This window comes from Manis javanica, chromosome 15, assembly GCF_040802235.1.
Source record: "Manis javanica isolate MJ-LG chromosome 15, MJ_LKY, whole genome shotgun sequence".
Taxonomy (NCBI): domain Eukaryota; kingdom Metazoa; phylum Chordata; class Mammalia; order Pholidota; family Manidae; genus Manis; species Manis javanica.
Genome location: NC_133170.1, coordinates 22674370 through 22746229, shown reverse-complemented (window position 1 = coordinate 22746229; position 71860 = coordinate 22674370). Strand labels below are relative to the sequence as shown.

The 71860-nt window shown below is 43.5% G+C and overlaps 1 protein-coding gene, 1 long non-coding RNA gene and 1 pseudogene across 2 annotated transcripts; all 3 read right to left on the bottom strand.

Moving 5' to 3' along the window:
* Positions 1-3001: 3001 nt before the first annotated feature.
* LOC140846376 (cytochrome b-like) lies at positions 3002-8675 on the bottom strand (annotated as a pseudogene).
* Positions 8676-20934: 12259 nt separating this feature from the next.
* LOC140846429 (uncharacterized) lies at positions 20935-25215 on the bottom strand. Its single transcript, XR_012125513.1, has 2 exons — positions 24176-25215; positions 20935-21839 (listed from the first exon to the last, which is right to left on the bottom strand). It is a non-coding gene; the product is annotated as an uncharacterized lncRNA (long non-coding RNA).
* Positions 25216-42924: 17709 nt separating this feature from the next.
* Positions 42925-48614, bottom strand: LOC140846428 (natural killer cells antigen CD94-like). The gene is made up of 6 exons (XM_073222661.1): positions 48351-48614; positions 46998-47090; positions 46793-46855; positions 45122-45273; positions 44157-44260; positions 42925-43374 (listed from the first exon to the last, which is right to left on the bottom strand). Exons 1-6 carry the CDS (start codon positions 48355-48357, stop codon positions 43254-43256), a joined length of 540 nt encoding a protein of 179 aa, XP_073078762.1. The 5' UTR covers positions 48358-48614; the 3' UTR covers positions 42925-43253.
* Positions 48615-71860: the final 23246 nt, after the last annotated feature.

The following is a 71860-nucleotide window of genomic DNA, read 5'->3' as shown; positions in this document are numbered from 1 at the left end:
TGACTGTTGTAAATAATGCTGCAATAAACATAGGGGTGTATATGTCTTTTTAAATCTAAGAAGTTGTTTTATTTGGGTAAATTCCTAGGAGTAGAATTCCTGGGTCAAGTGATGGTTCTATTTTTAGTTTTTTGAGGAACCTCCATACTGCTTTCCATAATGGTTTAACAAGTTTACATTCCCACCAGCAATGCAGGAGGGTTCCCTTTTCCCCGCATCCTCCCCAGCATTTGTTGTTCCTAGTCTTTTTGATGTTGGCCATCCTAACTGGTGTGAGGTGATATCTCATTGTGGTTTTAATTTGAGTTTCCCTGACAATTAGCAATGTGGAGCATCTTTTCAAGTGCCTGTTGGCCATATGAATTTCTTCTTCGGAGAAGTGTCTGTTCATATCCTCCACCCATTTGTTAATTGGGTTATTTGCTTTTTCAGTGTTGAGGCATGTGAGTTCTTTATATATTTTGGATGTTAACCCCTTGTCACATATGTCATTTAAAAATATATTCTCCCATCGTGTAGGATGCTTTTTTGTTCGCCTGAGTGGTGTCATTTGCTGTCCAGAAGCTTTTTAGCTTGATGTAGTCCCATTTGTTCATTTTTTATTTTGTTTCCCATGCCCAAGGAGATGTTTTCAGGAAAAAGTTGCTCTTGTTTATATTCAAGAGATTTTGCCTATGTTTTCTTCTAAGAGTTTTATGGTTTCATGACTTACATTCAGGTCTTTGATCCATTTCAAGTTTACTTTCATATATGGGGTTAGACAATAATCCAATTTCATTCTCTTGCATGTAGCTGTCCAGTTTCTGCCAACACTAATTGTTGAATAGGCTGCCATTTCCCTGTTGCATATCTATGACTCCTTTATCATTTATTAATTGACCATATATATATATTCTTGGGTTTATATCTGGGCTCTCTAGTCTGTTCCATTGGTCTGTGGGTCTGTTCTTGTGCTGGTACCAAATTGTCTTGATGACGATGGCTTTGTGGTAGAGCTTGAAGTCAGGGAACATAATCCCCTCTACTGTGTCCTTCCTCCTCAGGATTGCTTTGGCTATTCAGGGTCTTTTGTGGCTCCATATGAATTTTAGAACTATTTGCTCTAGCTTGTTGAAGAATGTTGTTGGTATTTTGGTAGGGATTGCATTGAATCTGTAGATTGCTTTAGGCAGGATGGCCATTTTGACAATATTAATTCCTCCTATCCATGAGCATGGGATGTGTTTCCATTTATTGGTATCTTCTTTAATTTCTCTCATGAGTGTCTTGTAGTTTTCAGGGTATATATAGGTCTTTCACTTCCTTGGTTAGGTTTATTCCTAGGTATTTTATTCTTTTGATGCAATTGTGAATGGAATTGTTTTCCAGATTTCTCTTTCTGCTGGTTCATCTTTAGAGTATAGGAATGCAACAGATTTCTGTGTATTAATTTTATATCCTACAACTTTGCTAAATTCAGATATTAGATCTAGTAGTTTTGGAGTCGGCTCTTTAGGGTTTTTCATGTACAATATCATATCTGCACTCCTTTGGTTCTTAACTTTCACGAGGACATATGTTTTATTGTGTTCTTCTGCAAGAAAATGTAGCCCACTGCTTCTGGTCCCATAGGCTACATGTTGCCCTAATGTATTTATGACTCATATGTGTGGGCTCACTGTGCTTCCTTTTGGGGTTTGCTGAGATGGCAGGATACAGGCTGTGTTAGCAGGGGCTGGTGAGGCTCAATCAGCCTTCTTGACTTCAGAACAGGTTCCTCTAGGAGGATATAAAGCACTGCCAAGTCCTTTGACACTTAAGCTGTTGGTTGTTGTACTCTGGTGAATAATTTTGTTATACAGAAGTATTTAGGTTTAGGGCTAATCACAGTGGGACAGCTAATCCCAGTTTGGATCTTTGCTATCTTGTATCAGTTTACTAAGGGTACTTTTGTTGTGAATTTTTACCTTGGTTATGACTTTTTAGTATTTAACTTTATTTAATTAAAATTCACTTTAACAGTCTTTATGCCACTTTTCTATGAACTTGGGTTAATCGTATGACTGTGGTGGTTGGCATGAAATTTATGAAACCTTGATAACTAAGTCGAACTATTGTTGATGGCTTAATTTTTCTCAGTGCTGTTTCCCATAGGGGGGTGTTAAGCAAGGTGTCGTGAGCTGCCTTAGAAAGCGTATTGGCCACCCACTCCTTTCAATCTTCACGCTAGTTGATTTAGAGTCCTTTCTCACCGGAGGGCAGATACTTGCAAGTATAATTTTGTTAAAAACTAATAGAAAAGCTGGGACCAAATCTATTTGTTTATGGAGCAGGTCTGCTAGTCTAGGCATTTTCTGTGGCTTGCTTTATTGGAAAACTACATGAACCTGAATTTTGTGGGGCATATGGGGGGAACCAGTTTATATTAAGAATCTATATAAAAGTTAAGCCATAGTGATTTGATCTAATAGTCTTATTCACTTTAATCACACCATTCCAGCTAAATTTCATACTTAAGTGCAGCTTGTTATAAAGGCCCTTCCTTACTCATATGTATCTTTATCCCTAAGCATTTTGCCGGTAGGCAGAGAGTAGGCCTGGGAATTGAATCTCAGGGTTTTCGGGCTTGATACTGGTTACTAACAGCATGTTTACTGCTTCCATGTGCTCATCCTTGTTTTGGGGGTTTGACAAGATATTTAATACATGTGGTGTGTATTTGGGGGGCGGGAGGTTTCAAGCTAACTGTATTGGTATTTATTAGATTAACTAAGTTAATGAGCACAGCTATAGCTATTAGAATAAGTATTACAACTGTGTGGTGGATACCACAATTAACAGTACATGTATGTCTACATCTATTCCTATGCTTGCTCATATACATACAACTACGTTTACGTCTATGTCTAGAATATCCATATTTTTTAATAAAGTCTGTATGTCCTGTAGACATTGACGGAATAACACCTGAAGGTTTATATGTACAATTCACAGTTGAATTAAAGTTTAGCTACAAGTTATTTGCTTGAGTTTGGGCCTCAGACAGACAGTGAGTCCAAGCATCCCCCAAACTAAGAAATACCAGAGAAATGACAGCATGGTTTTGTGTGAGCCTCGGTCTATTAGTCACTAATCCACTGAGATATCTTACTTAAGAGGAACAAATGTGTGATTCTGAAAGAGATGGTCCTGAAGTGAGAACTGGGTGTCTGATATAATTCGGTTTAGCTGCCCCACTATCAGTGGGCCCACAGTGAGAAGAGGGACACGATTGTGGAAGGAATTTCATCTGAGTTCAGTGCGATTCCTATTGGATTGTCTGATCTAGTTTCATGTAGAAATAGAAGGAATGTTACTATGCCCAGAATGATAAAGGGAAGGATAAAATGAAGGCCAAGGTTCAGGTGAGGGCAGACTTGTCTTCGGCAGAGCCACCCCAAGGTCGTTCTAGTAGCTCTGTGCCAACATGCGAGACAGCTGAAAGGATGCTGCTAATAGCTGTTGGCCCTCAGAAAGATTTGTGTTCTTGCCGTATGCTGTTGATCAGATGCGACATTTATTCTCAGGAATGCTGTTCCTATTATTGTAAATAATAAGATGCTCCCAATGTTTGAAGTTCTATTATGTGCATAGGATCCATAATCTAAGCCTCGCCCAATGTGCATAAATAAGCAGATGAAAACTACGTTTGCCCCGTAAGCATGCATGTATCGAGCGGTTCACCCATTACTGGATGCCCCGGCTGATGTGTGTTACCGACGAGAATGCATTGAGTGTATCTGCTGTATAGGGCATTGCCAGAAAGAGGCCTGGTAAAATTTGTGGAATCAAGCAGATCCCTAAGTGTGAGCCGACGTTTCATCATGCTGAGGTAGTAGATGGGGAGGGTAGGTCAGTGAATGAGTTGTTGATAGTTTGGACTAGGGGTGAAATTTTCAGATGTTGGTCATAAAGTTCTTAGAGTTGAATTACAATGACAGTTTTTTATGCTGTTGTCTGTGGATCAACACGATGTAGGAATCATGAAGGTATACATTGTGTTTATTTCAAGCACGATCTTTGAAATGAGTTTTTCAGATTTTTCTTCAAAACCTTCTCCTGTTTTTTGTAGGCTTGGTTTGATTTTAAGTGGCAGGGTTGTCTACAGGATTGTAATTAATTTAGTGGCCCTTTCTTAGCTTCAATAGTATTTTTTATTTATCTTGCAGGGATGTTGGCTGGTTTTGAATACACGGCAGCCCTAGCTGCTGAGGAGTACCCTGAGGTTTGCATGGCTAATATGGCTCTACGGGGGACACTTGTGTGTGGGTGTTGAAGGAGATTCTATTGGTGTATTTTGTGTTGAAAAATGAGGAAGGAAAGGTTGTGTTTGAGTTTCATGGTCCGGGGCATTGGGTTATTTATTAGATACTAGGGATTCTGGGTTTTCCAGTGAGGAGGCCATGGGGACTGCTGCTTTGTGTAGTTATGGTACTTGGCTTGTGACTGTGACAGGATAGTCCCTGCTGATTTGTGTTGTGGTAATCACGTAGGTTACTTGAGGGAATTCAGTATTATTGGGGCTAGAATAATTGCTATCCAAAGGATAATGTAGTATAGCTAGCTAAGGCCTTTCTGGTTTGATACCAGCTGTGAGACTTTTAGGTGAAAACGTGAATGGACTTTGACGCCTTCTTGTCAAGTCAAGTCTAGTAGTAGGGATGCTGAGTTTTGGCTTCTTGTTAGAGTGGTAAGTGGTCATGCATGGTGTACAATTGTAGAGAAATAGCCCAGTAGCTTAGAAAATTTGAAGAGATGTGAAGGGGGTTGAATTTTAGGCTTTGTGTTAGATCTCAGAGTTTTAACACTGGTATTAATCCTAGGATTGTGGCAGGCAATTAGGGCTGTGAGTTTTAGGAGTGGGCATATTTGCACTGCACCTCTGGGGTCTTTAGGGCCATCCACGGCCTTTGTGCTGATGTCGTGCTTTCCCCAGGCCATTCGTAGCCAGTGATGAGCTGATGGACAAGCAGGGCTCTCCTGCCCAGTGTGCGGCTCCCCTTGCTGGCAGCCCGTGCTGGGCGCTCCCCATAGTACTGGCTGAGACTTTGTCAGATTTGCCCTGAAGTCTGCGTCCCATATTCCACCATCCTCATTCTTCCCTGTTCTCCTTTCAGGTGTCAGGCCTGCGCTGAGTGAGAACGCTTCCGCGCCTGCTCCTGCGCCTTCATTTCTTTCTCCCCCACAGGTGTTTCCCTGGCAAATCACTCACGTGTCTGATTCCATGTTGGCCTCTGCTTCCGAGAGAACCTAAAGGGGTCCCCTAAGAAATCAAGAAAATTCCACTTGGGCTACACTAGACTCCACTGATCTTGTTATCAGGCATAATGGTGACACTCAAACTAGATGAATATTCAAGGCAGGGAAGGAAGAATGACGTTTGTCTCCCAATAATGAATGACCCACTGAAGTGTATAAATTAAACCTTGGGGAATATTAGAGTGTCACTGAGGGTCTGGGTGGGACTGTGAGTGCTGTGTGAGCATGTCTGTGTGGGTCTCTGAGGGTCAGTGAGGGACACAGGGAGGGACCGGGAGGGTCTCTATGAGGGCCCCCCTTAGGGCCTGGGAGGGTCAGTGAGGGTCCCTCTGAGGGTCTGGGAGGGTCTCTGGGAGGGTCATGGGGTTCTGGAGTATCTGAAGTGTGCAGAGTGAGGCAGTGTGAGGGACCCAGGGGGGTTCCGAGGTGCGGGGAGGATAAGTTTGGATGCCTCTGAGGGGCTGAGTGTGTCTGTGAGGGTCTGTGAGATATGGTCTCACATACTCTGTGAGGGTTGTTGAGGGTTGTGAGGATCTGTCATGGTCTCTGTGAGGGTCCCTGTGAGGGTCTGTCTGGGTCCCGGTTAGTGTCCCTCAGGGTCTTTCAGGATGTGTTTGTGGGTATGTGAGTATCTCTATGAGGTTCTGTGAAGGTCTGTGAGAGCCGCTTTGACAGACCCTGTGAGGGTTTCTGAAGGTCTCAGAGTTAACCTGTGAGGTTCTGTGAGGTTTTCTGTGAGGGTCCGTGAGAGGTGCTATGTGGCTCTGTGAGAGTCTGTCTTGGGGCTTGTGTGGGTGCATCAGGACCCACATGAGGCTGTTTGAGGATCTCTTAGTATCACTGTGAGTGTCTTTTTGAGGGTGAGAGTCCATGAGTATCCCTGTGTGTGTTTGTGAGGGTGTTTGTAGGTCCCTGTGAGGGTCTTTCAGGGGCTCTGTGAGGGTCTTTCAGGGTCTCAATGAGGGCCTGTGAGAGTCTCTTTGAGGGTCTTAGAGGTTCGATGAGGGTCTCTCAGTGTCTATAAATGTCCCTGTATGTTTCTGTGACAGTCTGTGGAGGTCCTCATGCGGGTTTGCTGTGTGTCCATGTACATGTCTGTAAGGGTCTGTGAGGGTCAATGTGAGTGTGAGTGAGGGTCTGTGTGAGTCTGTGTTTGGGTCTGTGACGGTTTCTGTGAGGACCTGCGTGAGTCTGTGGGGGTCTGTTAGTGTCACTGTACGGGTTTCTCTGAGGGTCTGTGAGGATCTGTGCTTGTGTTTGTGTGTCTTGAGGGCCTGCAAGCATCCATGTGCGGGTCTGCTTGGTTCTGTGTGGGGCTGTACAGGTCTGTGTTAGTCTGTGAGGGTCTTTGCGTATCTGGGATGGCCTGGGATAGAAGATGTGAGGTTGTGGGAGGGTCCCTGTGAGGGTGATTAGGTCTGTGAAGGCCTCTGTGTGGGACTGTGATGGTCCCATAGAAGGCCTCTGTGAGGGTCTGTCAGGGTCACTGAGAGGGTGTGTGTTGGTGTTTGTGGTTTCTGAGGGTGTGTGGCAGTTCCTTGGATAGTCTGGGTGGGTCTATAAGTGCCTGTGTGTGTCTGTGAGTGTCTGTGAGGGTGCCTGAGGGTATTGAGGGTTCCAGGGTGTGTTTGTGTGGGTCTGTCAAGGTCTCTGATGTTGTGTGAAGGTCTGTGAGGGTCTGTCACTGTCTCTATGTGGGTCCATGATGGACTGTGAGGGTTGTGAAGGTCTGTAAGAGGGCCTGTGATGTTCTGTGAGGGTCTGTGAGCCTCCCTGTGAGGTTCTGCGAGGGGCACTGTGATGGTGAGTGAGGGTCACTGTGAGGGTCCGTGCTGTTAGGTAAGGGTCCCTGTGGGGTTGTGTAGGGGTCATTGTGAAGGTGTGTGACGGTCTCTGTGAGGGCTGTTCTGAGGTCCGGGACGGTATGGGAGGTTCCCTGTGTGTGTCACAGAGGCTCTTTGTAAGTCACTCTGAGTAGTGTGCCTGTCAGCATCTCCGAAGGTCTGTGGAGGGTCCCTGAGGTTGTGTGAGGCTCTGTGGGGGTGGGGGGGTCTGTGAAGGTGTGTGGAGCTCAGTCAGAATCTGTGAGGCTGTGTGAGGGTCCCCGTGAGGGTGTGTCAGGTTTGGGGAGGGTACGTTTCCATCCCGCTGAGAGTCTGAGCGTGTGTGTAACGGACTCTGTGAGGGACTTTGAGGTTCCTCGGAAGGGTGCATGAGACTCTCTGAGGATCTCTACTGGTCGCTCTGAGGTTCTGTTAGTGTCAGTTAGGGACTCTGTGAGGGACTGTGGGGCTATTTGAGGCTTCCTCTGTGTGTGTGACAGTCTAAGAGGGTCTGAGAGGTCTTTCCGTGTACATGTGAATGTGTGTTTGTTTCTGTGAGGATCTGTGTGGGTCTGTGACTGTCCCTGTGAATGTCTGTGAGGGCCAATGTATGGGTGGGTCTGTCTTGGTGTCTGTGAAGGGCTTGATGTTCTGTGAGGGTCTCTGAGAGGGTCCCAGTGAGGGTCTCTGAGTTTCTGTGAGGGTCTGTGCGGGTCAGTTGGTGTCACTGTGAGGGTCCCTATGGGTCTGTGATGGTCACGGAGAGGGTCTGTGTTGTTCTTTTGTGGTCTTTCAGGGTTTGTGAAGGTCTCTGAGGGTACCTGTGAGTGCCTTGGGGGTCTCTGTGAGGTTCTGTTTGGGTCTGTGAGGGTCTCTGTGAAGGCCTGTGTGGTTCTGGGAGGGATTATTAGGGTCTGGGAGGGTATGCAAGGATCTGTGATTATTCCTTATAGGTTCTGTGTGTAGGACTGTGAAGGGCACTTTCACGTCATGTGAGGGGCTGGTGGGGTCCCTGTGTGGGTCTGGGAAGGAGGGTCTCTGATGGTCTGGGAGTGTCTGCGAGGGCTAGAAATGGTGTCTGTGGGGGTCTCCATTGTTGACCTTACCACAGTCATGACAGGAGAAGAACACATGGACTTGTCTACCCTGTTTCCTGCTGTTCCTTCAGTCCCATCTGTGGCACTTAACCTGCAAGTGTGTCGGTCCCCTGTACCCCCATTCCCAGAACTCACCTCTAGGGGCCCAGCTGTCTTGAGCCTTGAGGTCCCCTCTGTACCCCTCCCCTGACCTGAGGTGGGGTCTCTCTGCTTGTGATCCCAGTCCCACAGGCCCTGGCTGGGATCTCACAGGGGCCCCTGGAGGAGCCGGGGAGCTGCACGCAGAGGCAGATGCAGCTCCAGGGGACAATGCGGTCCCAGTGTCTGACCCATTTGACTCCTCCACCCCAGCCCACCCGGGGGTGGGGGATCCTGACAGGCACTGGGCAGGGCCATCCATGGTCCCTCCATCAGGGCTCCCGAAGCAGGACTCACCCCCAGGGGCGGCCTTGTAGCTGGCCCACTGTGTGCGCTGCATGTGGCGCAACATTGAAATCGCTCCAGCTTTCCCGTGGGGACTGGTGAGGGTAGAGGGGTGTAGGCTGGAGCAGAGCGCACAGTGGGCCATCCTGGACTGCATCCTCATTCTGGACAGGTCACTTCCAGCCCGTTGTGTGACAGATCCTGTGTGATGACCTCTTCCCCCTCTGAGCCCTGGGCTGGGCAGCGCTGGCAGCCAAGCGAGCGTTGCTGTGGGACCCCAGGCCCATCCCTTACCCTTTAATGTCCCCCTGGGAGCCTTGTTTGGGCCATGTGTGGAAGTAAAGGTCAGAGACACTGAGTCAGTCTCAAGGACCCCAGCCCTGTGCAGGTTTATTCAGTATATTGTGGGAAAGTCAAGCTTCCCTGCCTGTGTGAGCCTGGCCCTCTGTCACAGGTCCCGTGGCAGCTCTAGGGCTCCGTGGGCTGGTGTGGGTGGAGACCCCAGGGAGGGCCACCATGCGGGAGCCATGGGCCCTGAGCAACTCCTCCCCTCTGAGCTTGTGATGGTGGTGGGTCTCCAGGGCTCCTCGGTCCCTGCACTGTTGTGAGGTGCAGTGTGCCATTTTGCCACCATCCTCCCTGAGTGGAATTTTTCAGACTCTTTCTGGAGCCTGAGGGGAACTTCTGCCTCTGTAAACGTCTCCCTCACAGCTGCCCAAGAGCAAGCAGCGGGGCTGGCTGAGCCAGATCCTGGGGTTGGGTGGCGTCTTACAGGTTTTCCTCATCTTGTCAAGTCCAGGTGCTTTTGTTTTGTAATGAGGCTCTCATGGAAACCTAAGGTGCATCGAGGGCAAGGGGTGCAGGTGGGCATGCCACACCACAGGCATCCTCAACCTCCCTTTCCAACTCAGGAAGCCTCGGTGGCTGCGTGGGAAGAGCAGACCCTGACTCCTTCCCTTCCCCCAGCAGGACACAGACAGAAGCCACCACCTCTCCTGAGAGAAAAGCATGTATTTTGGGAAATGATGGAAGTTGCGGTAGGAAGAAACCATCAGCACTAAGGGGATGTGCTGACGTGAGGAAAACCAAGTGTTCTTCCCACTATATGGATATTTTCTTGAAGAAAAGTTGTCCCAGGAAACACAGGAAACCCCGCTCCCGCTGAACAGATGGCACATCTCTCTGAATCATAGGGTGCCTTGGGCAGTGTAGGGTGCAGGCTGAGGCACCTGCCGCCATTGGCCCTTGCTGGCGGTGCCTGTCTGGGCACCCCAGCTCACGGGGTGGGAAGGCTCTGTTGCCGTCCTTGTCTCTGGCCAGCCTGCTCTCGCCAGGACTGCTGTGGCCCTTCAGGGTGGCCTGGAGATTGCAGGCTTTCTCTCTCGTCTCCCTCCCTTGCTCTTCATAGGAGAGAAGCCTGTGGTGCCAGAAGTCTTTGGCACCATGTTCACCTCCTGGAGCCTGGAATTGCCCTTTGTGCCAGTCTAACTCCGAGGGAGGATGTCCATGTTGAAGTTTGATTTTCTCGCCTAGGATCCGTCCCAAAGGGGATGAGGCTGTCGCAATCCCCTGAGCCTCAGCAGCCCCACTGTCCGGAACAGATCTGCTATTTTCTTGTCCCTTGCTCTGGGCAGTGGCTGATGGAGGCCTGCGTTTTTGCTGGGGAAGTTCACTGGAGAAAATCCCCTGTGGAACGTGCTGTCTCTTTTTTGTGAGGTGGCTTTCTGTAGGTGCCTGTTCCTCTTTCTGTCTGAGCTGGCAGGACTTGCTTCTTAAGGATTCTACTGTTTCCTTATTCCTATTTAACATCCCATTGTCTTGGGAGGCCCTCGGTCCTGCTGATCTTTTTTGATGTTCTCCTTGGTCGGACCTCCTACAGTGCTTTTCCTCACCAGCAGGAACAGACATCTTGCTCTGGCTCTGATCTGTCGCCTCCATTCTCCAGGACTCCTTCAGCCCCTAGCTGCTCTGATGTGAGGCCCATCTATTCAACATGATGTCACCTGACACATGCACAGCTGATGTGTCCCCAGTTGATGTGCTCTGCAAGCTGCACAGAGAGCTCTGAGAATCTGAGCCATCTGTGGCAAGAAACGCCCAGGAGTGCTGGTGGAGCGCGTGAGCGTCGCAGTCCTGAAGAAGCTCACCAGGGCCGGTGTCTGCAGGCTGCTTCCCAGACTCTACCTTCTTGTGGAGCTCAGAGTCACTGTGCTGTGCATCAAGGCGTGGCTCTTCTGGATCCTGAATCACACCCTTTTCACTTGTCAGTGTTGGGATTTTATTTGTCCCTGGAGTCCCTGATCTCCTCAGATCCACATTAGGAATTTGGGAGTTGGCCGGCACACTGGATTTCAAGGTGACTTTTCAAGCAGAGGCCTCCTCAGCCGCCACCAACCCCCCATCCTCATCAGCACTTGAAGAAGGGGAGTCACCGCTGCCCTCCAACACGGTGATCCTGCAGTGGGGGTATCGTGTGGCCCAGCCTCCACTCTCCCCACCTGACTCACTCCTTGCCATGGCTGCACCTGGGCCCAGCTCCAGGCTGGCTCTGTGGACCCTCACGGCCATCTCGCTGTGCCACATTCTGCCCAGAGACATGTACGTGGAGGTCTGAGCAGGCGGCCTGCTCGCCTGTGTGGTCAGAGGAGCCTCTGAGGACGCGTGGCCATCACCAGGTGGGGTCTCTCCCAGGGTCTTCTCAATTTCCTCATACGTAGGTGAGGGGGCAGCGAGGGGACTCACTGGGCTGGGAATCGCCTCTTTCTTTACTGCCTCCTCTCCCAGGGGGCACTGAGGTTTTTCCAAGAGCTGGAAAAAAGTATTTAGCTGGGCCCCAGCTACACAGGTAGCTGAGTATGTACAGAGCTTTTCCTCACCAGCAGGGACAGACATCTTGCTCTGGCTCTGATCTTGCTCCTCTGGACTCCAGGACCCTTTCAGCCCCTGGCTGCTCTGATGTGAGGCCCATCTACTCAATGTGATGTCACCTGACACATGCACAGCTGATGTGTCCCCAGTTGATGTGCTCTGCGATCTGCACAGATACCTCTGAGAATCCGAACCGTCTGCTTCAAGAAACGCCCGGGAGTGCTGACGGAGCGCGTGAGCATCGCAGTCCTGAAGAAGCTCACCAGGGCCGCTGTCTGCTGGCTGCTTCCCAGACTCTACCTTCTCGCGGAGCTCAGAGTCACTGTGCTGTGCATCAAGGCGTGGCTCTTCCGGATTCTGAATCACACCCTTTACACTTGACGGTGGTGGGATTTTATTTGTCCCTGGATTCCCTGATCTCCTCAGATCCACATTAGGAATTTGGGAGTTGGCCGGCACATTGGATTTCAAGGTGACTTTCCGAGCAGAGGCCTCCTCAGCCACCACCGACCCCCCGTCCTCATCAGCACTTGGAGAAGGCGACCCAGTGCTGCCCTCCAACACTGTGATCCTGCAGTGGGGGCCTCCTGAGGCCCAGCCTCCGTTCTCCCCACCTGACTCACTCCTGGCTATAGCTGCACCTGAGCTCATCTCCAGGCTGGCACTGTGGGTCCTCATGGCCATCTCGCTGTGCCACATTCTGCCCACAGAGATGCACGTGGAGGTCTGAGCAGGCGGCCTGCTCGCCTGTGTGGTCAGATGAGCCTCTGAGGATGCGTGGCCATTATCAGGTAGGGTCTCTCCCAGGGTCTTCTCTATTTCCTCATACATAGTTGAGGGGGCAGGGAGGGGACTCACTGGGCTGAAGACTTGAGCTTTCTTAACCATAGGAGGTAAGGTCTTCTGCTCACTTTCTCGCTGCTTCTCCACAGAATGATATTCCAGATTGTGCTGGGATGGCGCCACAGGCTGAGGCAGGACCTCAGATGGGGCCACAGGCTGATACAGGGGCTGGGATGGGGCCACAGGCTGAGGCAGGGGTTGGGTTGGTGAAATGTGTGGCCCTACTGTAGCCTGAAATTGGAATGGGAAGGCAGGAGAGTGTCCATTGAAAGAGACAGAGTGAATCTTTTGCTGGGAACCAGATTCCCTGGCATTAGCCTCCAGCGACTTGCTGTGTAGAAAGGGGACACCCCAGTAGAACTGTTCGCATTTCTGCTGTAAATTGTCCTCTAAATCCTTAGTAGCTGGGGGCTTTCCAGGACTGGCCAGCTGCTCTGGCTTGCCTTTTGTGCTCTCACCCAGGGACTTCACAGTTCCCATAGAATTCAGGCGGTGGTCTGACCCATCTCCCTTTTTGTTCTCCCTCCACATCTTCTGCTCTGTTCTGGTGATTAGTGTCTCTTGCATCTTCCGGGTGTCAGGGTTGATAAATGAGGAGCTACAAGCCTCTACCTTTTTGTCTGTTGGGTGTCCCCAGAATGAGACCTCTGGTGGGTGTTGGGGCAGGTGTTCTTGCTGCGACTTGCATCGTGAGGAGGTCCAGGGGCTCCAGGCTTTGGCATCTGCCTGACACCTGGAAGGGGCTGGCACGGGAGAGGTTGCGCGACCAACGCCTGATATGACTCGGGTGTGCGAAGCCAGCCAGTGGGCATATGGGGCCGAGCTCCATGGGAGGGTGCCTACGCGGAGTGCCATTGAGTCACGCTGAGTGTGAGTTGGAGTGGAGCTTGGTGGTGGGACAAAGGAGGTCATCGGAGGTGGAGGGCAAGGCTCTGAATCTGTGGAGTTTGGTGGGTAAGGGGAAGGAGTACGTGGGAGAGGCTCTGGTGGCTGAGAGTCACTCCGGGATGAGTCTGAATGGACACAAACTTTGGACGTTAGCAGGCCTGGTGAGCTGCTGGAAGCCAGACATGGAGAATATCTGGCCGGAGGAGCCAAGGAAGCCGAGCGGCCCACGGCTGGAGCAGTGCTGTCCTCAGGCTCCCTGCACGGCCACTGGGCTACCGCAGGCTCTGCTTTGGACCGCTCACTGGGCTGCTCTGGAGATGACATCTGAGAGTCACCGTTGTCAGGGAGCCTCCTCAGGCCACTGCAGAAGACAGGAGGGAAGAGCTGAAGCCAGGAGCAGCGAGGGCCAGGGGGCCGAGCAGGCCAGGCAGGGCTGAGTGCCTGAAGCCCATGGCCCTGCAGGTCCCCATGCTGACTGCACAGTGCTGCTGTCCCCCAGGTCTGCAGTCACACCTGTCCACATGTCTCCCCCACCACGTCAGTCCCAGGCTGCCTGCAGTCCTGGAGTCCCGTCATAAGGCTCTGGGAGGAAGGAGGACCCAGAGGAGAAGGGAAGATTCTTTACCTTCTCAGAAGAAGTAACAGGTCCTTAATCTCTCCCAGGTCACGAAGGAATTCTCTGCAAGCTGGAAAGCGGAAGACGGGGTCATGGTGGGGAAGGCAGGGACCTAGGGGTCTTATAGGAAACTGAGGGCTACATCCCTTTAGGGGAGACATTGGGGAGCTTAGAGTCTGGAGCCCAAGCCTCAGTGTCCAAGGCCACAGGATCCCTAACGGCGATGGCAAGACTCGTGACCGGGAACGCTTTGCCATTTGCAAAGTGCTTCGACATCCATTGCCTGCTTTGGCCCTCACAGCCACCCTCAGGGGGAGACATGGCAAGGCCAGCTCACAGAGGCAGCTGAGGGAAGTTAAACACCCGCACGTGGACCTGGAGCCCCCTATCCCAATCTGGACACTCTTGGTCCACTCCTGCCCACCACGTCCGTGCCGAGCAACACCATCCTCAGGGGCATCGTGTAGCTGGGCCCTCCAGCCGGAGAGACAGGCTGTCTCAGGTGGGCAGGGCCGGCTGTCAGAAGCTCACCTTTCAGAGATCCACTTCTTTTTTTATACTTTTTCTTTCCATTTCGCTCCAAGTGATGCTGCGGGACCAAAAACATGACAGGCTGGGACCAAGTCTCATTCACCTCCATAGACAAGCTGCAGAGGCTTGGTGTCTATACACAGGACTTCCTACATTTACCTCACAGGCCCGGAGGTGTCCTGTCCTTGTACTCATTTTTAACATAGATAAGAACATTTTCCCTTTTCCTTCCTTGGAGAGTGTAAAGAAGGATTTTCTGTGTGGGACCCGCCCTGGCTTTCTTGCGTCAGTGTATTTCTCTCCTCAAGAAACACACACGTGCTCAGACCTACAGGCCCCTCTGAGCTCCGTCAGGCCGCACTCTGCCTCCCGAAGCCAACGCCCCACTGCAGGCACTGCGGGCTCAGCACTGCCCTCGGGTCAGCCTGGACGAAGCCTGGTCCTAGACCCCTGCCCCAGGAAGGCAGCTGGTAAATCAGTGCTCAGGGGCCTGTCCTCCTGCAGACATCAGATTCTTAGGATCTGGGCCTCAGCCGCTGGCCACTGGGTTTGGGATTTTGGCCTGGAGCCCTTTAGCCACCTGGCCCCCATCTAGGATCTTTGGCTAGATCCTCCTGCCAGAACTCGTGCCTGGCCTGGCTTATGCCTAGAAGGAGGATCTTGTATTCTTTCCTGAGAAGAGATGATCTCTTCTTTCCCATCCCAGGAGCCTCTACAGCTGACTCCAAAAAGCAGAAGTAAAGATAGAAAAGAGAGAACGACATCCTGGTAAGTCTGGGCCATGGATTTCTTACCTTCCTGATGTTTCCATGTTTTTTAGATGGTGGTGGTGAGGATGGATCACTTGCGAAGAAGGGGAGTAATAGAAGGTAGAGCCCCAGTCCCCACAGGATGCCTACAATGGTGTTAGGCACCCAGGAAGTGGAGCTGGAGCTCAGCCAGGTAGCTAGAAGGCTTTCCAGACATAGGAGAGGACTCTCCATCATCTGAATCGCACTCCTGCCCTCAGGCAACTGACCTCTGGGCCTGTGCTTGGGCACAGCACAGCAGGCCCACATCACAGAGCAGTGGCTTTGTCACAAACGATTCCTGAGGGCGGAGGAGGGGACAGAGGAGGAGCAGGCGGAACCACAGCCCCTCCCCCACCATCCAGTCCCACAGGGCTCTGCACCCTACTGGGCCTTGTAGGTTCCTTCTTTCCAACTCTATTCACTCTGTCAGGGAGACCTTAGCCACTTTTCCTGTCATCCAGACATTATCTGGTCCCCACATTCCTTTTTTTTTTATTAAGGTATCATTGATACACACTCTTATGAACATTTCACGTGAAAAACAATGTGTTTACTACATTCACCCAAGTTATCGAGTCCCCACCCCATACCCCATTGCAGTCACTGCCCATCGGTGTAGTAAGGTGCCACAGGGTGACTACTTGTGTTCTCTCTGCTACACTCTCTTCTCCGTGAACCCCCACACCACATGTACGAATCATATTACCCGTTAATCTCCTTCTCCCTCCCTCCCCCCATTCCCCTTTGCTGACCACTAGTTCCTTCTTTGGTGTCTGTGAGTCTGCTGCTGTTTTGTTCTTTCAGTTGTGCTTTGTTGTTATACTCCACAAATGAGGGAAATCCTTTGGTATTTATCTTTCTCTGCCTGCTTATTTCACTGAGTATGATACCCTCTAGCTCCATCCATGTTGTAGCAAATGGTAAGATTTGTTTCTTTCTTATGGCTGAATAGTATTCCATTGTGTATATGTACCACATCTTCTTTAGCCATTCATCTGCTGAAGGACACTTAGGTCACTTCCATATCTTGGCTATTGTAAATAGTGCTGCAATAAACATTGGGGTGCATGTGTTCTTTTTGTATCTGAGAACTTGTTGTCTTTGGGTGAATTCTTATGAGTGGAATTCCCAGGTCAAATGGCATTTCTATTTTTAGTTTTTTGAGGAACTCCATATTGCTTTTCCACAATGGTTGAACTAATTTACATTCCCACCAGCAGTGTAGGAGGGCTCTCCTTTCTCCACATCCTCTGCAGCACTTGTTATTCCTTGTCTTTTGGATGTTGGCCATCCTAACCATTGTGAGGTGAAAGCTCTTTGTGGTTTTAATTTGCATTTCCCTGATAATTAGTGATATGGAGCATCTTTTCATGTGCCTGCTGGTCATCTGCCTTTCTTTTTCAGAGAAGTGTGTGTTCATATCCTCTGCCCATTTTTTAATCAGGTTATTTGCTTTTTGGGTGTTGAGGCATGTGAGTTCTTTATACAGTTTGAATGTTAACCCCTTGTTGGCTATGTCATTTACAAATATATCCTCCTATACTGTAGGATGTCTTTTTGTCCTACTGATGGTGTCCTTTGCTGTACAGAAGCCTTTTAGCTTGATGTAGGCTCATTTGTTAGTTTTGGCTTTTGTTCCCCTTGCCTGAGGAGATGCATTCAGGGTAAAGTTGCTCATGTTTATATTCAAGAGATTTTTACCTATATTTTCTTCTAAGAGTTTTATGGTTTCATGACTTACATTCAGGTCTCTGATCCATTTCAAGTTTACTTTTGTATATGGGGTTAGCCAATTATCTGGTTTTATTCTCTTGCATGTAGCTGTCCAATTTTGCCAACACCAGCTGTTGAAGAGGCTGTCATTTCCCCATTGTATATCCATGGCTCCTTTATCATATTTTAATTGACCATATATGTATTCTTAGGTTTATATCTCGACTCTCTAGTCTGTTCCATTGGTCTGTGGGTCTGTTCTTGTGCCAGTACCAAATTGTCCTGTTTATAGTGGCTTTGTAGTAGAGCTTGAAGTCGGAGAGCATAATCTCCCCTGCTTTATTCTTCTTCCTCAGGATTGCTTTGGCTGTTTGGGGTCTTTTGTGGCTCTATTTGAATTTCGTGGCTCCATTGTCATTTTGACATCCAATAATTTATTCAAGAGGTGCCTCGGTTTAAAAATAATGACCAAGCACCTTCCTCTCCTCTCCGTAATAAGTAACCTAAGAGAGATTCAAAGGATATTGCATATCTAAACCCAGAATTGAAATAAAATGGAATCAACTATGATTGTCTTCTCGTAAGGATAGGGGATAGAAAGAGCAATTAAGTTGAATTATAGTAAAACAAAACAATACGTATTTTTCCATACCTGAGTCTGTGGCCTAAGAATTATACTGCTCTATATAATGCAAGAATTATATTTAAGTAGATAGCTATCATCTAACAAACTCAATAATGTATGTGTATAATATTGAATATATATAATGAATATGATGTATTATATAACAGTATGTAATATTGAATTGTAATATTAACATTAAATATTAATATTACATTGAAAAAGATATTGTAGGTCTAAAGCAGTGTTTCTCAAACTAAGATCAAGATTGGTATCAACTAGAGAGCTTTAAAATACATGGATGCAGAGGTTTCCTCCCCAAAGTTTCTGGTTTAATTGGTTGAGGTGTGGCCTGGGCATCAGGGCTTTTGCAGAGAGTGACTAACCCCCGGCTCTTACTGAGCCCACCCTCTAGAAGTAGGCCTCTGGGGCTGAGTTAGGCTTACGAGGACATGTGTGCATTGAGGAACTCTCAGGATGACATTAGAACCCTTCCTTCTGAAAAAGGCAAAAAGTCCTTTATGCCCCCCACGCCTCTTCCCTCCTTCCTCAGACTCTGGCACATACAGAGATGGCTGAGTAACCAGGAAGCTGCTTCTAATTAGTCTGGAGCCTTTAGGAGCCATTTCTTTGTCTGCTTCTCAAAAGGGAGGCTGTTGGAAAATACAATTACATGAAAAGATCACCCTGGAGTGGGAACAGGTGTGAACATGCTGATTTCTTCCTCCTCTTTCTTCTCCTGCAGTGCCTCTGAGAGTCAGCCCAGGTAAGAATAAGACATTTCAAAAAATGAAAATAAAAAACACCTGAGTTCCTGTAGAGAAACCTTTCCAGAGCAAGGATGTGCACAGCAGGGGCTCTGTGGGAGTGTGGTTCAGAGAGATGCACGACAGCCGTGTGCCAACACCACCACAGGTAAAACGCCTTCGCACATGTCTTGAAAGATGATTCCAAGGCCGGTCTTGTCTCTCCTGTGGCCCGCCTTGGCCCCAGGAAGTCAGTCCTCCAGCCCTCAGGAGCTCCGCTGTCCTCTTCTGCCTCTCTTGCTCCGCCCTCTCCCCACAGGAGTGGTTCAGTCTGATTTGTCCTACTTCTAAAAAGGAGTCTCAAAAACAGGACAAGCCCCACTCAGCCTGGTGCTGGTGCTTCCGGTAGCCAGCAGCAGCTCACCCAGCGGGGCCACCCCTGGCAGGCCTCGTGGGCCTCTGCTGCCCAGGTTCCAGCTGTGCCGCCTATGCCTGGGTGGGCGCCTGTGCCCAGGCCAGCCCTGGAGGCAGGGGGGAGCCTTTGCTAGGAGCCCAACATAGTGCTAGAGCTGCAGGGAGAAGCAGGCACTGGCCCTGAGGAACCTGCGGTCACAGCTGTGACATCTGTCTCCAGGCTTTGTCTGCCATGAGTGCAGCTGAGTATCTCAAGCCCTGTCTCCGACAGAGTTGGTGCCGTCACCCTCTCCCTGCCCTTGACCGTTTTTGTACTAGGTGACCTGGTTCCTGGTCACTGCTCACTGGTTCACCTCTGTCTCTGAATACAGGAGCTCTTTGAACCATAGTAGCTATAAGGTCATGAAGACTCCCTTCCAGGGAAGTCAGGAGCATGAATGAGTGACCTTAGAATTTTGCTGCAGAAATCTGGCCTTACAGAGGAAGTGGGGCAGATGAATAAAGAAGCAGAGCGAGTGGGACCCAGGAGGTGCCTTTTAAGTATACTTGAGATAAACCTCTGTCTTACGTGAGTTTCCGTTACTGGGTTTCTAATTCTAGCAACCAAACAAAAGCAATCCCTATCCAGGCCATACATGTTGCGCAACCCAAGCTCTGAAAAGCTAGGGAATCTCTTAATTCAGAACCAGATCATCATGACAGAACAAAACAATGGGCTTTCAGTTTTGGCCAATGCCTGCTACGTGCTAGTAGAGGCAGGTAGGAGAACATGTATGAAATCCCTGTACGTGCCCTGCCGGATATTTACATCTTGCATTATCACTGGGAACTTGCTTACGATTGTCTCATTACAATCGTTTTAATGGGTAAGAAAAGTCTGAAGAGTTAATTAACATGAGGCGGCAGTCAAGCATAGCAATTAAGAGGTTTGGCTTTAGAATAAAAACAGTTCCAAGTTTGAATCACAGCCCTATTCACTGAAATATTTATGATTTTGCTTCTTTTTAAACTTCTTACAAACTTTAACTTCCTGGTCTGTAAAATAGGGAAAATATTAATGCCTTACACGGAGTGGTGTCGATTAAATGAATGCTGTGTAAATAAATGTACATGGTGAGTATTCAATGTTAGCCTTAGTAAAGCATAAAGAGACAGAGCTGGGCTCCTTTAGTATAGGTCCATTTGGCTTCAATGTCCTGGCTGTTTGCACTCAGCATGGGGCCCCTGAAACAATAACAAGATTCCCAATGTTTTGCAAGAAGGTTGCAAGGGCTTTTAGGTAAGAAGGCTATTACCTACTCTGTAAGTCTGAGAGCTGAAACTGGAACATTTACCTGTCTTGAATCTGTAACTTGGGTTCACAATATTGTTTTTCATTGTAAAATCACAGGGAATGGAACAGAATGATTGAAATTAGCGTTACTCTTAATTCTTCCTGAACCTGAACCTGTCAGGTACAAACAGGGAATCTGGAATAAGCGGATCTTGGGAGTAAAAGTGCACCTAAATCGGACCCCCTGGGTGTGAGTAACATGCCTTCAGATGCAATTAAGTGCTGCCAGTTCTTTTCCTCAGGCTTTACTCATAAACCCAACAACAAGTTTTGGAAATCTCATCATGCCTCTCACATTTTAAAGCATATTTTCATATAGTTTTAAGGCAATTATACGTGTCCCATCCCATAGTAACCTTGATCCAGTAACTCAGCCAGAGTTTTCATTTTCCTTAACGTATTTCCCTCTTACATAAGTGACACTATGAAGTTGAAATGAATGCAAAGGCACTTAAAAATTGTAAAGTTGGACATATTTCAAAAACAAGGTTTTAATATTGTTAAAGGCTTTTAAAATACACAACTGTATTCAAAGTTTTGTGTAAATACCTCAGCTGGAAAAAATGAAGAGTATGAATGTGAAGTCAAGACCTGGGCTGCATCTCCAGCTCTCCCGACTCAGGCTACATACAGCCTACGTCCAGTGTCCCCTGGGGAAACGTGGAGTAGTGCATGAGGTCTCACAGAAAATGGTTTAAATAAATAGCCAGTGATAAATGCCATACTGTATTTGCTTTACAAGTTTTACCTTTAACCTTAAGCTCCACATCAATTCACAGCTGAGGAATCCTACGAATGGGTCTCTATCTGTAAAAGGCTCACTATTTGGTCCCAAGTTTTCTATCAAAGATCACAGCCCAGGTTTAGGAAAACTTCATTTCCCAGGTATACAGACATACTCCCACATCCCACATTTTTATCCTCCAAGATAACATACAAGCAAACAAAATCCTATTTCCAAAGGTTTTATTACATGTATCATTGGATGTTAATCTTTCTAGGCTTTGTAGCTAAAGTTTATCAATGTGTAAACTCTACTTCATTCAAGAGAAACATGGCAGCTGAGTATTCAGAACACAAGTATCACATGCTTCGTAGGCACGCTTAAGGAGCGCCTGTCTTGCACCAACAGAAAAGAAAGAAACGCCTGCACTTCGGGGGTGCAGGTACCCCATCACATCCTTGGGCACCCACTGAAGCAGCTTGGTGGTTGATGACACTTCCATACCGACATGTGATTCAAAATGGGATCCCTTCCATCGTTCATCATAATCTTAGAAAACCTGGAGAAGATATCACAAATTAACTAACTTTAATCCAATGTCAGAGAAATGGGGAGAGAAGGTAATGCACAAGGAAATATAATACACAAAACATGCAATGTGTCATAAACAGCATACATTTCAACAAAATAGCTGGGGACAGATACGGTTTTTTAGATTATTAAAAATATTTATTCCAGCCAGATTCCCTTTCCTGTATTAAAAAGAAAACGTGAATGGACAAATTCAGAGACCAGAAACTGGGTTAAACCAATTCCCAAGTCCTTATCAAATAAGGTATCAATAAAGGAAAAGATATTTTGGACCTTAAAATTAAGAAAGCCTATACAAAACTTCGATGGGAGAAAAGAGAAAAAAAGAAGAAACCCACCACCAAAATTAAGTCCGAATGACCGTGTACATTCTACAGTCTTATTAAACTGTAAAGCACATAAAACTGAACTATTTAATATATTTCTCCATGAACTTTTTGTGAAATTCTGATCGCAGTGTATCATTTACAGATCTTTTGTCTTTCTTCTGATCATCTACACCTTTTGCACAGTTCTTGAAAACAACATCATCGTCCCACCTCAGGGAAAAAAAGGAAATAGAATGCTTTTATAATGTTTGTTTCCGGAAACAAGAACAGCATGCAAACTGCAAAACTTAGTCATTACACAGGAAGATACTCAACATGTACATCATTTGATGTGCTGATTACACCCAAAAGAATAAAAATAATTCTTAATAGGTTGTAATCTTGCTTTATAATAGTAGAAAGGCAATATCTATTTAGAACATACATTCTTTGTACATGCATGTATGCATGCCAGAAGAAACTGCACATGGAAAATAAAGGATAGGGGCACCTTTGGAAATATTGTTAGCAAAGTCATCATTGGTATAGTACACAGAAATATGAAAAGCTGAGCACAACTAGGTCAAATATGATCTGCATATTAAGACATATTTTGACCTCCAAATGATTCTATCTACATCCAAAAAAGGCAGAAAAACTATATAGTTTAATATTAATATAAACATAATCTGAATAGATTTTCCTATGACCACTCTCTCAACCCACTCCCAATAAACTTTTAGCTTCTCCTTCTCAACACCAAAACTGCTCTTCCATGTGGCTAAGTCGAGTGGCCAGTTCACGGTACTCATTTTACCAGCCCTGTCGTCAGTATTTGACCTAGATCATCACTCCAGGCCTCTTCCAGTGTTTTGTTTCATTGGCTTCCAACATGCCAGTCTCTTCTGGTTCTCCTCCTCCTCACTAACCGCTCCTCCTCATTCTAGTTTTTTTCATCAAAATCCAATCAATCAGCACTTACTAAACACCTCATACTACCAGGCACAGTTCCAAGCATGATTGCTAATCATTTACCCAATCTCTAAATATTATCCCAGGCTGTCCTCTGACTTCTCTACCTAAAGCTATTCCCTAGTGATCTCATCTAATTTCATGGCTTTGAAAAACTTCTATAAATTGACAACTCCCAAATCCATCATCTCCAACTTGGACTACTCAACATTTCCACAAAAACATACATAACATCCTAAACTTATCAGGTCTTAAAGATGTCACCTCCCCTGCCTCCAACAGTAGTTTACTTTCTTCCCCATCTCAATCCTTTCAATTGCTTAGGTAAATACCTTGAAGTCTGGTCTCTGATAAAACGTCACCTTCCCAGCAAATCCTTCCTTGACTATTCTGTTGCCTCTGCGTGGAGGCTGTAAGTTTTTATAGCATATGGGCCATTGTTAAGGACTCAAAGTTTACCACGAATGAGTTAGGAAGCCACTGGATACTTCAGAGCAAGGTTGTGACCTTTCATTTTAAATGGATCACAATGCTGCTGCTAAAAAAACTGTGGGTAGGGAGGGAGAAGGTAGTGGGGGTGCAAGCAGACAACTGAGAGGTACTGCATCACCCCAGAGGGAGAAGGTAGCAGTGGTGGTGAGAAATAGGTATGGTTTCAAAGGAAAGCCTATGGGGTTCCTTGATCACATATAAAATAACCAACCTGCCTCCTATTCAGCACCTCCTATAAGCTTTTTTGCTATACTTTTCTATGTATTACTTTTTGAAGTACTACATAAAATATTTATTGTCTTATATTCTCCCTCTTCAGCTTTCTACTTCACTCTTCCAAACACACGTGGTATAGAAAAGAGTTCACACATCAGGCCTAAGACTGTTATTCTTAGGCTGCTCACGAGGTTGCCCCGTGGCTGGCATTTGCGAACCTGGATTTCAGGAATCTTCTGTCATTGTGCCTAGACTATCTGTACAAATATGGACTATGCAGAACACCTGCTTCCCTTCTGGGAGTCTGGACTTTGGTATGTACTGTGCAGACGTTGCCTACCAGACTAGCCCTAGTGAAAACCTCAGGCACTGAGTCTCTAATGTACACTCTCTGGGCAGAAAACACCTCACTGTACTTGCACTGCTGGGGTCAAGAATTTGTGCAACACTTTACAAAAGGGACAGAACATAAGGAAGTGCACACATGGATTCTTCTGGTATCTTTTCCCCTTATGATATAACTGTGTATTTTTACCACATTAGCCATGAGTACAACCATATGCTGAGCCCGAGGCCTAGTGTGAGTCTCTGAATTTGAAGGGTAATCTTAGGGATCCCTGACATATACACCTAAAATGTAAGCTTTGTAAGGTCAAGGGCTCAGTGCCTTGGTCTGTCCCTAGTGTTTTGAATAATACCTCGTACATAGCTGGCTATTGTAAATCTCTATTGAAAATAAGTTTATTCTCTTTCATTTTCCTTCTTCCATTATTGCAAGTCTGATAGAGAAGAGTTATCAGTGGAAGGTGGGATTACAGAACATAGTTTGCAATAAAACTCTTAATCTTTATATATATATATATTTCCAACCCATTGGTGTAGAGTACCTTCTTTTAACTTTGAAATTGGCCTGAGGCTGGGATGGGCCTGCAAGTTAAGGAGAGGGTTTCCACTCAGAATGTTTTCCATATAAATTCTTTCTTCTTCAGCTTTCTGTTCTTGTTCCTGTCAATGACAGGGGAAGATGCCTATTTATTCTGTTAACTCTGGGGTCAATCTTTTTCCATAGTTAATATTTAAAAAGACAGGATTTTATGAAGAAGGGATAAGCTTCCGGGTAGGTTTATTTGCTTTTCAGACATATCAGAAAAGTTTCGCTCATCAAAATAGATTGGTATTTTTATTATAAATATTTCATGCTTGTCATCATACATTCCTTAGGCTCTTCTGACTTTGAAATTCTATGATGCATATTTAAATCATTTTCCTTCCAGAAGTACATACAAAATTGCCTATTTTAAGAGTACACCACTAAATGTATTCTAATAATTTAAGAACATACTGACCATTAAACACACATTTAGTAAAGCTATTACCTCAATTTTTTAAAGAAGAGTTATACATAATTGTGATTAAAAATTATTTCATTTTGAACTATTAACAATGTAAATTTTCATCTCCAGGATTGGTGACAAGTTATTATTGACCAAGAACTAGCTCCTAAAATAAGACAACTACCATGTAAAAGATCATATTCAGGTTAACATACATTTCTACTAAGTTAGCTGACATTTATCCATTTTGTTCTTCTGATTATTACTATTTTTGTACCTTTCATCCATCATCATCCATAAGCTTGTCTTTCTTCACTTTAATTTTAGCATTACCTTTTTAAGCTCAAATTATCCTCAGTTTCATTTTTAGAATTAGGAATACAAAATGTCTAAAATCCTTAGCCATAACTTCTAGACCTACCTGATTCCATGCTATTTTAAACCAAAGATAAATCCCACCTTGCTGTGTTTTGGGGATGACAGAAATTGATGAATTAGTAGATCAAGGAAGAAAAAGAGACTCTGGATTTAAAATGAATTTAATATAACAGAACACTCGGAAAAATAACCTAATTTTCCATATAGATTAATGATCAAAAAATGTATTCTCTTTAACAGATTTCATTGTGTGAGTAACGGAAAAGCTGATTTCTATTTTACATACTCACTTAAACGTCATGGCTAAGATTCCAACAGACAAAAGAAGCACCAGGCAAATGATTCACTGAATCACTGCAACGAATTTCCATGAAAATCGAGTAGAAAGATCTGTAAAGAGATGATTAAACCTTGTGATATCAGCTTCTAAATGTTTACTCAGAGTTCTGCTTCTGTTTTAAGTTAGTCACTGTGGGGTAAATGGAAGTTTCCACCCAGAATTTCCGCCTGGCTTCCATAGTGGTCTGCAGATGAGGGACCTTTTACGTGCAATAGGCCACAGCAGGATGGCAGCCAGGGCAGGGGGTGGAGCAAAAAAATGCCATTCTCTCCTCCCCTCTGTTCCAGGTACCTAACTGGTCTGGTACCCGCCAGCCACCAGGGGCCTGCCGGAGGGGCGGTCAGAAGAAGCGAGCAGGTGCTGTGACTCGAGGGTTGGATGGAGCAGACTTGCTGGAGATGGAGGAGTTGGGAGCGCATCAGGGGAAGCCCAGCAAGGGACTGAGCTTGGAGCAGTAAAACCCTTTAACCCAACCTGCCCTTCCCCTTGCCCTTCTTCAGTTTCACCAGATTCATAGGGAGCTTGCCCTGGGAAGGAACTGCCTTACTCCCGGAGCTACAGTCCAGCACAACAACACAGCTCACATACAAACGCAGGGAAAAGAGAGGTAAGCTACAAAGTCGTATCTCATCTTGAGTGAATGAGACAGTTGAATTAAAAAAGCAATCAGGTGATGGATTCTAAGAGGTAACAAGCCCTGCTTCTGTAGAAAGAAGGGACACATACTGTACTTCACCTCTAGCAAAGCATAGAAGAAAGAGTGGCAGCCATGAAATCAGTGAAAAGTTGAATACACTCCAAGGCTTAAGAGCAGGCTATCATGAGACTGGAATCCCGTGTAGCCATAGACGAATGGAAGTTCACACACACTTGCCAATTACTCTGTTGGCTTCCACTGGGTGTTCCTGGAAAGATAAGAAAAGTTCAGAAGACCTGAGAGACCCCCTTCTGTGGCATGGGTCTACAGGGTCTGTCAAAGTTTGGGTTTAGTGGGAAGATCTGGAGTCCATCCCTGTTCTGGGCCATGTATGAGTAAAAGATGGTAAATGTCTGGTCTTACGGGACAAACATAAAACCCAGCTGGTACCCTGGCTATCCTGACTCCAGGACTGATAGACAGCTGCCGCTGAGGAGAGAGTAATAAATGCTTCCCCACCATCCCTCTCCTTCGCCCCCGGTTCATCCATTCCTGGGAGAGTTCAGCTGCTACTGGGGGAAAAGTAGAAAGCTAACCTGCCCTGTACCCTGCAACGACAGTCGGTAAAAGCACCTGCTTCTAGAAAAGGATCAGAAAGCCAGCTTGAAATGGTAAGGCAAAGGACCTCAGCTCAAGAGGAAGGAAACTGCTTCACACATGAGGTACCAGTACAGGACAGATACCACAGAGGGAGGGACGGAAACCCCCTTGCCTGAGCAATAAACCCTGCGCTTAGTAAGACACATTTAAAAAAAACAATGCATTCAAGACCAGATCTGGGGATGGATTAGTTGTAACTTTTAGACAGAAAATTTGAAATAACAATGGTTGATAGATAAAGGCAGCTGATGGGAAAATGGAAACTGGCATAGACATATGGAGCATTTCAGTAGAGATACGAAATTTATAAGAAGCATAAGATGGAAATGCTCTGAATAAAAAATAACAATGTTATCACAGATGAATAATTTGCTCCACAGACTTGTCTGTAGACTCCATAGAGCAGATAAAATGATTTTACCTCTCTGGTCTTTGAGACCTCTGCTCCAAAAGTTGACTCTTTATAAATCTCTCTTCTTAACCTCATTAACTTGGATTTATTGAATTTGCATTCTGCAGAGTATTCAATAATATTATCTAAATCCACTTATCAGAATGGAATCAGTGAAAACCATTGGACCTGTGGTAAGCCTGGATTCATTTGACTGAATTCCATTCTTTCACTTCAAACATCAAATGTGTGCAAAACATTTATGTAATCATGATAGCACATTCATAAATGTGTGACTGTTCCCAAACCCTACCTCCAGAGAACGATGTCCTTACTCACATTATTTTTACTCCTTTTTTCCCAATATCTAAAGAAAAATCTTTTTATTCCAGTTTGATTTCCAGGTTTTCTGTCATTTTATTTCAGAAAATGAATGAATATTTTTAAAAGCTTAAGTGAAATTTTAAAAAGCAAAAAATGAAAGTTCATCTCCATAATAAAGAACTCAGGCTATGTGGACAGAAGTAGGGATTTAAGAGCCTCAGAAATGTGATGTTACTCAAATTAAGAAGATACGCAGGGTCAGTTTTTAGAGAACATTTATCCTGTAAGATAAGTGGGCAACAGGGAAAAGAAATCAATTGTGAGAAAGATTGTTATGGTTTATGAATACAATCCCCTGCCAAGCATATATGAATTCACAGTTCCTTTGCAAATTCTTGTATTTGTCTTGTTTTGCTATTTCAGATGTGTCTCTAAGCAAAATCGGGCCCTGCCATTTCAATCAGATGGTTTGCTTAAGCAGGATTTATAGGGATATACTGACAATACCCTTTCATTATCCACCTTCAGCCTAGATTTAATCATTACCCCATCTCTGCTTAGGCATGCCATTTTACTAAGACTGCAGAACACTTGGACTAATGGTAGAAAGAAATGTTTAAGAAGGATGGATTAGACTTAAGCCATGAGGATATTAGTAATACATCAATAACATGAAGCAAAAAATCAAGAAACTAATAAAAAAGTAGAAATTAAAATTTTTCAGAGAATTCTCAGTTCAGAGATGGATGTTTCAGGTGGAGAAACCCATTTATGACATTAGGAGAGTTATTGCATTGAAACAATCTTGAAAGCACACTCATGTAGTGAATGACTGTAGTATCAGATTCATTCCAGGCTCCATAAGCCTCTTTACTTGAATGATAGACTGACTTCTAACACTTACAGGCTCTCATGTCGTGAACATGCCATTTAACCATCATGACTGTTTACATTTGTATATTGGCTATAAGGATGACACTTACCTTGTGGAATTCTTTTGGTATTGATTTCTACATGTGAAAGCATTTTAGAAACTGAAAAACTAAACGTTTTTACACTTCCTTCACTCATTACTGAAAGGCAGAGAGGCAAGAAAAATGAATGGAAGAACATATTTTTCAATTCATGTAAATTCTGGAATCAGCAAGTAAAATTGGTGTTGAATAAAATAGTGCTAGGAATGACTCAAATTACTAGTGACGAAAATATAATTCAAATGCAAAAACATTTTAAGAAGGGAAAAAGCATGGTTTTATTTTTCAGGTTAACAAGTTGGTGTGACATGTCACTTTGGTCTCTTTAATGTCTATTAACTACAAATCTACAAACTGATTTATAGTCATACATTGAAAAATTCAATATAAATTGTCATTCAATTTAAATATAAGCAATAAGTCATTCAATATACATTGATTAATCAGTCATTCACTGATAAGTAAAAAAGGAAAAGATGATCTGACTGCTTTCTTGGATGGCATAGGATGAAATTTATCTACAGCCTGGCATGCAAGTGCCACGAGCCTCTGCAGCCTCACCTGCTCCCTCCTTTTTTTCAGTCTTACCTTTCATTTCTCCCATTTCCATGTCCCTTAATTCCATCGATACCCCTATTCTTTTTAACATAATATAGGTCTTTCCACCTGAGTGTTTCACTCAAATTCTTTCTCTGGTATATTTTCCTGCTATATTTGCTCATTATAATTTTAGTATATTCAATCTGTAAATCAAATTCCACCACCTTTACTAAAACTCCCGGATCCTTCAATAACAATCTTTTCATCCAATTTTTCTCATGATTTTTTATTTGTCACCCTTCCATCAATTAGCTCCTCTTATCTTGCTTTCATTGATGCCTCCCCACGGTATTGTGACCCCCTCGATTTGTCTGATTAACCTTTGTTATTGCCATTATTGTTTATTCAATTTCTCCATGCCGTTTAACAAGCAATTAAATGCATCTTCAAAGCTAATGTTTAGTGAATTAATTAAGTTCTATTTCAGGAGGAATTTGGAAAACATTTTTTGTGATTGAAACATTTTAGAAATTTGAAAGAAATTAATGTGAAATTGCTTTACTCTTTTACTAGAAGATAATATACCCAAGCTCTTCATAATCAAAAAACACATCCTATGGGAGGATTAATTATGCTTTTCCCAGGTTGAATTTTGTATTTCCTTATTGGTTTTCTTTAAGCCGCTATTTCATATCACTTAACAATTTCTAGGATTCATAAAGTGTTATATCAAATAAAACAGTGATAATAATACAATTCCTAAATGTAAATAATAATTAGAATAACTTATTTAAAATTATATATATAAATCAAATATACCTGATTTCCCTCCTAGCACCTCTCATCTTCAATACTTTCTCCTTTCTTTTCCTATGTTATTTCCCTAACTTGTTACTCATATGTTATTTGGAAGAAAATATATATGTACACCTGCATATTGATACAGCAATACAGCAATCTGTCTTTGAGTTTTGTTTCTATTTAATTTCCTTCAACTTTCTGAAAAAACACATGCTGAGAAATTGAATGAATATCTGAGAAATTATAAATATCTAGTTTATAGAAGAAAATGTCTGAACTTTTGCAGAGTGTGCATATATATCCTGGGAAGAAGCAGATCATAACTCTTATGATGGAAGTTTCAATACTTAGAGCCCAGAAGAGAAGCCAAGAAAGGCTGATAATGTCTTGTCCTGTGAGAGACTGATATGTGAGCACAGAATTCAAGGGCATACTCTTCCCAGCCACACGGGAAACTGCTCTACTGCTGTTCATTTGAGCTCTGTATCACCTCTAGATTGGGCATGTCATCGACTAGTCTTACCTGAAGTTACACAATATGTCTAACACATTCACACTGATACACAAACAATTTCACTAACCTTTGCATTATCACAGACATAATTTAATTCATTATTGCTTATTAGGAAAGTAGCTTCAAATGTTTTAATTATTTTTAATGTGCTTTGTTACAGATCATAGTCAGTGAATATTCTGGAAATATTATTCCTTAAAGACACTTCTGTGATATTTCTTTATGAACTCTTTCAGTTCTAGAGTAGGTACCATTTTTCATCACGAGGTAGTATATATGGGACTTTTCTCAGGACACCGCAGAACTTACTGTTAGTGGGCTGTCAGGTCACAAATCATTCTTATCAGTCATGGCCACTAAAAACAAAAAATGAAACAATGAAACCTAATCAGTGAATGATTTGTGTAAAATTATTCATGTAAAATCAGTTTCTCAGTTTCATTTTTTGTGTGATAGGAAACACTTAAAACAGTTTGACAATTCTTACATTGCTTTAGCTTAGGGTAAATTTTGTGTTTATTTTTTGCCTTCCTTTAACGTTTTCAAAAGTTTTTATCTAATTAATCTATCTTGTTGACACTGTTAAGTAAAGCTTTAAAGAATCTATCCTAAAGATACTCACATGCTATTTTGTGATGATACACATGTGTCTGTATATTTGTATATACATACACATATGTATATACACAGATACATAACACATATATGTATTTATATGTATATATATACATAACTGTATACCATTATTGAATAAGAATTGTCCATGTGGCCTATTATGATATTCCTTCCAGCTCACATCTCTCTCCACACTCAAACTTATGTTCTGCTTTAGTATGGTTTAGTCACACTTTAAAATGTAATGTAATCTTACTGATGTCCCCAATACATATACATAGCACTTTTAACTATTCTCATGTAGCAATAAAAAAATAGTGCACATATGTTAATGTTTCATTATTAAGAATAAAATTCATGTCCTGTGATATAAACTTTCTTGGTATCTAGTATAGTTATCAAGCAGGCCATAGGTAGTCAGAATATATTGAAAGATATCACTTTGCTTATTCAAACCTATTGTAGTGGTAATTGTATTTTTAAAATGTCCCTCAAGATATACTATAAAATATTTCAAATGTTCCTGTTAAATTATTTTCAAATTAAACTGAATATAATCTAAAGACTTTTTCTGCAGAACAGCTTCTAAATATGTTATTATGGTTAACACTACCAGTAGGGACACTTATGTAGTGATAACTTAATACCCTGAGTTTTTTAAAGAAAGTATCATTAATAATTACTTTCTCAGAATAAAATGTGTATGGAGTCATATCTTGCTTATGCTTATATGGCTTTGTCTTTTTTTAGCACGATATAGTGAGAGAACCCTAAGTCTTTGATAATATCTTAAAGCTTCCTATGATATCCCTCAAGCCATGTAAGGATTTAGCCAATTACAAACTTAGAACAGTCCACACAAGGCTGTCCTCACTTCTGACACCAGGTGCTAAGCGTAGGGGGTTTCCCAAACCACCCCCCAGGTTTAATAATTTGCTTCAAGGCCTCACAGGACTCACTGGAAACTATTACACTGATGTTTACAGTTTATTACAGGGAAAAGATATAGATGAGAATCAGCCAAAGGAGGAGGTGCAGAGGGTGGAGTCTGGCAAAGTACCAAAGGCGTAGAGCTTCTGTTTTCCTGTCTCTGTGGAGTCAAGGACAGGTTATTTTCCCTACGTCCACACGTGACAATACTCATAGAGTATTGCCAGCCCAGGGAGCTGACCAGAGCCTTGGTGCTGAGTTTTTATGGAGGTTTAGTCATGTACTGCCAGTGTGGCTAACCCTTAGGTCCCAGACCTCTGGAGGCAGAACTGATAACCATATGGCCCTGGGTCCTCAGGCAAACAAAGATGCTCCTGTCAGGCACGATATTCCAAAGGCCTGTAGATCACCTCCCATCATTAAGACTGCTAATACAAGTATAAACTTTTTTTAAAGCCTCAAGAAAAAAGTCTTTCTAGTTATGTGCAATGTGACAAAATTCAAAATACTCTCACAGAAAGAAGCTCTGTAAGCCCAAATATCCTAATATAAATTAATGAAAAGAGTTGCACAAAAACCTTCAAAGTAAGTTGTCAGCCTTCTTTCCCATAGGTATATCAGAAGAACCCAAATCATGGGTTCTGGATTCCGATTTCTAAGATGTAACATTGAACCGACATACAAATTAAATAAAGAGCAAGCTTTCACTGCCCCAACCCCCCATTCACTATCGCTGTGTCTATAATGGTGAGAAAGGAAAAGCATGTGGTAGTAGAGATATAGAGGGCAATGCTTAAGTACAGCAACCATGTAATAGATCTGGACAGAATGAGAAGCAAAGAGGAAAAGCCTAGAAATAAGAAGGTGGTCCTCTACTGCCTCCCTCTTACCGAAAACAGTAGCACTGAAGCAGCTTCTCAGGAAATTTAATTTGGTATCACCACAGCTATAGACCAAGGGGAGTATGGCGATAGGCCTGCCACACTTAAAAGCAAACATTCAAACCATGGCTTTTCTATGCAGAACAGTACTACTGCTAACTAAAGCAATCCTAAGAGACTGGCATTCCTCTTACTTGTACAGAATAAGTAATTTATGACCTCTATACTAGATATAAAATCAGATATTAAAGGACATATGATCTAAATCACAGGAGCATGTAACTCTAGAATGGTTCTCAAATTGGACTTGAAGATCCCAGAGTGATGTATTCTTAGGGGTATGAGTGCTGTGGAAGAATTTTTAATTTTAGGGTTTTTCTATCAATAATTAAATAAATTGATTAGAAAGTCTAAAATTAGGACAATCCATTTATAATCCCAGTATTACCATGAAACTTCAAGAACTGCAGTGGTTTTAATTACAACCCAACTGGCACCAAACAGAGTCTCTGTGTCTAGAACTTCATACATAAATGATGTGCACGGTGACTGGGAGCTAAGTGAGCATCACAGCTCATTCTCTAGAACGTTTCACTGCAGCTCAAACAGAGCAAGGCAGTCACAGAACAACGATCAGACTCCTCAGAACAGAGGTTACTGCCAAACTGAAAGCCTGTGTCAAGGCAGCCAGTAATTGACACTTTACCAGGACTTAACTATGTGCCAAGAACTGCCCTAAGCACTTTATATGGATCCTATCAATTAATCTCCTCAAAAACTGTATAAGGTAGGTACTATTTGCAAAAGGAATTAATTTCCTTAAGGACATAGAGTGAATAAATTCTGAGGTGGGATTTGAATCTAGGTGCTCTTGTGTCCATACTTTACTATCAGCCCTTCTCCATGACTAACCACCTCAATTAAAAACACAGCACCCCGTCATCGGAAAAGCCATAAGCCCTGGTTGATCTCATGAAATCCCTCTTCCAAACCCATCATCCAGCCTGGAAAGACTGCCAACAGCTTCTCTGCACCCTGTTCACAACGGAAGAGAGGAGGCATCCAGGGTCCTTGGGGTACATGGGCTGAAATTGCTGTCCCTGAGTAGCACCCCGAGTGGGACTTCACACCCCTGAGGGACAGCACCAGATCCACCGATATAGGATGCCTTCCTCCAGGCGGTCAAAGCCAGGTCCCAAAAGCCTATGAACATGACCCAAGTATCTTCAATCACTCAACAACCAGGACAGTCTCTGTCAGGTGCCTTAAAAGACAGAGAGATGACCAAAAGTCAGAGAAAAGCTGGCCGCCAAGGGGGGCAAAGCCTAGGACACCCCTAGCCAGGGACCAATGTGCTTACCATGATGAGAAGGGGCCTTGGAAGAACGAATATCCCAACCAAGACAAAGCCCCACAGCCCAGTCGCTGCTGGGAGGAGCAAAGGCCCATTAGTCTGGCAGGAACAGACTCAGACTGACAAGGACCGGACTCTGGATGGTCCCATCTTCATTACACCTTTCAGGCTCCCCCATCTCGCACCGACATCTGAAGGGCCCCTGCTCCTAGCCGAGGGCACAGTCTGGCTGCTGGTCTGGGGGCGAGTGGATCCACTGGTTCTGGAGTTGGCAGGGAGGCTGACATTGGCAGGGTTTCTGGGACCAGGGGGCTAGGTGCTGACAGTCCTGGGGTCGCATAAGGTGGGGACAAGATTGGCTCTTCCTCTGGATCACCAGCAAAAATTTGTGGAGGCTCAGGCTTCTGTTGATTCTTTGCGGGCTGCTTTGTTGAGGTGACTAAGACCCTACTTTGTCCCTGCCTGTTGCAAGCGAATCACAAGTCACTTCATTAGTGTAAATTCAGATATGGTTGAAAGCGGTTTATTATGGAATAATGGAAGATGCTCTTTCATTCTCATCACTCAGGAAATTACAAAGGTTTTAGGAACTCTGTGTCAAGAACCAGGGAGCAAGACCAGACATACATTTCTTAGTACTTCACAGTATCACAGATAATATATATTTACAAACTGTTGTATGCATTTTCAGTTCTAAGTAGAAAGAATGTCTGAATCTCCATTCAGAATGTGTTAAATAACCAGTTATTACTAGAATTGTAATTTAAAGATTTCAAATATATGGAAAAAAGCTTGAAATCTTTGAAAAGTGTGAGTCCTAAGAATGTGAGCCTCCACTGGAATAATGAACAGTGGTTTGTAAGTTTCTTGTGCCTGCCAAAGTCGGTGGCTCAGAGACAGTGTGTATGTCCCTATGTCTATACCAAGGGAAAAGGCCAAAAAGTGTTTAGACATAAAATTATGTGCTGAAAGTTATTTTATGGATAGGGGACTGTTTACTTCCATGACACTTGAGCATAAACGTGTTATTTCTGGGAGGGGCTAAAAGTTTTCCTTTTCCACTTATTTCATTTTCTGTAATCTCATGGTTTAGATATTTTCTCTTTATTGCAGTGCTTCTGGATGTGGGCTGTACTGACCATGATGCCGGGGTTCGTGTTTGCGGAGCTGAAGAATGAACTTTGCAAACACTCAAGGCAGGAGAGCAAAGGAGAGGCTTTTATTTAGAGAGAAAGCGAGAGGACAGAGCTCCTGCCTCAGGCCAGGAGGGGACAGAGTGCCCTGGGATGGTGCGTTGTCTAGGGGTTTTATAGGCGGTTGAGAGACAAAGGGCTAGGGATGTACGCCTGCTAAGTGGTCCCAAAATATTTACCTTTGAAGAAACACTAAGTTTCTTATTAGTTTTCCTGGTTATTTACAAAAATTTTACTGCTCTGATTTCCTCCCAGGATAGCAGCTTCCTGGTCTGGAAGCATATCACTCAAGGCTGCCTGCTTTGCTCCCAAGGTGAGCTGAGTTTTTGTCTGTTTGCTAAAGAGTATGTTAATAACAAATTAGGTTTTAAAATGCAATCTAATTTTCAAGATGGAATCCTTCCTGATTTTACTATGTTGTTTTGCACTTGCTTGCTTGCTACATTGCCCAAGTTGCAAATCATTTGTTTAGGGCTGGAGGAAGAAAAGCAGTACCTGGGTAAAGTCAGAAAAACAAGCTGGGCCCCCCAGCAGCCAAAGCAAATCCCACAATGGATTATCTTGCTTTGTTTTTTCCGGAGGCCCTCATCCTACTTTGTCTAAGCACATGGTCCCTGTCCCAGCCAGACATAAAAACAAACTTGCAAAGCTCAGAAAGCTTCCTTTTTAGGACATGACCTATAAGATGAGCTCTTCAGGGCAAATAGGAGTTTCCTAGAGGGGGAAGTAAATCGGAAAAGCTTAGCAGGCAAGAGAAATAGCATCTGCACATTTCCTGAGCCAGGAAAAGAACCTTGTTTCATGGAGGAATTTATTTTTAGTCTTAAATTAAGAAAATTAATTTATTTGTGCATCCATAACTAGGTAGTTCAGTGGCAGAATTTGGATAGATGTTCAGAAAGTGGTTTTACTTTCCCCCCAAAGGTTGACAGATTAAAACAAGATCAGTTTAAAGTCTGATGACATGTGGTGGTGGTCATGGTGTCTTACTCTCTTCTTGCCTTAGCGCCTACAAATCAGCATATGGTAAGGACTTGCCTGTTTGCCGAAAGAATGGTGCTGAAATTGCTGAGTCCATAATGAAAGAAGCACTATGGGTCATGAGAAGTGTGGGACAATTTCAGGATGCATTCAGGAAGGAAAGACTCATAGCAACTGGAGTTTGAGTTGGATCTTACAGAAGAATACTTAGAGATGCCCAAATATTTGTACTCTTCCCTGAGTCAAGTAGTTAATAGCAGGAGCAAGGGAGAAGTTAGGAAGGTGAAAGCAGTGCGCACTCACAGGCAGGTTATCAGAATTCAAGGTAATACTCATGGCATTTAATTTGTAATTTGTTACATAATCATACACACACAGGGAGGACAAACCTATCGTATCAAGCTCTTATTTCTGTTATTCATTTAACATACAGAGGTTAAACGCTTGCTACATTATCCTGACATTAGAGAACATTGGAATTAAATGGTTCTACAATCAGAAAAGGGCACTTTTATTACTATGTTATATTCTCTCACACTCCTGAGTGGTAAAGTACACGAAACCCTCCATTTTCAGATTAAACCAACCACTTGGGTTTGCAGATATTGGAACCTATATTCCTAAATGGTTATGGTGGGTTCTGGAGGGGGTTTAGAAAATGCCACAAGAAATTAGGTTCAGCTTTCAGGAAACACATGAAATAAAAATATGTTATATATTGGTGAAAGAAAACCTGAAAGACTCTTTGATTTTCATAAGGAGTGTTCTAGAATAACTTACACTTTTTCACACCATGATTTTAATATAAGCTGCAGAAAAATCAGTCGTAATGGAGCCATCTGAAAAAAGCAGAGGAAGCGAGGGACATAAGAGTTAAGGTGAGAACTCAAGTGATGGAGGTCTTAAAAGTGGGAACCAGTGGGGAAGAATTCACAAAGCTCTCAGGTCCACATAATGAATATATGAAGGTATATTTTAGTCTTTAGGTCATTTATTTGATGCATAGTCATTTGGCTATGAAAAGGAGAGGAGAGGAGGGCAGAGGAAGGGAGGGAGCAGTGGAGGGAAGAGGGGAGATGAGGAAAGAGAGAGGAGAGGAGGGGAAGGGAAGGGAGAGGAGGGGATGGGAGGGAAGAGGAGGGGAAGGGAAGGGAGAGGAGGGGATGGGAGGCAAGAGGAGGGAAGGGGAGGGGGAAGAAATTCTCTCCATGGACATGTGACATTCAGCATTCCTACCAGCAATGTATGCAAATGTCTATTTCCCCTCAACTTCATCAAACTTCTGAATTTTTGACAGATGAGAAATAGAACCTCATTGTAATTTTAGTCTGAATTTTTCTTATGATGATTGCAGTCGATTTTCTTAGTTTAAGGGCCATTTTTATATCTTTTCATGTGAAATAACTCTTTGAAAGCTTTGCCATTTTTTCCTAGAGAAATTTTGTTCTTTTGTCTGAATTATAAACATTGTTTGTATATTAAGGGTATAGTCCTTTATTTGTAATATATATTATAAATACTTTTCAAAGTTTTCCATGTCTATTTTGACTTTGCTTTTGGTATTTTTTGCTATGCAAATTAAAATAAATTTAGATAGCCATATTTTTCAAGTTTTACATGTATTGCATCTAAGCTTTAAGTATAATTAGAAAGCCTCTACTCAAGTCATAAAGAAATACACCAAGTTTTCTTCTAGTATTTGTATGGTTTCTTTATATTTTGTAGTTTATTCCTCTATATGGTTTGAGGAATATATCTAGTTTTAACCTTTTTCAGATGGCTATCCAGTTGTCCAGACAATATCTATTTAAAAGCCCATGATTTATTACATTTATTAGTTACCACTTTTTTTCATAATCTAAATTTCTATATGTAGTTGAGACTATTTATAGTCTTTTCATTCTATGCCTTTGGTCTATTTGTGGTCATTACTAACCACATTATTTTAACTGAAAGTTTTTGAGGTGTGTTTTAATAATTAGTAGGTCTAATTGTTCATTGTGGTTATGCTTTTGCAGTCTACATATCCTGTGTTTATTTTTCTATATGAACTTCAGTGCCCAGATCTGTCATCATCGGATTTTTAATGGGATCACTTCAAATTTATAAACTGACTTAAAAGGTTCTGACCCAAATCAGAAGATGTTTTTACTTGCTTAAAAGTCTATTTTTCATCTTCCAGGAATGTTTTACGTTTTTTCGTACAAACTTGGAATAGACCTTTTTCAGTTTATTTCCAAATATTCCATCATATTTATTACTGTAAATAAGGCTTTTCATCCAATATGTCTTGTAACTGGTTTTATTGAGTAGATGAAAGCTATGTATTTTACATATGAATTTTACAATTTGCTAACATACTGAATTTCTTATTATTAAATTTAGGCTTATCTTGACTGTTAGATATATTATCATACACATACAAATACAGCATTTTTCCCCCATTTTTATCTTTCTATTCATTTTTTCTGGCCTAGTTACATTGGCTAACAACACCAGAACAATGTTAGTAAGTAGTGGAGGTAATTGGCACGATGCCATTTTCCTGACTCTAATGGACTACCTCAATATTTTCTGCAAAGTAAAATTCTGGTTTTAGAATACTCACACATACCTACATACATATGCATATATACATATACATATACATACATAAGTATATTTATAAACTTTATATTTATAAACTACAGTTAAGGTAGTACCCTTACATTTTATTTTTCTTCAAGAGTTTTATATATTCAATTTTTGTGGATATTTCAGGTGCATTTGTAAAGAAATCATATTTTCCCTTATCAGTTTGTAGTAATTAACATATATCCAAAATATCTACCACACTATATTATTTGGATCATCTATAACTTATTTTTTGTCCAAATTTTCTGTCATTTCCTACACCTTTTATTAATGTGTTACTGGATAAATTTAATCTCCATAGTAACATATTTGTGTCACGATTCCAACCCCAGCTTTCTTTGCCTTATCAATATTTATCTTTTTACTTTTAGCATTGTATTAATTTCTTGAGCTCAATCCATCCCTGCTTCATTTCAGCTTTTTTTCCATTCCTGTTCTTTTCATTACAGTGTAAGGATATCTAATCTAATTTGCAGTGTTGTGTTATAGTTTCTTCAGTCTGTGGCTGTTTCCTTTTTTAGGTGGGTAACATTTTGTAGGTCGAAAATACTGTATTCACATCCTTGAATTGTTAAAGGGATTTTATATAAATGGATTTCGTTTTTCCTATTCCCGCTGATTTCATGGTCAAGCTGCCTGGTTGGAGAGCTCCCTCTTCTGTCAGTTCTGCCCTTTCTGTGCAGTTTCCTTTGTGGATGGGGTTGACTGGAGGAGAGGGAGGCGAAGGCATATCTTTTTTCTCTTTCATTTCTTCAGGATCCTTAAATCCTTCAAATTATTTCTTTACTTTCATACTCCCATGTAAAAGACACACCACCCCTTCTTTAATATCTGACTCTTCCACAGGAAAAAATGCTTTTCCAGGTTTCTCATTTGTCTTACGTTGCAAACCCCTTTTCCAGTGTTACAAACTACCAAATCCCAGACCGTATCAGGCATTTTGGAATTTATTATTGCAGTTTTATCCTCCTGGATTGATTGTGTCTGTGCTTGATCTATGCCCTCTGTTCCTTTCTTTTTCGTAGAGTATTACAAGGACTAACCCCTCTCCCCTGTACCACAGGCCTTAGGTAACGGGCTGGAGCAAAGGCTCTGTTAAAATTTATTTTATCTACGTACAGAAAATTTGAAGGTTGTGAGAACTATGTGTCTCTGGAGATGTTGAAAAGACATGGGTCTTGTGTGGTTTGATTTGCTTTCTTTATTGATTTTATGGATTGGGGAGAGATGGGGGAATATTTGGAATCAGGTGACCATGTTTGCAATGTGAACATGGGAGTTTAGCTAGTATATTTATTAATGTGCCCTCTCTTTTAGATCCTTACTCTGAAATCTATTTCATACACTTAACTAGTAAAAACTTGTATGGAAGATTCATAAATTCTCAGTGAATAACATTCTGAAATGTTTACCTGAGATGATTTTATTCTCTGTATATGCTTTTGCCTTCTTATAGCCCCTCTGTTTCATGTATTTAGTGTTTGAATAAACAGCTGTAGACCATAATGGCTGAAAAAATGCAGTTCTTTTTAATGTTGAACCAAGTAAAAACATACAGAGGAAGAGTATCACATTATATTTGTCAGTATAAGCTTTATAGTATCTAGAAGCATCTCAAAGAGTAGGGTTCAGAAAACCTCAGCATAAAAATTAGAAAATATTGAAGGTTCACTATATGAAAATGTTTTATGGCATTGTCTACAATGGCAATGGCATGGCTTTCTCAGTGATGAGATGAATCCACTTACACATAGTAATATTTTTGTAAAGTTAAATTGCATTTGATTGCAAACCAAGTCTTATTTAAATGTATTTTAGAAATAGAGTGAATAAATATCTCTATTTTGTATCACTTGAGGCTGAAAATAGGTACATACACATAAATTATAAATCTGTTTATTTTTATTTATACTTCTAAGAAAACAGTGTTAGCAGAATGACATTAAAAAGATGGCAGGATAGGAAGCCCTTAACCCTAATTCCCATCACAAAGACACCAATTCAATAATAATTCATGGACACCTTCCTTTTGTGGGAAATTCAGAAACAAATTGAGGAGCCCCCACACTTTGGGTGGAAGCTATCCACTTCAGTACTGGTAAATTGAGACGTCCTCTTGCCTAATCTCTACTCCTGCACGATGTCATGCATCAGGAGGAAATTCCCAGCTAGATTCTGTGTAGCCGGTTTCAGAATGCTGGTGGCGCTTGGCATTATGCAGCTACTAGGGGCCAGTGAAGCACCGTGACAGTGGTACGGGCTGGTAGTCACCACAGCCCCACTATCCCTTCTACTTAGTCCATCACAGAGTGAGAACTCCAGCTTCCTCCTTGAGAGGAAGAGAAACAGAGTATATATTCAGTGCCCCAACTTTTCAGGCAGATAGTCAAAGGACTGAGTTCTGTCTAGCTTGTCTTGGAGTGTCAGTGAGACCCAGCAGGGTCTGATTGACTGGTACCAGTGAGAAAAAGATGACAGCGTGGGACAGGAGTTTCCATAGCACCATAGACCCTCTCCTGGCCCAGCAGAGTGAGTGGGCAAAAACCCACAGCTCCCAACTTCTCTCTGGGGAGGGAAGAGTGGAAAGAGCATCTGATGATCCAACTTGTATGGGAGCTTCCTGAGGAACTGGCTTCCGTCTCCCTTGGGTCAAAACAAGAACTGGCATACTCTAGATGACTAGGGGCCACTGAGCACAGAGAGAGTGGATTGAACTAGTCCAAAGGTTGGAGAGACCCCCAGGATCTCTGGCCAGGCTGGTTGGTGAGGGTCTTCTATATGAAGCTGGTTTATCAAGACTTGGAGAAGTGGCTCTTTTGTCTAATGTACAGACACCAACAAAGAGAGTGAATGAAAGGAAACTAATGATATGGAGTTGTATGATTAACCTGTCAGATAATTCAAAATAACCATCAAAAAAAAAAAAAGCTAAGGTCAGGAGACCAATGCATGAGCAAACTAAGAATATCAACGAAGAGAGAGAAAATTAAATTAAACAGTTAATATAAAAAGTTAAAATTAATAAAGAGGCAGCACACTGAAACACACCCCTAGTCTTTCTGTGAAAGAAGCCTAAATCAGTTTATCTTCGTTAGTGTGGTCTGAGAGGCAGCTTCCACTAAACGCATTTTTAGGGGCTGACCGAAATCCTCTAGGGACTGGGGAGGCCTGCAGGCACCTCTTTGCACTCTTTCTCTGCCCTGCTCCAGTTTGTGCTGTTACTGAGAAAGGAGATTGTGTACACATCTGTTAACCCAGTTTCCGTGTCTGCTGCCCAGAGAACGCATCCGCTGATGGCCTGGCTCTGACTGCCAGCATGGCTTGTGGTCAAAACATGTGAAGAGTTCAGTTTGTAGTTCTTTATATTCACATTTTGAGAAATAAACAAGATCCTTTCCTCTTCCTGGCTCTTGATATATTAAGAATCAATTTGGCGTTCTTAAGTATCATTTAGTTGAAATATAAAACTAAAGCAAATAGAGATGTCAATATAGATTTCTTAAGATGTATAAGCAACAGTTAAAAAAAGAGAAGTGGCTTTTGATATCTGTAAGGTCGGGAAAAACCCATCCAGCTCACAGGCATTGGAGCTCACTGTATTCCCGTCCCTTCTTCGACACACTCGGAAACCCCTCGATAACTTGCGGCGTCCCCTCTCTCACAAAAAAAGGGAGCGGGAGGAGGTGAGGAATGTTCAATATTTGACACATAAGTTTTAGGAAAAGGGCTGTGGGGTTGATTAGAGATTAAGATCTTCCGTGCACGTCTAAGTGAATTTTTTCTGATGGTTAAGCATAAGGCAAGAAAAATCTGAAATCTGTGGAGTAAAGAAATGTCTTGTAAACTTATGTAATCTGGGTCGTTTCCCTTTATCCTTTCAAAATCAGAAAGCAATTACACAGGAACCATATCTTTGCCCAAAGACTGGCAGTTGTTCTACAGAACTCAGGAGTATCAAGAGAAGATACACAAATGTGTTCCCCTCTGAAGGTGGATGATGCACATTAGGAAACTGTAATGTTGTACTTTCAAGTCTACATGAAAACACACAGCTATATAAATATCCAGAAAGAATTAACTCCAGAAAAGTGAGACGAAGATGGGATTTCCCAATTCAACATGCCATACCAAGAGATAAAATGATGTTGATACATATTATTTGGTGTGAATTGTTTTATTTGAATTTCTGCAGAAAAAGTGTATAAAAATAGATGCATACAAATATGCTAAACTCACTAGTGAACACATGCATTAAATCAACATTAATGACATTCTTTTGATGATGCTTTATAATTTCAGGTGTAGGTGTACAAACTTCATCAACTTTAAAACTCGTGGTTTCAAATGTATGAAAATTGTATAAGACACAGTTTGAAACATTTTACAGAACCCAGCAGTAGATAATTAGCTATACTGTAAGAAGCAAAGGTACATTCTTATTACTACTGGACCTTCATTGCACCCCTCTCGCACCTGGAAACATCTTAAAAAAGCTGTTGCTTACAGATAAAACGATGCTCTTTTTTGCAGGGTTCACCCAAAACGTCTTTGCTTGCGCTATATGTGATGCAGTTCTTTGTATTTACAGTTCGAAACAATAGAGATCTGTAATGAAAAATAAATTGTTGTATTGAAAAGGAAATAAGAATGTTCAGGGATGGTTTTTTTTTTTATTAAGCAATAGAACCTTTAAAAGCATTTGAATGAGAAATTAACTTGTTTAGTTGTAGTGCTTTCATTAAGTAGCCATGCTTTCACAATTTCAGAGCACAGTATTTCATAACTCAAGTTATTACCTCAATAGTCAAGAGCATTGAAGCCAGGGATTTTTAAAAATTTTGCTATCAATATTAATGGTTTTGCAATATGATATACTTTGCTTCTATTTGGTTTAAAGATGGACTAATTTAGGCTAGGGATACAAATCAGAGCATAAAATTTGTCATTATATGATGATGCTAATCCCATGTTTATGAAGGAAAATGAGACTCAAAGATTATAAATAAACATATAGGAATAACTCCAGCATATTTGAAATACGGGAGGATACTGAGAAAATAATGGATTTCTTTACAGTTTTCCCTGGACCACTTCCAGGAATGTGAGTATCTGTATATACATGTCCAAGTGTTTACACTAATGCAGAGAAAATCATATGTCTTTGGCACCTTTATGGTCAGAAGTACACTAACTTCATGTCACTTGAGCATAAACTTTGCTGTTCTAGATGGGACTAAAATCATCACTCTGTTGTATCTATTCTCTTTACTCTGTTCTCATGCTCTAGGGCAGGTTCCTATCTAGTGCTTCTTGACGGTACATTGTCTGGCGAGAATCACAGGAAAACTTATAAAGAACAGAGAAGACCTTGACTGCTGGAAACTTACAGATCTCGGGATAGAGCAGAGCCATTCTCCCACACCCAGACGCTATGTTCTTCACTGTAATGGAGTCCAATCCAGTAAAAATATTTACTGGAGTTCATAAAATGCTGCTTGGAAACAGAAACAAACTGATTAATTTCATCGGAATCTACTCTGGGAATAATGTACTTGTAAGAAAGCCAGTGTCAGCATCAGATTCAGCCTTTCAATCACATGAACTGAAATCATTTTAACGTCTAGCTGAAGAGGTATGTATGGTCACTTCCTTCATATTTTTTTTCACTTACCAGGCCCATCCATTAATAGAGAAAAAGATGCCACAAAATATCATTCCTTCAAGGAATGAAAAATGGTATAAAGGAAGCTGGAGATTTCTTGAAACCCTTCCATCACAGGAGATCGCCGATCAAATTTGATCCTAAATCAGAATCTTGAGTGTCTTGAGTGACAGATTTCATGGATATAACATACTCATCCTATACTTAGCATGCATGCAGCTCAATAAATTTTTCACCTTTTCTTAAGAATTAGGTAATTTTTGTGATCAGACTCTCCATTTTCATTCCACGTTATATCCCAGAGTGATAACAAAAGATATGTAATTACAAAAGAAATAGTAAATTCAATTAAAGAACTAACAATTACAAGGTTGTTTGGTTGGTTCTTTGAATAAAAATGATGACCTATTATCTCATCTTTTAATTCTCTCTAAAAAGTTTTTTGTACTTTATCTGGCACCTATCATGATTTTTTATCCCTCGACTACAAATCTTTGAGAAAGTTCATGTACATTTTACAATGGTTATTTCAAAGTATAGGAAATCAATAAATGGTTCATTCACATATAACCATCCATTTACTATCTGATTGAAGGCATGAAAAAGTAGTCAGCTTACTTAGTATATTTGCCTATTTTTCTTTGACCAATAGGTCAAAGAAAATGTAAGAAACCAGAGTTGAATACATGCCAATTCATCTTCATTTTGCATCTGAAGTAAACTGGAATTCTGAGAAGAACAGAAATTCCTACTTTCTGCCCAACTTTTTAATTCATTAGAAATGAAGTAACAGTTACACTGGTACCCAATCCACTTTTCATGGCAAGAACAGCAGCCAGAGCCTAAGAGAAAAAAATAAAACATGACTGTTGACATTGAGATTCTATTTTTCAATGCTATTCACCCATTCAAAAATTATTTGTTATTTATTCATTTTTTTCTATGAAATATTCTTTGAGACTCTACTACCTATACCACAGTTCAGGGGATACTCACATGACCAAGTCAGACATGGTGTTTTTCTTCTTGGGAATTATATTGTAGAGTAGAGTCAGAATTGTATTGTTTCCAATCACTTATTAATTATAGTTAATGGTAATTTGGGTGTGCATACACAAGAAATTCGGTCAAAACATTGTATAAAAGAGTGTAATGTGAGGTGGTTGGAAAAGCCTTTTTGGGGAAGTGACCCAAATTTGAGCTCTACTGGGTAAACAGGAATGAACTAGATGAAAGAGATATTTAAAGGCGAGTATTTTAACATATTTCTTCAGTCAGAAAATACACGGTACATTGGGAGAATTCTAATATGTTTTTAGGATATTTTTATTTTCAAAATGAAGATGAATAAAAACAATTAGCTGGAAATCTGGTCCTCTGGTTTCCCAGTGATAGAGTTTTAAATATTTACTATCCTTGGTGATAAAGCTCATGACACATGTAAACACTCAAATCTTTGCCACATGAAGGATACCAGGTTGTTGAGTAGAGTGGCGATTAGCAGGGGCTGGAGGTGGGGGAAGTGGGAAGATGTAGGTCAAAGGGTTAAACTTCCAATTAGAAGAAGATCAGTAAGTTCTGGGGATCTGATGCACAGCATTGAGGGTATAGTTAACAACACTGTTTTATACACTAAAAATTTGCTAAGAGAGTAGATCTTAAATGTTCTCACTGCAAAAGAAAAGGTAATTATGTGACATGATGGAAGTGTTAGCTAGTGGTGTGGTTAGCTAATCATATTGCAATATATGTGCATCATATCAACTTGTACACCTTAAACTTACAAAATCTATGTCAATTATGTATCAATGAAGCTGGAAAAATGCCAAGGAAAAAGAGATAAATGAAGTTCCATATAATTACAGAAGATGGTAAGACAACTTGGATAGCATTTGGAAAAAATATATATTAGAAACTGGATTTAGAGCTGGCTTTCATTGGATTAATAGGGTTTAGAACTGCAGAAATCTCTGCACTCTATTCTGAGTCATAGAAGAAGAAAAAGCAAAGATAAAGGAGATATAAAAGTAGGGGTTATAAGCAAACAGCTTATTAGGATTCTCTGTAATATGTTTATGGCAATTTATTTTTGATTTGTTACATAAACATGAGCACTCATACAGGAAATATATGTCACTTCTGCTAACATTTTTCTTTTTACTTAAACATATAAATGATGCTCAGTCTAGGCAATTTAATAATTTTTATATTAGAGAACAATGAAATGTGCCTAGCCCACAATTAGTAGGCAAACTTATATTACCAAGTGTAATATGCCATCATGCTTTTATGTGAGAAAAGCAAAAAGTTGTCTATTTCATTCCCTACCAACTCTAAGATTTTCCAAAATATGGAACCTACCTCCCTGGAGACCTATGGTGGATCCTGGAGACAATGTTGGCTGAATACTTTTTTTAGTGAATGCTATAGGAAATGATCAGAAATTTACTTTATTAGACACAGGTTTTTGAAATAATATATTACACATTCGTAAAATGAAACTTTTACTATTAAATGGTTTCATCATAACTTTGATCTTTACATAGACTTGCCTAGAAAAACTTACAATTTCTCAACAAAATTCCCAAAGTAGACATCAACAAAAGGCACATTACTCCTAAGACACCAGTGATCAATTTCCAAGGAGTGCTCTGAGAAGCTGTGGAGGAAGAGAGGGCCAGTGATACCTTCAAGAACAAACACAGAAGCTGAAGTTCTTAAAAGCAAAACCTTTGAGAAAGAATCTTAAAAATTCTTTGGTTTGATAACCTGATCACCTTGCCAGTAAAACACTGGATAATGAACACACTCCATTCCAAACTCCACCCAAATCAACATTTTTATGTGGCATACTTTATTCGTCAGTGGGATTTACCCACACGTTTTCTTCTTTACCAGCTCTGTCTCAGCAAAATGAATTTACCGTCTATTGTTTTATTTGGCAAAGAAGCTTAGAGATCTAACAGGCACCAATTCCTGTTTTATGGGCTTATGTAACTGACATTTACTTCTCAACAAAAACACAATATGATTCCCATTAGGCAGGTGAGAAACCTTAGGATCCATTAATATTTTCCCAAGATATCAAAGCCGGTAAGTATCCAAGTCAGAAATCAAATGACAGTTTGCCAGTCCCAGAGTCTTTCATTTAGCACATTCTACCACTGTCAGAAAACTACTTGGCAGGAATATGCCCTTCTGCTAATCTCAATGCATCCTCTGCTCTGAGAAATGTCAAGCTGTTCAAAGGTTTGTAGCCGTTTCACATGGAAAGAACACATAGGAGCATTCTAAATCTGGTGTGAAGAAAGGTTCTCCAATGAATGTATGGGTAATACTCTGGCGATCTGGGTTCATTTCACAGTACATTAAATTTTGACATATAAGCAACCACTTTTTACATATTCTCATACCAAAAATGACTTGCTTACAGACATTTCCCCTAAACAATTTATTATTAGGAGATTAAACATTAACATTAACATACTCCCAAAGAGTGTTGTCATTAGCAACACCCCAGCGTGTCAAACTGTTTATCTGGGTGGTTTGCGGATATCACAACACAAATGGTAATATTTTAAAAACACACCTTTAAGCATTGTGTTGTTAATATTCAACATTCTCTATCTATTTCTATGCTAGCATGGTGCTGCTCATAATTTCACTGGAAATTCAGTTTTCCATTCAGAATTTAGAGCTAACCCTCCCTGTCAGAAGCCACTTTAAGCCTATTGGTAAAGCTTCACAAAATCACTTTTCATTTGCAGCATGAAGTCAGAAACGGAAAGTGCTGACATGTGGGAAGTCTAAAAATGCCCGCTTCTTTGTTAAAGGACTACCTTGAAATTAGCCATATCCCGGAGATATATCTTTTCTGGTTATTTTCATGTATTGATTTTATGATCTGGGCTGCACATACCTGCCATGGGAAGTGTTGGTCCAGTGCTGACGCAGGTAAGACACTCTGTGTCTTGTTCAAGAATGGTGGGTCACAGAGCTGAGCTCGAGGCTAAAGAATCCAAAAGTTGTGTATGAAGAAAGTTTTTTTAAAAGGAAAGAAAAACAAAAATTGTGCACTTAAACAATGCTCTTGAGTCTTCTATGGTGAGACATGGATGCGCAGAATGAACAAGACAAAGTAAAATCACTAACTTCTAAAATGTTCCGGAACCACAACACAGGAAATTCTTGCTCTTTTTGTGTAATGTGAACACTTTGTCACAAAAGAAGGTGAGAAGGAGGTGTTTTTTTTTTTTGAATGTTAGAATATCAAAGTCACCTTAAAAATTATTTGGAGAATAGGGGAAAATATGGGTAAACCAAAGGTAAATTTACTTAGTGCAATTAAATTCCACATAGAATTGTTCTCTTTTAATAATGAAAAATATTTATTATTTACCTTGTGCCAATGCAGTTCAAAGCACTTGGCATATGTTAGCCGTTTTATTTCTGAAAATGGCTTAATAAAGAAGATACATTAATATGCTCATCTTACCAATGAGAAAATTAAAGTACAGTAGAGCTAAGTACTTGACCAAGACCTCAAGTTTGAAACCCAGGCCCTGTCCAGAATACACATTGCAGTATATTTCAAATCAAGCCTATCTTTCTTTGTCTATATACTTATTTTTAGTTTTCATTTCTTCTCTTTAGCACAGACTGGTGGGTAGTTCCATCTCTCATTCTGCTCTTCTGATCCGTGTCTCATGAACCCAGCTATGGAAGGCAAAGATCAAAAAGAAAGAAGGAGAGCAACTTCTCATTTTTGCCCCAAGTACACGCATGTGCACACCTGTGCTCTACGACTGCCTCGGCTGGTCCAAGCCCACGCTGCAGTGCCTCGTGCACTAGCCTTACAAGCTTCTTTCAAAATTGACTCTCCAATGTTGTACAGCTGCTCTATTACCCTTATTTTACTAATAAGTTCATTATTATAATTTTTACTGTATTTTTATCAATGAAGAAAAGAAAAACAAAAAAGGACTATAGTTTGGTTTCTCAATCTCCATGAAGTTGAAGTTTTCCATCTTTAGGACTGCTTTCACTGAACCACCAAAATTGCTAAAGTATAAAATATAAAATATACCAGAGAATGTAAACATGAAAATTCTTTCATCCAGATTTCATGCAAATACAATTTATTAATGAGTGGGGCCCAAATTATTTTTATACTCGGAAAATCTGGAAACAATCGTGTGAAGCACGGTTTCAAAACAGGAGACTCAAGGTTAATAAAATACTCAAGGTTAATAATCAGGAAATTTTCAAAATAATTACCTTCATACAGAGGCATAAATATTTTTTAAATGGTTTCAATATATAAAACATTGTAATGTGATATAAAATACTGATACATATCACTGTCTAAAGATAGTGAAATAAGCATGATTTATAAAATACATGAGGTCCAATGTTTATCACAGCACTATTTACAACAGCCAAGAAATGGAAGCAACCTAAGTGTCCATCAGTAGATGAATGGATAAAGAAGATATGGTACATTTACACAATGGAATATTATTCTGCCATAAGAAGAAAATAAATCCTACCATTTGCAACAACCTGGATGGAGTTGGAGGACATTATGCTCAGTGAAATAAGCCAGGCAGAGAAAGACAAGTATCAAATGATTTCCCTCATCTGTGGAGTCTAAGAACAAAGAAAAAACTGAAGGAACAAAATAGCAGCAGAATCACAGAACTCAAGAATGGACTAACAGTTACCAAAGGGAAAGGGACTCGGGAGGATGGGTGGGAAGGGAGGGAGAAGGGGAATAAGGGGCATTATGATTAGCACACATAATATAGGTGGGGCACAGGGATAGATATACAAGTATAGCACAGAGAAGACAAGTAGTGACTCTCTAGCATCTTACTATGCTGATGGACAGTGACTGTATAGTACCAGACACTGGACAATTACATAGAAAGCAGACCTGTCCTCTCAGAAACAAGTACTAAATGTCTGACCCAGTAATATTACCGTAGGGAGTTCATGCATGCCTGATTGGAAACAAAGTAAAACATAAAATGAACCCAACTGCCCCCAGTGACCCAAAGATTCATACATTTATTTTTGCCTATGCAACTCTGGATGCCTTGAATTTTGAACTAAGTAAATGATGCCATCAGTCTCAAAATTATTTTATCTTATAAGAAAATAATCACATGACTCATTTTTCTCTGTCTTGCCCACTCCCTTATTCACTAGTGAAATATGATTCACCACCAAACTGCATTCATCTACCTTAGGAGAGGTCAGAACATGAATGTGTTAAACAACACTTCCTGAGTAATTAGATATCCCATGTAAGACATCTGAACTCAACTTGTGAGTAAAGCACTGGGTACATTCTATAGTTTGTATGATCAGTCAGCACAGGTTTTGGAGCAGCCATAGCAAGAGCTTCTTTCTTAAAAGGATGAACTAATTTTTATATTCATACCTCTAATAGAGTTCACATATTATTTTGGAGATGTGAAAAAAGCTGTTATTTTAAAACATGATAGAAGTGAGTTAAAATTATTATGATTCAAAGAACTTTAATTGGTTGTTAAAGAAAATAACAGATAACAATGAAATTTCACTCTATATTGAAGCCATGTATTAGAATTATGACTGCTTATTTTGTCTCTAATCACTTAAAGCACAAAACATGAACCTAATATGTGTATTTAAATGACATGTCATCTGGTAAGAACATTGAATACATAAACTTTATTCATGATTAAGACCACTTCATTCTCACATAAACATAGGTGTCTGTATTTTCATGTTTAATAATGATCTATTTTTATTGATTGTATATTTTCCTAAGAGTTTTTAGTAACTTTTTTCTAAAAACCTGAATTTTATCTATTCATGAAATTTGTTAAGGTACCTCGCATCAGTTTTATAATGAGTATTTTAGGGTACAAGTATTACCCAGATAATTTTTCTCAAAAGTCCTTTCAATGTCTAAAAATGAAATTAAAAGTATTCAGCTTAATTTGAAGTATTTTTCAATGACTCCCAAAGGGAACGATGTGATACCTAATTTGAGAAAATATTGATTCACCTCTACTCTAGACCTGAAATACACTGGAATTCTGACAATCACAGAACCCCCAGCTCTTTCTCAAAAGTTTTGCTTCATTAGAAAGGTGCTAACACTTGAATCTGTTCCCAATCCACTGTGGAGCAGAATAGAGTCATGGAGGAGGAAGACATGGCTTCAGAAAGAAATGAAGAAGAGACTCATTAAATTTGAAATTTGAGCCTGATCCTACAGGGTAAATAGGACTTGGAAATACAGAACTGTGGTTTTTACTGTAACGTGAGAAATAGATTACAGATATGCCTCAAATCCAAACCTAAATAAGAGAAAAAATTAAACACATTCTCTTCTCACTTTTGTAAAATATAATGTGCAAATTAAAAATAAAAGCATGAAACAATAATTATGAGGCAATGTCTATGTAACCACCACCACAAAAAATAAACATTTCCAGCACCCCTAAAATCTTTCCTCATTTAAACTTACAGTTACTACTCCCTCTCTCCTTCCAGGTATTACCAACATCTTGACTGCTAACAGCATTTTGGCCTGTAATGTGAACTATAGTTTTAGTTTTGCCTGTTCTTGAAATTTATATAACTGGAACAATATAACAAACTTTTGTGTAGCTTATTTTCTTCAAGATCTTGTGAGAGTCACCCAAGAACTCCATCTTATTGAAGCTGACTAGGCTAACAGCAATTACTTTGGCTGGTGGATAAGACACATCAATTGTTTAAATCAACTGGGCCCCAGTTTAAATATGGGGGTGGGGTCAACTTTACTATTTGGAAAATGAATAGTAAAGATTATCTAAAGGAAATTTGAAGTGCTAAGTTTCTGGGAGGATGAACTTTGGTAAATTGTTGATACCTTTCAATATTTTTTGTTTGGTTTTGATTTTGTTTTCTTAAGATAGGTCTTTATGAATAAGCCTACCATTGATCTACAGGTGCAAGTTCACTTTGAAGCACCATGAAAAGATCAGAGTGAATCTCTCCTGCACCAATTGTAATTAATTAGAGTCCCTTTCTGGGTGTGTTGTGTTGAGAAAGCTTCATGTCCAGATTCAGCAAGAAATAATTTTATAACAGATGAACAATGACTTCCATGAACTTTGATATGAAAACATTTAGCACTTCCACCATCTCTGAATTTACCATTTCTGATGTGGTTGCACCTTTTGTTATTGAATAAACAGCATTTGAGTTTGGTGAGAGAACCATTAGTGTGGCTGAGACATAAGAAGGAAACGGAAATGAAGATACCTAGGGCTGATACCAAGAAGCTAAATATACCATCTTCTGTTAACCTCTTTTTCTTTTCACTTTTTTTTTAGGAGAGCAAGGTACAAGCTTTCATTTGGAGATAAAGTGAAAGGGCAGAGCTCCCGGCTCACGCCAGGAGGGGAAAAGAGAGTCCTTTTTTCACTTTTTATTTTGAAATGAGTATAGTTGACAGAAAGTTGCAAAAATAATACAGTACAGTGAGCTCCCTTGTACCTTTTACTCAGTTTTCCCCATGGTAATATGTAAGTAAAATACAATATCAAAGCCAAGACATTGACATTAGTACAATCTGTAGGTTTTATTTAGATTTTGCCAGTTTTATATGCACTCATTTGCTTCAGTGTGTTTGTGTGTACATATATGTATTGTTTTATGCAAGTTTATCATATATGTAAATTGTGTAACCATCATCATATAATTTCCATTTTTATATTCTAGGGAATAATTACCAATTATTTTGTTACTCTGAAGCATGGTTGTTAAAGAAAAGGCAAAATAAATGACTGAAACTTTTCCTTTATTTCTTAGTTTTCATTTTAATGACTTGGTTCAGCAGGGAAAAATCTTAACATTTACTGAGCATATATTACATGCCTATTTTTGTGCTTAATGTGAATGTTTCATTAGGTGTATGAGTGCACATTAACTGAATCAGTACATTTAATTCCAGTGAAGTATTTTGGCATCCTACTATATTACTACTGTAGACATTTATTAATACATCAGAAATTCTGTTAGGTTCAATACTTTCTTAGTAAAGACCACACAAGTATACCTAGCAATAGGAAATCATTTAAAAATCTCCCACCTCTGAATATTCTTAACCTAGAGTCAAAGATCCTGACAGTATTTTAAATGCAGTAGCCTGCTTCTTATTGGTCATTCAGTTACACCAAGGGAGCTTTCCTAAGAGGTGACTGGGATTGTCCTTTATGGGTCTTGCTCTGGCCTTTCCTATGGAGCAGAGACGATCACTTTGTAATCCAATCAAATGGGGAAACATTGGCCACTGGTAGACATGCTGATTTTCAGTTATTCAACACATTGTTTTGATTTGACTTTGGAACTATATTACAGGTTTCAGAGACTGCCTGTTGTTTTCACAAAGATGACGTTTTACAATTGCAATTTTAACTGACAGTTGCAAATTCAATCATGCGTATCAGCCAGAGATGTTACACAAGTTTCCCTTTTTTGTGTGAGGCTAGAAATGCCAATACACTTCAATAGAAGAAAAAGAAAGTAACAACCAGAGAAACTCCTTCCCCATCAAAGAAAGAAATAGATAAACAAGCAATAAAACCAACTCTTCATCTGGTTCAGGAATAGCTTACACAGACTCAATGAAAGAAACAAAACAGTGTGAACATTCTGAGTATTTTTAAATCTTTTCCAGCACCAAACACTGACAAATAGCTATTTTATAAAGTGAGGTGTCAACACACAGAAAAAGCAGCATTCAAATAATGGTGTCCTAATTGGTAACATGTATTTTGGATAAAATATTGGCATTTTCTGCTTCATTAGGGTAGGGAGAGGTTTATAAAACCAGAGTGGAGAAAACGTACAATTCGTTTCAAAATTTCTTAATTTCAGCCCTTAAAGTACATCTGTTCTAATAAAGCGCATCACATGAGACTTAAGAGTAAGAACCTCATGTAAGAACTGCAGAGAGCTTGTTGACTGCAGCTGCAGCTTGTCAGCCCCTACATGGCCCAAAACAGTTTCTCTGTGGTGAGCATGAGGGGCCCTTTGGGTTCTCACTCTGATATAACACAGGAAGGTGACAAGTTGGTCACTTCTTGAAGTCTAAAGCCCAAGCATTTTTACTAAGCATCATCAAAAAGCACTAAGCGTCTTTCTTGACCTTTAGACAAAAAATATCTACATTGTAAAGCTCTGTGGTTCATATCTGTTGATGAAGTTGGGGTATAAAGAAAAGACAAGGGAAGTAGAAGATCCCCTAAGAATGATAAGACATGTCAGTACACAAACAGAAGACTATTTGAGTCAGTGAAAGCCTGTCAGTCTAGAGAATTTGCCTGTTAACTTTTGCACTAAACTCTCATCCAGTGAGACTCAATCAATACACACATTTCCAAGATTCAGTAGTCTAAAACGAATCTGAGAGTCATATAAGAGGATTATTGTTAAAATTTTATAATTGATTCCACAGCTATTTTTTAAATTTTTTATTACAGTATAGTTGATATACAGTATCATATTTCAAGTACACAACATGGTGATTCAACAGCTGCACACATTATGAAGCCCTCACCCCAACTAGTGCAGTTACCTCTTATGAGGAACAAAAATTAGTAACCGCAAGGATGACAAGGTTTCACTCAGGAGTATTGCCTGCAAGAGAGGTGAAGGACTTATTAGGGAGGCCTATCAGCACCTGAAATACAAAGAAAGGAAATATTATTCACACTGTGACCCCATACCTGCTTCCCAGGATCAGATATGGTCACATACTTCTAGCAGAGATATGTCGTGTGCTTCTGGGAGGCTATTTGTCCTTTGCCCTGATTGAAGAGCTCAACACAACCCCGAGTCACTATTCTAACAGTGCAAGAATTTCAGGAAATACACAGAGTGGCTGTACATAAAGAAGAACTGGGCCAGTGTCCCACAGTTTCAGGACAGGAAAAGAATGAAAACATAGACAAACATGAGCAAACATAGGAGGAGAGAGACCATTCTGGTGTGCATGAATGGATGCCATCTTGAAATACCACAGTGTTTCCAAATTAATGTCCATACAGTTATGTACGGCATTCATCCATCTTGGTAAGCTGAACCTGGGGAGTATGCAGTGAAATGCAAGCAAAGTATTTTAAACTTGCCAACATCCTGGCAGTGATAACAGTGCACATAGTTCAGGTTACACTGTCTAGCCGTTAGCTCAAGTGGACCTTTTCTCACTAAGGACACGGGAGTCTTCAGTCAGCCACCAAGTAAAGCCCTGAAATAAACCTTCAGAGTTCCCTTTGTCCTATTTCTGCCCTAGAGATCTGTATGGTTGGAGAAAGACTAATCTATTCCCTTGTGAACATGGTTTTTAGTTGATTCCTCCAATTATTTCAGTATCTGAGACTTCAAGCAAATTTATTATCTGGCTTTACTTTTCATTAGATCCTCTGCTTCATGATTCTATAGTCCCAAGATATAATTCCAGTGGTCTCCCGATCATTGATCATCACATTCTGCTGAATATTAACCATTTTTCTTCCAAAAGGAGATGCTTCCTGCTTCCAAGGTGGATGCAAAACATTTGTTCCATTTACAAAGGACTTATTTCAGGAAAGAGCAGTTTCTGTCCCATGTTGGACACTAACTCTCTTTCCAGTAATGAAATAGGACAAACACTACCAATTACACATGACATAAGTCAAGGAAACTCATGGAGAGTAGGATGCACGTGGTGCCCCAGACTCTAGTCATACCACAGAGAGGTATGTGGGGTTGGCACAGCTAAAGCCATTGGAGATAGTACAATGGGAAAACAACATGATTTTGTTCAGATTCACATGTTTATAAAGGTTGAAGAAAGCAGGCAGAATCTGACTTGAGCTAGATTCACGGTCATTTAGTAGCCTAACACTCAGAAAAACACTTACTAGTAAGTGGGAAAAAAGTCAATGGTAAAATCTTTATCACAGATATAAAAAATTGGAGAAAAAACAAATGGTTACAAGATGACATTTTGGGTGACAAATTAGTGTTTACTATAGATTTTTTTCTCACAGATCAATTTATATCATTTTGAATATTTTTCGCTCCAAATTTACAATTATGTTTAAAATATTAGTAGCTTGCTAACTGCAAAATCTGACACCCAATTTTTTGGAAACAGGAAAAGTAAAAGATGAATTTGTATTAGATTTTAATTTTTGTTTCTTTTCATCCCTCTTCACCATTGTTTTCAGATTTTAATGAAATGAAAGGATAATTGAATGGCATAAAATAATAAGCCAGGCCAGCATGGTCAATAGGTATTATGTTATTTTATAAAAGGCAAGAAATACTTTTTAGGAAAACATGGTGGTCCTAACTGGGCCAACAACAGTTTGAGATAAAAGTTTTTTCCTCCCATTTGGTCTATTGTGTCAGGTATAATTCATGGCCTCAAACTATTTTTGTTCTCATTTTTCTCCTGAAATGAGATGCACTAATTGCAGGCAAAATTCTACATTCAGATTTCTCGTTGAATTGATTTAGTCTAAGTCAGCATAGTGATTCACATAGTATGAATAACACAGATTCATAGGCTTGCCCTTCGAATATGAATGACCTGGATTCAAAGCTAAGCTCCACCACTTTCTAGCTTGGTGATTAAATAAATAACAACGGCTAGGCCAGAATTTCACAGTTTATAATTATTATAATGTTTAAGTCATTGGTTTGGGGGATGACTAAATAAAATGATGATTGTAAATCACAGAGCCTGGAGCAAACTATGCTAACCTACAAAAGACAGATGGTGTGTTATAATTATTTTTAATAATCAGATGAAGAGGACAAATTAAATGCCAGAGATAGTACGGGATGCAAAATACACATGACCAATTCCCCCTTTGCATTACAGAGTGTGGCATGCTGTAGATTGCTGTTGTCTTGAGCTTTCCTTGATAAACAATAAGGCTTTTCCCCCACATTGTGGCCATTTCCCTTTCTAAAACAATTAACTGTTCCCTAGAAAACAAAAATTTTTTGAAGTCATTCAATGGGGATGCATGTTGTATTTGTGCTCTCTGATGAGAATACTGTTTCTCAAACGTTCCAGTTCTAGGAAGAGGCCTGGTAAAATTTGTGGAATCAAGCAGATCCCTAAGTGTGAGCCAAAGTTTCATCATGCTGAGGTAGTACATGGGGAGGGTAGGTCAGTGAATGAATTGTTGATAGTTTGGACTAGGGGTGAAATTTTCACATGTTGGTCATTAAGTTCTTAGAGTTGAATTACAATGATAATTTTTATGCTGTTGTCCATGGTTCAACACGATGTAGGAATCATGATGGTATACACTGTGTTTATTTCAAGCACGATCTTTGAAATGAGTTTTTCAGATTTTTCTTAAAAACCTTCTCCTGTTTGTGGTAGGCTTGGGTTGATTTTAAGTGGCAGGTTTGTCTACAGGATTGTAATTAATTTAGTGACTCTTTCGTAGCTTTAATAGTATTTTTCATTTATCTTGCGGGGATGTTGGCTGGTTTTGAATACACGGCAGCCCTAGCTGCTGAGGAGTACCCTGAGGTTTGCATGGCTAATATGGCTCTACGTGGGACACGTGTGTGGGGGTGTTGAAGGAGATTCTATTGGTGTATTTTGTGTTGAAAAATGAGGAATGAAAGGTTGTGTTTGAGTTTCATGGTGCGGGGCACTGGGTTATTTATTAGATACTAGGGATTCTGGGTTTTCCAGTGAGGAGGCCATGGGGACTGCTGCTTTGTGTAGTTATGGTACTTGGCTTGTGACTGTGACAGGGTGGTCCCTGCTGATTTGTGTTGTGGTAATCATGTAGGTTACTTGAGGGAATTCAGTATTATTGGGGCTGGAATAATTGCTATCCAAAGGATAATGCAGTATAGTTAGCTAAGGCCTTTCTGGTTTGATACCAGCTGTGAGACTTTTAGGTGAAAATGTGAATGGACTTTGACGCCTTCTTGTCAAGTCAAGTCTAGTAGTAGGGATGCTGAGTTTTGGCTTCCTGTTAGAGTCGTAAGTGGTCATGCGCGGTGTACAATTGTAGAGAAATAGCCCAGTAGCTTAGAAAATTTGAAGAGATGAGAAGGGGGTTGAATTTTAGGCTTTGTGTTAGATCTCAGAGTTTTAACACTGGTATGAATCCTAGGATTGTGGCGGGCAATTAGGGCTGTGAGTTTTATGAGTGGGCATATTTGCACTGCACCTCTGGGGTCTTTAGGGCCGTCCACGGCCTTTGTGCTGAGGTCGTGCTCTCCCCAGGCCACTCGCAGCCAGTGATGGGCTGACTGACAAGCAGGGCTCCCCCTGCCCAGTGTGGGGCTCCCCTTGCTGGTGGCTTGTGCTATGGCGCTCCCCATAGGCCTGGCTGAGACTTTGTCAGATTTGCCCTGAAGTCTGCGTCCCATATTCCACCATCCTCATTCTTCCCTGTTCTCCTTTCAGGTGTCAGGCCTGCACTGAGTGAGAACGCTTCCGCGCCTGCTCCTGCGCCTTCATTTCTTTCTCCTCCACAGGTGTTTCCCTGGCAAATCACTCACGTGTCTGATTCCATGTTGGCCTCTGCTTCCGAGAGAACCCAAAGGGGTCCCCTAAGAAATCAAGAAAATTCCACTTGGGCTACACTAGACTCCACTGATCTTGTTATCAGGCATAATGGTGACACTCAAACTAGATGAATATTCAAGGCAGGGAAGGAAGAATGACCTTTGTCTCCCCTCCCAATAATGAATGACCCACTGGAGTGTATAAATTAAACCTTGGGGAATATTAGAGTGTCACTGATGGTCTGGGTGGGACTGTGAGTGCTGTGTGAGCATGTCTGTGTGGGTCTCTGAGGGTCGGTGAGGGACCCAGGGAGGGCCCGGGAGGGTCTCTGTGAGGGTCCCCCTTAGGGTCTGGGAGGGTCGGTGAGGGTCCCTCTGAGGGTCTGGGAGGGTCTCTGGGAGCGTTATGGGGTTCTGGTGCATCTGCAGAGTGCAGAGTGAGGCAGTGTGAGGGACCCAGGGGAGGTCCGAGGTGCTGGTAAGTTTGAATGCCACTGGGGGCTGCGCGTGTCTGTGACGGTCTGTGAGATATGGTCTCACATCCTCGGTGAGGGTTGTTGAGGGTTGTGAGGATCTGTCATGGTCTCTGTGAGGGTCCCTGTGAGGGTCTGTCTGGGTCCCGGTTAGTGTCCCTCAGGGTCTTTCAGGGTGTGTTTGCGGGTATGTGAGTGTCTCTGTGAGGTTCTTTGAAGGTCTGTGAGAGCCGCTTTGACAGACCCTGTGAGGGTTTCTGAAGGTCTCAGAGTTACCCTGTGAGGTTCTGTGAGGTTTTCTGTGAGGGTCCGTGAGAGGTGCTATGTGGCTCTGTGAGAGTCTGTCTTGGGGCTTGTGTGGGTGAATCAGGACCCATATGAGGGTGTTTGAGGATCTCTTAGTATCACTGTGAGTGTCTTTTTGAAGGTGAGAGTCCATGAGTATCCCTGTGTGTGTTTGTGAGGGTGTTTGTAGGTCCCTGTGAGGATCTTCAGGGGCTCTGTGAGGGTCTTTCAGGGTCTCAATGAGGGCCTGTGAGAGTCTCTTTGAGGGTCTTAGAGGTTCAGTGAGGGTCTCTCAGTGTCTATAAATGTCCCTATATGTTTCTGTGACAGTCTGTGGAGGTCCTCATGCGGGTTTGCTGTGTGTCCATGTACATGTCTGTAAGGGTCTGTGAGGGTCCATGTGAGTGTGTGTGAGGGTCTGTGTGAGTCTGTGTTTGGGTCTGTGATGGTTTCTGTGAGGACCTGCGTGAGTCTGTGGGGGTCTGTTAGTGTCACTCTACGGGTTTCTCTGAGGGTCTGTGAGGATCTGTGCTTGTGTTTGTGTGTCTTGAGGGCCTGCAAGCATCTATGTGCGGGTCTGCTTGGTTCTGTGTGGGGCTGTACGGGTCTGTGTTAGTCTGTGAGGGTCTTTGTGTATCTGCGATGGCCTGGGATAGAAGATGTGAGGTTGTGGGAGGGTCCTTGTAAGGGTGATTAGGTCTGTGAGGGCCTCTGTGTGGGACTGTTATGGTCCCATGGAAGGCCTCTGTGAGGGTCTGTCAGGGTCACTGAGAGGGTGTGTGTTGGTGTTTGTGGTTTCTGAGGGTGTGTGGCAGTTCCTGGGATAGTCTGGGTGGGTCTATAAGTGCCTGTGTGTGTCTGTGAGTGTCTGTGAGGGTACCTGAGGGTATTGAGGGTTCCAGGGTGTGTTTGTGTGGGTCTGTCAAGGTCTCTGATGTTGTGTGAAGGTCTGTGAGGGTCTGTCAGGGTCTCCATGTGGGTCCATGAGGGACTGTGAGGGTTGTGAAGGTCTGTAGGAGGGTCTGTGATGTTCTGCGAGGGTCTGTGAGCCTCCCTGTGAGGTTCTGCAAGGGGCACTGTGACGGTGAGTGAGGGTCACTGTGAGGGTCCGTGCTGTTAGGTAAGGGTCCCTGTGGGGTTGTGTGGGGGTCATTGTGAAGGTGTGTGAGGGTCTCTGTGAGGGCTGTTCTGAGGTCCGGGACGGTCTGGGAGGTTCCCTGTGGGTGTCACAGAGGCTCTTTGTACGTCGCTGTGAGTAGTGTGCCTGTCAGCATTTCCGAAGGTCTGTGGAGGGTCCCTGAGGTTGTGTGAGGCTCTGTGGGGGTGGGGGTGGGGGTCTGTGAAGGTGTGTGGAGCTCAGTCAGAATCTGTGAGGCTGTGTGAGGGTCCCCGTGAGGGTGTGTCAGGTTTGGGGAGGGTACGTTTCGATCCCGCTGAGAGTCTGAGCGTGTGTGTAACGGACTCTGTGAGGGACTTTGAGGTTCCTCGGAAGGGTGCGCGAGACTCTCTGAGGATCTCTACTGGTCGCTCTGAGGTTCTGTTAGTGTCAGTTAGGGCCTCCGTGAGGGACTGTGGGGGAATTTGAGGTTTCCTCAGTGAGTGTGACAGTCTTTGATGGTCTGTGTGGGTCCTTGAGGGTCTGAGAGGACTTTCCGTGTCCATGTGAAGGTGTGTTTGTTTCTGTGAGGATCTGCGTGGGTCTGTAAGTGTCCCTGTGAAGCTCTGTGAGGGCCAATGTATGGGTGGGTCTGTCTTGGTGTCTGTGAAGGGCTTGATGTTCTGTGAGGATCTCTGAGAGGGTCCCAGTGAGGGTTTCTGAGGTTCTGTGAGGGTCTGTGCGGGTCAGTTGGTGTCACTGTGAGGGTCCCTATGGGTCTGTGATGGTCACGGAGAGGGTCTGTGTTGTTCTTTTGTGGTCTTTCAGGGTTTGTGAAGCTCTCTGAGGGTACCTGTGAGTGCCTTGGGAGTCTCTGTGAGGTTCTGTTTGGGTCTGTGAGGGTCCCTGTGAAGGCCTGTGTGGTTCTGGGAGGGATTATTAGGGTCTGGGAGGGTATGCAAGGATCTGTGATTATTCCTTATAGGTTCTGTGTGTAGGACTGTGAAGGGCACTTTCACGTCATGTGAGGGGCTGGTGGGGTCCCTGTGTGGGTCTGGGAAGGAGGGTCTCTGATGGTCTGGGAGTGTCTGCGAGGGCTAGAAATGGTGTCTGTGGGAGTCTCCATTGTTGACCTTACCACAGTCATGATAGGAGAAGAACACATGGACTTGTCTACCCTGTTTCCTGCTGTTCTTTCAGTACCATCTGTGGCACTTAACCTGCAAGTGTGTCAGTCCCCTATACCCCCATTCCCAGAACTCACCTCCAGGGGCCCAGCTGTCCTGAGCCTTGGGGTCCCCTCTGTACCCCTCCCCTGACCTGAGGTGGGGTCTCTCTGCTTGTAATCCCAGTCCCACAGGCCCTGGCTGGGATCTCACAGGGGCCCCTGGAGGAGCCAGGGAGCTGCATGCAGAGGCAGACGCAGCCCCAGGGGGCAATGCAGTCCCAGTTTGACCCATTTGACTCCTCCACCCCAGCCCACCCGGGGGTGGGGGATCCTGACAGGCACGGGGCAGGGCCATCCATGGTCCCTGCATCAGGACTCCCGAAGCAGGACTCACCCCAAGGGGTGGCCTTGTAGCTGGCCCACTGTGTGCGCTGCATGTGGCGCAACGTTGACATTGCTCCAGCTTTCCCGTGGGGACTGACAGGGTAGAGGGGTGTAGGCTGGAGCAGAGCGCACAGTGGGCCATCCTGGACTGCACCCTCATTCTGGACAGGTCACTTCCAGCCCGTTGTGTGACAGATCCTGTGTGATAGCCTCTTCCCCCTCCAAGCCCTGGGCTGGGCAGCGCTGGCAGCCAAGCGAGCGTTGCTGTGGGACCCCAGGCCCATCTCTTACCCTTTAATGTCCCCCTGGGAGCCTTGTTTGGGCCTGTGTGGAAGTAAAGGTCAGAGACACTGAGTCAGTCTCAAGGACCCCAGTCCTGTGCAGGTTTATTCAGTATATTGTGGGAAAGTCAAGCTTCCCTGCCTGTGTGAGCCTGGCCCTCTGTCACAGGTCCCGTGGCAGCTCTTGGGCTCCATGGGCTGGTGTGGGTGGAGACCCCAGAGAGGGCCACCATGTGGGAGCCATGGGCCCTGAGCAGCTCCTCCTCTCTGGGCTTGTGATGGCAGTGGGTCTCCAGGGCTCCTTGGTCCCTGCACTGTTGTGAGGTGCAGTGTGCCATTTTGCCACCATCCTCCCTGAGTGGAATTTTTCAGACTCTTTCTGGAGCCTGAGGGGAACTTCAGCCTCTGTAAAAGTCTCCCTCACAGCTGCCCAAGAGCAAGCAGCGGGGCCGGCTGAGCCAGAACCTGGGGTTGGGGGGCATCTTACAGGTTTTCCTCATCTTGTCAAGTCCAGGTGCTTTTGTTTTGTAATGAGGCTCTCATGGAAACCTAAGGTGCATCGAGGGCAAGGGGTGCAGGTGGGCATGCCACACCACAGGCATCCTCAACCTCCCTTTCCAACTCGGGGAGCCACGGTGGCTGCGTGGGAAGAGCGGACCCTGACTCCTTCCCTTCCCCCAGCAGGACACAGACAGAAGCCACCACCTCTCATGAGAAAAAAGCATGTATTTTGGGAAATGATGGAAGTTGCGGTAGGAAGAAACCATCAGCACTAAGGGGATGTGCTGACGTGAGGAAAACCAAGTGTTCTTCCCACTATATGGATCTTTTCTTGAAGAAAAGTTGTCCCAGGAAACACAGGAAACCCCGCTCCCGCTGAACAGATGGCACATCTCTCTGAATCATAGGGTGCCTTGGGGAGTGGAGGGTGCAGGCTGAAGCACCTGCCGCCCTTGGCCCGTGCTGGAGGGGCTTGGCTGGGCACCCCAGCTCACGGGGTGGGAAGGCCCTGTTGCCGTCCTTGTCTCTGGCCAGCCTGCTCTCGCCAGGACTGCTGTGGCCCTTCAGGGTGGCCTGGAGATTGCAGGCTTTCTCTCTCGTCGCCCTCCATTGCTCTTCATAGGAGACAAGCCTGTGGTGCCAGAAGTCTTTGGCACCATGTTCACCTGCTGGAGCCTGGAATTGCCCTTTCTGCCAGTTTAACTCCGAGGGAGGATGTCCATGTTGAAGTTTGATGTTCTCGCCTAGGATCCGTCCCACAGGGGATGAGGCTGTTGCGATCCCCTGAGCTTCAGCAGCCCCGATGTCCAGAACAAATCTGCTATTTTCTTATCACTGGCTCTGGGCAGTGGCTGATGGAGGCCTGTGTTTTTGCTGGGGAAGTTCACTGGAGAAAATACCCTGTGGAACGTGCTGTCTCTTTTTTGTGAGGTGTCTTTCTGGAGGAGCCTGTTCCTCTTTGTGTCCGAGCTGGCAGGACTTGCTTCTTAAGGATTCTACTGTTTCCTTATTCTTATTTAACATCCCATTGTCTTGGGAGGTGCTTGGTTCTGCTAATCTTTTTTGATGCTCTCCTTGGCTGGACCTCCTACAGTGCTTTTCCTCACCAGCAGGAACAGACATCTTGCTCTGGCTCTGATCGGGCACCTCCATTCTCCAGGACTCCTTCAGACCCTGGCTGCTCTGATGTGAGGCCCATCTACTCAACATGATGTCACCTGACACATGCGCAGCTGATGTGTCCCCAGTTGATGTGCTCTGCGGGCTGCACAGATACCTCTGAGAATCTGAACTGTCTGCAGCAAGAAACGCCCGGGAGGGCTGACGGAGTGCGTGAGCGTCTCAGTCCTGAAGAAGCTCACCAGGGCCGGTGTCCGCAGGCTGCTTCCCAGACTCTACCTTCTCGCAGAGCTCAGAGTCACTGTGCTGTGCATCAAGGTGTGGCTCTTCTGGATCCTGAATCACACCCTTTTCACTTGGCAGTGTTGGGATTTTATTTGTCCCTGGAGTCCCTGATCTCCTCAGATCCACATTAGGAATTTGGGAGTTGGCCGGCACACTGGATTTCAAGGTGATTTTTCAAGCAGAGGCCTCCTCAGCCACCACCGAACCCCCATCCTCATCAGCACTTGTAGAAGGGGAGTCACCGCTGCCCTCCAACATGGTGATCCTGCAGTGGGAGTATCGTGTGGCCCAGCCTCCACTCTCCCCACCTGACTCACTCCTGGCCGTGGCTGCACCTGGGCCCAGCTCCAGGCTGCCTCTGTGGGCCCTCACGGCCATCTCGCTGTGCCACATTCTGCCCAGAGACATGAACGGGGAGGTGTGAGCAGGCGGCCTGCTCACCCGTATGATCAGAGGGGCCTCTGAGGATGCATGGCCATTATCAGGTAGGGTCTCTCCCAGGGTCTTCTCGATTTCCTCATATGTAGGTGAGGGAGTAGGGAGGAGACTCACTGGGCTGGGAATCGCCTCATTTTTTACTGCCTCCTCTCCCAGGGGGCACTGAGATTTTTCCAAGAGCTGGGAAAACATATTTAGCTGGGCCCCAGCAACACAGGTAGCTGAGTATGTACAGAGCTTTTCCTCACCAGCAGGGACAGACATCTTGCTCTGGCTCTGATCTGGCTCCTCCAGTCTCCAGGACCCCTTCAGCCCCTGGCTGCTCTGATGTGAGCCCCATCTACTCAACGTGATGTTACCTGACACATGTGCAGCTGATGTGTCCCCAGTTGATGTGCTCTGCGAGCTGCACAGATACCTCTGAGAATCCGAACCATCTGCAGCAAGAAACGCCCGGGAGTGCTGACGGAGCGCGTCAGAATCGCATTCCTGAAGAAGCTCACCAGGGCCGCTGTCCGCAGGCTGCTTCCCAGACTCTACCTTCTCGTGGAACTCAGAATCACTGTGCTGTGCATCAAGGCGTGGCTCTTCTGGATCCTGAATCACACCCTTTACACTTGACAGTGTTGGGATTTTATTTGTCCCAGGAGTCCCTGATCTCCTCAGATCCACATTAGGAATTTGGGAGTTGGCCGGCACACTGGATTTCAAGGTGACTTTCCAAGCAGAGGCCTCCTCAGCCGCCACCGATTCCCCATCCTCATCAGCACTTGGAGAAGGTGACCCAGTGCTGCCCTCCAACACTGTGATCCTGCAGTGGGCGTCTCCTGAGGCCCAGCCTCCGTTCTCCCCAACTGACTCACTCCTGGCTATAGCTGCACCTGGGCTCATCTCCAGGCTGGCACTGTGGGCCCTCATGGCCATCTCGCTGTGCCACATTCTGCCCACAGACATGCACGTGGAGGTTTGAGCAGGCGGCCAGCTTGCCTGTGTGGTCACAGGAGCCTCTGAGGATGTGTGGCCATTATCAGGTAGGGTCTCTCACAGGGTCTTCTCTATTTCCTCATTCGTAGTTGAGGGGCCAGGGAGGGGACTCACTGGGCTGAAGACTTGAGCTTTCTTAACCATAAGAGGTAAGGTCTTCTGCTCACTTTCTCTCTGCTTCTCCACAGAATGATATTCCAGATTGTGCTGGGATAGGGCCGCAGGCTGAGGCAGGACCTCAGATGGGGCCACAGGCTGATACAAGGACTGGGATGGGGTCACAGGCTGAGGCAGGGGTTGGGTTGGTGAAATGTGTGGCCCTACTATAGCCTGAAATTGGAATGGGAAGGCAGGAGAGTGTCCATTGAAAGAGACAAAGCGAATCTCTTGCTGGGAAACAGATTCCTTGCAATTAGCCTCCAGCGACTCGCTGTGTAGAAAGGGGATACACCAGAAAAACTGTTCGCATTTCTGCTGTAAACGGTCCCCCAAATCCTTAGTAGCTGGGGGCTTTCCGGGACTGGCCAGCTGCTCTGGCTTGCCTTTTGTGCTCTCACCCAGGGACTTCACAGTTCCCATGGAATTCAGGCGGTGGTCTACGCATCTCCCTTTTTGTTCTCCTTCCACATCTTCTGCTCTGTTCTGGTGATTAGTGTCTCCTGCATCTTCTGGGTGTCAGGGTTGACAAATGAGGGGCTACAAGCCTCTAGCTGTTTGTCTGTGGGGTGTTCCCAGAATGAGACGTCTGGTGGGTGTTGGGGCAGGTGTTCTTGCTGCGACTTGCATCGTGAGGAGGTCCAGGGGCTCCAGGCTTTGGCATCTGCCTGACACCTGGAAGGGGCTGGCACGGGAGAGGTTGCGCGACCAACACCTGACATGACTCGGGTGTGCGAAGCCAGCCAGTGGGCATATGGGGCCGAGCTCCACGGGATGGTGCCTAGGTGGAGTGCCATTGAGTCATGCTGAGTGTGAGTCGGAGTGGAGCTTGGTGGTGGGACAAAGAAGGTCATCGGAGGTGGAGGCCGAGGCTCTGAATCCGAGGAATTTGGTGGGGAAGGGGAAGGACTACGTGGGAAAGGCTCTGGTGACTGTGAGTCACTCCGGGACGAGTCTGAATGGACACAAACTTTGTACGTTAGCAGGCCTGGAGAGCAGCTGGAGGCCACACGGGGAGAGCGTGTGGCCGGAGGAGCCAAGGAAGCCGAAGGGCCCACGGCAGGAGCAGTGCTGTCCTCAGGCTCCCTGCACGGCCACTGGGCTCCCGCAGGCTCTGCTTCGCACCCCTCAGTGGGCTACTCTGGAGATGACATCTGAGAGTGAACGTTGTCAGGGAGCCTCCTCAGGCGGCTGCAGAAGAGAGGAGGCAAGAGCTGCAGCCAGGAGCAGCCAGGGCCAGGGGCGCCGAGCAGGCCACGCAGGGCTGAGCGCCTGAAGCCCATGGCCCTGTAGGCCCCCATGCTGACTGCACAGTGCTGCTGTCCCCCAGGTCTGCAGTCACACCTGTCCACATGTCTCCCCCACCACGTCAGTCCCAGGCTGCCTGCAGCCCTGGAGTCCCGTCATAAGGCTCTGGGAGGAAGGAGGACCCAGAGGAGAAGGGAAGATTCTTTACCTTCTCAGAAGAAGTAACACTTCCTTAAACTCTCCCAGGTCATGAAGGAATTCTCTGCAAGCTGGAAAGCGGATGATGGGGTCATGGTGGGGAAGGCAGGAACCTAGGGATCTTATAGGGGACTGAGGGCTACATCCCTTTAGGGGAGACATTGGGAAGCTTAGAGTCTGGAGCCCAAGCCTCAGTGTCCAAGGCCACAGGATCCCTAACGGCGATGGCAAGACTCGTGACTGGGAACGCTTTGCCGTTTGCAAAGTGCTTCGACATCCATTGCCTGCTGCGGCCCTCACAACCACCCTCAGGGGGAGACATGGCAAGGGCCACCTCACAGAGGCACCTGGCATAATTTCAACACCTACACGTGGACCTGGAGTCCCCCCTTCCAAATCCGGACACTGTTTGTCCACTCCAGCCCACCGCATCCGTGCTGGGTGACGCCATCCTCAGGGGCGTCGTGGTGTTGGGCCCTCCAGCCGGAGAGACAGGCTGACTCGGGTGTGCAGGGCCGGCTGACAGAGGTTCACCTTTCAGAGATCCACTTCTTTTTTTATACTTTTTCTTTCCATTTGGCTCCAAGTGATGCTGAGGGACCAAAAACATGACAGGCTGGGACCAAGTCTCATTCACCTCCATAGGCAAGCTGCGGAGGCTCGGTGTCTATGCACAGGACTTCCTACATTTACTTCACAGGCCCCGAGGTGTCCTGTCCTTGTACTCATTTTTAACACAGATGAGAACATTTTCCCTTTTCCTTCCTTGGAGACTGTAAAGAAGGATTTTCTGTGTGGGACCCGCCCTGGCTTTCTTGCGTCAGTGTATTTCTCTGCTCAAGAAACACACACGTGCTCAGACCTACAGGCCCCTCTGAGCTCCGTCAGGCCGCACTCTGCCTCCCGAGGCCAACACCCCACTGCAGCCCCTGCTCAGAGGCACTGCGGGCTCAGCACGGCCCTCAGGTCAGCCTGGACAAAGCTTCTCCCTGGACCCCTGCCCCAGGAAGGCAGCTGGTAAATCAGTGCTCAGGGGCCTGTCCTCCTGCAGACATCAGATTCTTAGGATCTGGGCCTCAGCCGCTGGCCACTGGGTTTGGGATTTTGGCCTGGAGCCCTTCAGCCACCTGGCCCCTGTCTAGGATCTTTGGCTAGATCCTCCTGCCGCAACTCGTGCCTGGCCTGGCTTATGCCTAGAAGGAGGATCTTGTATTCTTTCCTGAGAAGAGATGATCTCTTCTTTCCCATCCCAGGAGCCTCTACAGCTGACTCCAAAAAGCAGAAGTAAAGATAGAAAAGAGAGAAGCACATTCTGGTGAGTCTGGGCCAAGGGTTCCTTACCTTCCTGATGTTTCCATGTTTTTTAGATGGTGGTGGTGAGGATGGATCACTTGCGAAGAAGGGGAGTAATAGAAGGTAGAGCCCCAGTCCCCACAGGATGCCTACAATGGTGTTAGGCACCCAGGAAGTGGAGCTGGAGCTCAGCCAGGTAGCTAGAACGCTTTCCAGACACAGGAGAGGACTCTCCATCATCTGAATCGCACTCCTGCCCTCAGGCAACTGACCTCTGGGCCTGTGCTTGGGCACAGCACAGCAGACCCACATCACAGAGCAGTGGCCTTGTCACAAAGGGTTCCTGAGGGGGGGGAGGGGACAGAGGAGGAGCAGGCGGAACCACAGCCCCTCCCCCACCATCCAATCCCACGGGGTTCTGCACCCTACTGGGCCTTGTAGGTTCCTTCTTTCCAACTCTATTCACTCTGTCAGGGAGACCATAGCCAATTTTTCACTCATCTGGACATTATCTGGTCCCCACTTTCCATTTTTTTTATTAAGGTATCATTGATACACACTCTTATGAAGGCTTCACATGAAAAACAATGTGTTTACTACATTCATCCATGTTATCGAGTCCACACCCCATACCCCATTGCAGTCACTGTCCATCAGTGTAGTAAGGTGCCACAGGGTGACTACTTGTGTTCTCTCTGCTACACTGCCTTCTCCGTGGCCCCCCACACGACGTGCACTAATCATAATACCCCTTAGTCTCCTTCTCCTTCCCTCCCCCCACTCCCCTTTGCTAACCACTAGTCCCTTCTTGGGTGTCTGTGAGTCTGGTGCTGTTTTGTTCTTTCAGTTTTGCTTTGTTGTTATACTCCACAAATGAGGGAAATCATTTGCTATTTGTCTTTCTCTGCCTGACTTATTTCACTGAGTATGATACCCTCTAGCTCCGTCCATGTTGTAGCCAATGATAGGATTTGTTTCTTTCTTATGGCTGAATAGTGTTCCATTCTATATATATACCACATCTTCTTTAGCCATTCATCTGCTGATGGACACTTAGGTCGCTTCCATATCTTGGCTATTGTAAGTAGTGCTGCAATAAATATTGGGGTGCATTTGTCTTTTTGTATCTGAGAACTTGTCATCTTTGGGTGAATTCCTATGATTGGAATTCCCGGGTCAAATGGTATTTCTACTTTTAGTTTTTTGAGGAACCTCCATACTGCTTTCCACAATGGTTGTACTAATTTACATTCTCACCAGCAGTGTAGTAGGGTTCCCCTTTCTCCACATCCTCTGCAGCACTTGTTGTTCCTTGTCTTTTGGTTGTTGGCCATCCTAACTGTTGTGAAGTGATAGCTCTTTGTGGTTTTAATTTTCATTTCCCTGATAATTAGTGACACGGAGCATCTTTTCATGTGCCTGTTGGCCATCTGAATTTCTTCTTCGGAGAAGTGTCTGTTCATATCCTCGGCCCGTTTTTTAATTGGGTTATTTGCTTTTTGGATGTTGAGGCATGTGAGTTCTTTATACATTTTGGATGTGAACCCCTTGTTGTAAGTCATTTACAAATATATTCTCCCATACTGTAAGATGCCCTTTGGTTCTGCTGATGGTGTCCTTTGCTGTACAGAAGGTTTTTAGCTTGATGTAGTCACATTTGTTTGTTTTGGCTTTTGTTCCCGTTGCCTGAGAAGATGTGTTCAGGAAAAAGTTGCTCATATTTATATTCAAGAGATTTTTACCTATGTTTTCTTCTGTGAGTTTATGTTTCATGACTTACATTCAGGTCTTTGATCCATTTCAAGTTTACTTTTGTGTATGCAGTTATATAATAATTCAGTTTCATTCTCTTACATGTAGCTGTCCAGTTTTGCCAACAGCATTTGTTCACTGGGGTGTCATTTCCCCATTGTATATCCATGTCTCCTTTATTGTATATTAATTGGCCATATATGTGTGGGTTTATATCTGGACTCTCTGTTCTGTTCCTTTTATCTATTGGATCTTTTCTTGTGCCAGTACCAAATAGTTTTGATTAAAATGACTTTGTAGAAGAGCTTGAAGTTATGGAGGATAATCCGCCCAGCTTGAAGTGATAAGAAGTGTGGGATTGGGTGAAGAAGCCAGGAGCAGCAGCACATTTTGGGAAGGAGGAATTGCATGTCCAGATACGTAGGCGTGAGAGAGCATATGGCAGGTTTGCATAGTACCCAGTCACTTGGTGAGGCTGGAGCCGGGGTGCTCCGCTTGTCATTAGGTATGCTTAGGAATATCCCATCTCTGTTTGCCTCTGGGCATGTGGCAGCTTTGCACTTCCCACCAGGCTTGAGGATGTGGCCAGTGAAAGTAAGCAGAGGGGATGTCTGTTACTTCCAGGTGGAGGATTTAAAAGCTGATGCCTGTTTTTTTGCTACTTCCTGTTTTCTTTTGGCTACTTGCAATGTTCCAGAGGGTGGTTGCTTTGTCCGCTTGCGTTCTGGAATGAGGCCAGTGGTGATGGAGGCAGAGCCACCAGCTGACCTGCAAAGGGCAAGGGGATAATCAAGACGCAAAACTCTGTGGTAAGCCCCTGGGATTTGGGGTTGTTGGCTACTGCAGTGTAACTTAATTTACTCTGGCTGATTCAGGGGCCTTTCCAGAACCATGAAGGGTTTGAGATTTTATATCACCTGTAAGCTAACAGCTAGCCTGCCAGAGTTACCGAGGCGCTGGCAGAAGACACGAGATCCCCAAGTGAGAGAATAAGGATTTTTTTTCTTCACCACCAGCAAGAATCTTCAGCTGCTTTGTTGCAGTGATTTCCCTGTCCCCCAAGTCCCTCTGTGGCAGTGCAGAGAGGGCCAGTGGGCTCGTGTCACAGCACAGGACCGTGGAGATTAGGAACCCTCATCATCCATAGGGTTACAAGCCAAGCTGAGCAACTTTTGTCTGAGGGAGATACTA

What these genes read in the sequence shown, in the direction of transcription:
- LOC140846428 (XM_073222661.1), bottom strand. An exon ending in GGGAATTTTGTTGAGAAATT is followed by an intron (nt 46,856 to 46,997) that starts GTAAGTTTTTCT and finishes CATTTCCTATAG; the next exon opens with CATTCACTAAAAAAAGTATT. An exon ending in TGCAAAATGAAGATGAATTG is followed by an intron (nt 44,261 to 45,121) that starts GCATGTATTCAA and finishes GTTTCCAAGCAG; the next exon opens with CATTTTATGAACTCCAGTAA.